Raw genomic sequence first — 70480 nt, 5'->3', positions numbered from 1 at the left:
CAAGAATCCTGTTTTGAGATTCAGAAAATAAGGTCACTGTGGTTACAGTAGCTCTATAAGTCATCAAGGAAAGGCTGATTTAGAGTTCACTCTGCCCTCGCTAGTTGGCAGGGAATCCCCACAGGGCCTGCCCCTGGGTCCCAAAGGCCCGAGCAAAGTGGCCCCATATACAGCCAAGAAAGTGCCTCTGGACTCTGTGCCCCTCCACACCCCTGTAGCCCTCCAGGGAGGGTGTAAGCAAGAAAAGCATAGGTTTTGACCCCCACACCCTGAGTTTCAACATGCTCTGCATTAACTCCATCAACTTGGGCAACGTTCTGAGCCTCAATGTCCTCCTCTGTGAAGTGAGAACAATACCCATGACAGAGGGTTTTTCTAAGCATCAAATGAGGTGTTAACCTTTCAAGCCCATACAAATGTTACTTGTTACAATTCATTCCTCCGTTCAACAAATTGGGCTGCCACTTGCCAGGCACAAGGCCAGGCCTAAGGGGTATAGCCCAGAGGGGATCAGCAGACATTAGCCAAAGAATCACCAACCCCAGGTCCACACGGAAGAGAGATAGGGTCGAGTTTCTCTTGGTAACAGTTGACTCTGGCTTCTGTGTAGAGTGAGAGGTCAGGAGATGGAGCTGGAGGCCCTTCGGGGGTTTCTGCCAGCCCTGCTAGCCAGGACTGGGGTGGTGGCAGCGCTGGCGAGAAGCGGTCAGCTTCTGGATCTCTTTTGGAGGCAGAAGCAATGGAACTTGATGATGGACTGACGTTTGGCAGCGAGCAGGAGGCAAGTAGCTTAGCTAATTGTGTGCCCAGGGCTGGGGCCACTGGGGCCGGGAAGACGGTCCCAAGGCTGCTAGGCAAACCACGTGGAGGCTGCATTTCTCCTCTCCTCCCTTGGGTCGAGCAGGACAACTGAAGATTGCAAAGATTGCAATGCATTGATCTGGGTGATCTGCTCGGGGATGGGTGTATGTTCCTTAAGTTGTACTTACTTCAAAAAAACCTTTGGTTCAGTATTTCCGGTTCTGAGAGGTTAGAAGAGAAAAGAGCCCGAAGGGCCACGGGGAGATGGGGGAAGGGCCAAAGACAAGGCTGGATTTCATAACACTAGTTAACCGCGCTTTAGAGTTTTCAGAGGAATTTCACACCAAGTATGCTTTGTCATGTTTTGCCAATTCGGGCCCAGAGCCATGTCCTGACTCTCGCAGTCCAGTGCTTTGGCTATTTACTGCACCGCCAGGTCCTTAACATTTGGAGGGGCGGGAGGGGGAGGGGAGCACGTCTCTCCCTGAAAAAAGAAGTTCTAATAGACAATCCAGGCCCTTCTGTATTGAAGCGGTTTATTCCATATGCATTGAGAACGAATGTTAAGAGAAAATTTGCTATTTTCCCACACCACTTGTCCCCAACCCGCATCAACAGAGCTTTCATTTCTCCATCCTAGCAGGCCCACCCTCCAGAAGCTATTATCTGCTTGACAATCGGGTGAGACCTCTTGTCTTTTTTTCCTCTCTCAATTAAACTCTAAGGACTGAGGTTCCCATCTGCCTTGGAGCAAACAAATCTTTTGTTCTGTTTCCCAGAAGCTGGAGCGCTTTTTTCCCCCTTTCTCCCACCTCTATAGTTCTCTTTTTCAAAACACTTGACCCTCTTAGTGATTTTTAACTGCAGATGGCAAATTCAATTGGTTTCCCAAACCTGGATCAAGCCTTCTCTCCCAAGGCTGCTGCTTTTACCCTGCCTCCACCCATCCCTGAGCAAGGAAGGAAAAAAAAAAGTCGCATGCACATTTTCCTAAGTTCTTATTTTTCTCTTTGTCAGCAGTGTTACCTTAACAGGAAGGTAGCCAAATTGCTGGGAAGAAATAGCAGGGTACATTCCTACTGGGTAGGTTTCTCTCTCCACGGTGGATAATGGCGTCCGTCCTTGAGCCATTGTCCCGCATGGCACCTTCCCCCTCTACGGGAAGACAGGGGTAACAGGAGACGCCAAAGGCTCGCGTTAAAGCCGAGCAAGGAGCCAACAGAAGTGGAATGGCTCTCCATTCACAGATCTTTGTGGGGTTGGAAGATGACAGGAAAGAGAAAGAGAAGGTGAAGATGGAAGAGTGCAGAATAAGAGACACTCTGATGTTTTGTTGAAAACCATCCATACTTTTATACTATTATAGAAACTGTTATAATAAACTATTCCAATATATAAAATATAAATATAAGGAAAGCGGTGCCCGACTGGCTTAGTCGGTGGAGCATGCGACTCTTGATCTCCGGGGTGTGGAGTCGAGCCGCACGTTAGGTGCAGAGGTTACTTAAAAATAAAATCTTTAAAAAAATAAAACAGGGGCACCTGGGTGGCTCAGTCGCTTAAGCGTCTGCCTTCGGCTCAGGTCATGATCCCAGGGGCCTGGGATCGAGTCCCGCATCGGGCTCCTTGCTCAGCAGGCAGTCTGCTTCTCCCTCTGTCTGCCGCTGCCCCTGCTTGTGCTCTGTCTCTGTCTCTCTCTCTCTCTGACAAATAAATAAATAAAATCTTAAAAAGAGAAATACCCAACAATAAAAAAATTAAAAAAAAAAAAAGAAATGCCCATATATACATGAATTTGTTTTGGACGCTTTTATTTCATTCACCGATTTGCCAGTTTTGACACCAGTATCCCCCCCCTTCCAGCAATAACATGTAAAAAGTAAAAAGAGAGCAATGAAATTAATGACATATTACATTTTATCCAATATCAAAAATATTATTTCAACATGAAATCAATATTAAAAATTATCAATGAGGCATTTTACGTTTTTGTTTCATACTGTCTTTTTTTTAGGATTTTATTTACTTATTTGAGCGAGAAGGGGAGAGAGAGAGAGAGAGCGCGAGCAGAGGGGAGAGGGTGAAGCAGATTCCCTGATCCCCCGGGATCATGGCCTGAGCCGAAGGCAGACGCTTAACCTACTGAGCCACCCAGATGCCCTTAAGTCTTTATTTATTTTTATTTATTTGTTTCTTAAGTAGGCTGCACGCCCAGTGTGGAGCCCAACTCGGGGCTTGCGCTCATGACCCTGAGATCAAGACGTGGGCTGATACCAAGACGCTTAACCAACTGAGCCACCCAGGCGCCCCTCATATTAAGTTGTAAAATCCAGTGTGCGTTTTATACTTACAGCGCATTTCGGGCGCCTGGGTGGCTCAGTTGGTTGAGCGACTGCCTTCGGCTCAGGTCATGATCCTGGAGTCCCGGGATCGAGTCCCGCATCGGGCTTCCTGCTCAGCGGGGAGTCTGCTTCTCCCTCTGACCCTCTTCCCTCTCGTGCTCTCCGTCTCTCATTCTCTCTCTCTCAAATAAATAAATAAATAAATAAATAAATCTTTATACTTACAGCGCATTTCACTTCAGACTAGCCAATTTCAAGGGCTTAAGAGCCACGTGTGGCTGGTGGCTACCGTACTGGACGGTGGAGGTCTAGTAGACTAGAGGTCCAAAGTGTCCCCACCTCTGTGGTGGGTGGGAATGTATTAGAAGGGCAAAGGCTGAGGAGAAAAAAGCCTCAACTTCACCACTCGGGGCAAATCCTGGGTTCTCTTGGGGCCATGGTGAGTGGACCCCCATAAAGTCACCGCATGCTGGCCTGGTCCACGACAGAACAGCTGAGGCAAGGACCAAAGGGCCTACTCCTCCAGCCGTTGTGGGCTCTAGCTCTGTTGGCCACTGAGATAAGGAACGGGCCCTGAGTGCTCAGGAGGTCATTATCTGGAGCCCGTCCGAGGTTCCCCCCCTTTTTTTTTTTTGCCTCCAGAGGTGCCTCTGTTCACAGCTTCTCATCCTACTTCGCCCTGTACTCAAGACCCAATGCCCCATTTCCTTTTTTTCAAAAGCAGAGTGGTGTGGCAATGGCTCTCTGAGGAAAGCCTGGTGCTGGGGTCGGGGAGGGGGGTGTGCTGGGAGGAACCCACACCGCGGCTTACTCAACTGCGAGATCTTAAGCAGTGGCCCCATAGCCGTGGCGGCCCAGCCCGGAGCGCGGGCGCGAGCGCGGACTGGGAGGGGATGCGCGGTGGGTGAGAGGGACCTTGCATGGGGGCCTGGCAGTGTGGGAGGAGGCGGGTGGCCAGAGAGCACTAGGGACAGGGAAACCAGTTTGGGCCGGGCCTGAGCATTTGGACTCCACAGTGGGCTTGAGGGCTCGCTCACCCCTGGGTTGGCGAGAAGCTGAGGAATGTGATTATCCCCTGAAGGGCAGCATGCAGTCCCTGGGCAAAGGTGGTGGCCACATGCCCACTGCCCGACTGATTTCCAAACCGACCCTCCCCCAGCCTACCTCTCGTCCACTGGCCCGCCGCAGGAACCAAACCCATGGCAGTGGGCCAGGCCAAGGTCTCAGAGTGGACTCTGGTGTGGAAGAAAGAATGTCTTCCTAAGGCAGCTTGGGAAGGAGCCCCCCCTTTGCTGGCTCACCCCCAGTTTCCCTTTGGTGGTATCGGGGTGGTACACCGACATTCCTCTCTCCTTCCTACTCCTGCCTCCTCTGGCCCTGTGGCCTAGAAACTCTTAGCAGCATCAGACTCCTGAGACACCAGGCAGAACCCGGCTGCTTTCCGGCTGGGCGCATAAGCTGGAGCCTCCCGGCAAGTCGAGCCTGAGCCAGTGGAAAAGGTCTAGGAAGCCAGAGCAGCTTCACAGCAAATCAAAATCCCATATGCACATGGTGGCCTCACCCCAGCTTCCACTGTTCTATCCCCCTCCCTCAGCTGGCCAAAGGGTGGGACCCCTGCTGACTAGGACCCTTCCCCGAATGTTGGTAGCTCAGCACTTCATGCAGAGCCTGGCACGTATGTGGGACATACCCAGTAGAATTCTCTTGGTTGGATGGATGGAAGGATGGATGGATGGATGAACAGATAAGGCAGATGGTTGGATGGATGGATAGATAGATGGATGGATGGATGGATGAACAGATAAGGCAGGCGGGTGGATGGATGGATGGGTGGTTGGATGGATGGATGAACATGTTCTATATACTATCTTTACTATACCATACACTCCCAGCACTCTAAAAATCAAATTTGTCAATTCATCACTTTAGTGCTTTTTTTTCTGGGCACCTAGGCTCCCACTACTCATTAACTAAGAAAAGGTGAGGAGTACAGCCAGTCAGAAGATTCCTGAGCATAGGCTGGGAGAGTGGCCTCACAGCCTTGCCTCTCCTCGCGTCACTGCTGTTAGGGTCTTCTGGGCCGACTCATCCTACCTCGAGAATCGAGAGCATGGGCGTTGGCTTCAAGTCTCAGCCCTGCTATTCCCTATCTATGTCATTTCACCTCTCCGAGATTTAGTACTTTGTTCTGTAAAATGCAGCTAAAAATACCATGTGGGATTGTGGTAAGGAATAAATGAAAAAAAAATGTATCAGGTTGAACACTATGAAATTGCCCTGAAACAATTGAATATCAGCAATTTTGTATGGTTCAACTTAATACATCAAGTGCTTTATGAAGTATGAAACACTGTAATAAGTAGCCCTATGTTAGTCTTCATTATTCTTTTTTTTTAAAGATTTTTTATTTATTTATTGGAGAGATAGAGAGAGAGAGTGGGAGCAGAGGGAGAAACAGTTTCCCCGCTGAGCAGGGAGCCCGACATGGGGCTCGATCCCAGGACCCCATGATCATGACCTGAGCCGAAGGCAGCCGCTTAACCGACTGAGCCACCCAGGCGCCCTTAGTCTTCATTATTCTTAAGAGATATAATTCGAAAGTCAGCATATAATTTTAGCAAGAAGTGACTAATCCCTTTCACCAGAATACGGGTCACACTAACAGAAGCAGCCACTCCTCCACCAGTCACAGATACAGGCATTTCCTGGAGCCGTTTGGCCTGGGAAATGGGGACCGGGTATTGTTAGGAGACTAGGCTGGCTCTTAGAAAGCAAAGGACTTGAGGAGCAGACTGACTCGTGGCAGCCCCTCCCCGGAAATGATTTACCCACAAGAGCGCGGGAGGAACGGCCACCTTCTCCTAACGTGGGGGGGAGTGCCCACTGCCCAGCTCAAGTTCTAAGGCAGAGATGGCCTAGGACGACGAGCCTTCCTTCCCAGGGACAGAGCCGCCCTCTGGGAGGAAACTAAAAGGAGCTACCTGTCTGCTTTTGTCTCCCTAGTGGCGGCTGTTAAGCCCAGCTCCTCTTGATCTGGCAAAGATCCAGGCCTGACAAAGCTCCAATTTGTTGCTGATCGCCACAGTGGCCACTAGTCAATCCCAGCCCTAGCTGTACAGGTCACTGAGATTTCAGGCCAGAAGGGGTTGCGAGGAGTCAAGAGAAATGCCCGTGGACGGACCGAAAGACCACTAAAGCACCAAGCAAACATTTATAAGAGCACCTGCCCAGTATTTCCTGCCGAGGGCATGATTGTCATTTTGTGCAGGACTTCTCTGCATTTTGTGCAATTCTTCTTTGTACAGGACCGTCCCACACATTGCAGGATATTTAGCAGCAAGATAAGGGTAGGGTGCACCCAGTAAGCTTGAGAGCTGAGTGAGTCCCGCCTGTCCAAGGCTCCATAACTATGTGTTGGCTTGATGGCTGTGAGCTACCCCATGAGCCTGGTGCTTGGGTGATCCTGGCTGGACCAGTGGACTCATGTAATGTTGCTTGGACAGGGCCTGGGACCCGAGGAAAGAAAAGTCAGGGAAGGGGCACCTGGGTGGCTCAGTCGGTTAAGCATCTGCCTTTGGCTCAGGTCGTGTGATCCCAGGGTCCCGGGATGGAGCCCCGCATCAGGCAGGGAGTCTGCGTCTCCCTCTGCCACTCCCCCTGCCCATGCTCACTCTGAGAGAAGACATCCTCCAAGAGCTGCCCAGCTAGGGTTTCTGCAGTGAGCCTTGGCCAGAGAGCTCGCCCAGAGAGTGGGGCCGACTCAGCCCAGTGCCTAAGTGTCAGTTTCCCAATGTCCCCCAAGATGCCTGACATGTGTTCAGGGAAGTGCAAATCTCCCGACCTGAGCTACAGCATAGGCTCCCCATAGCACAGAGGGGTTTGACCAAGAATCTGTGTACTTGGATGGGGAAAAAAAAGACAACCGTATTTCTGCTAACCTCTATTTGCACCTTTGCTTCCATTTATGAATGCAGGCAGCACCCCCACAGTGGTACCAGCTGTACCCGTGACTCTGTTCCCAATAGGAGTCACAGAGATTTCTATATTTCATTACTATTGCTGCAGACATCCTGAAGTATTGTTACACTCGTGACTACTTCCGAACTATGGCACTTACTGGACCCACCACTAGATCACTCTCCTTAATGGGCTAATAATGAAACATGTATTACAGTATTATAAATTTTAAAATATATATATATATTTAAAGATTTTATTTATTTATTTGAGAGAGAGAGCACATGCGTGCACATGAGTGGGGGGAGGGGCAGAGAGAGGGGGCAGACTCCCCGCCGAGCAGGGAGCCCAACGCGGAGCTCCATCCCAGGACCCTGGGATCGTGACCCGAGCCAAATACAGATGCTTACCCAACTGAGACACCCAGGCGCCCCGATCCTAAAGGTTTTTAAAGAGGAGGCTGCCCAAGTGATGCTGAGGTTTCCAGCCTGGGATTCCAGGGAGGGCCGCGGCATTCAGAGAAATAGAGAAATGGGGAGGAAAGGTTGCTTAGGGTAGCAGGAGAGGGTTCTGCTTTAAACCTATTAAAATGAGGGAGGGCTGAAAAAAATGGACATGCAGGCGAAACTGGCTCTGGGCAATGCAAGAGGCAGACTGGGAGAGTGGCCATAGCAACAGAAAAGATGTGGGGGTCATCCTTTGGAGTAATTGCGGTCATCAAGGGAGAAAGGGCAGTGAGAGAAAAAAAGCCAAGGCAAGGGGCTGTCCTAGGCTGACTTCCCCAGGAAGCAGAACCTGAGACTGAGCTTTGCATGCAGGTTTGTTGGGGACCGCCTTCTATGACAGCACCTGTGAGGGAGTGAGGGAGTGACCGGGGTTGGTCAACAGCAGGAGCTGAACTGAAATCCACTTGCCCCGGACACCTCGGCTGATCCCATGGGGAACTCGGAGTTGGGCACGTCCTTCAGATGGCCCCGACTGAGTCTGGGCAACAGGGCCTTTCCCCTCCCCAATCTATTGACTTGTCTGCGGATGCAGGCTGGCCTCCAGGCCAGGAGTGTTACCTTGAAAGGGACCCAACTGTGAGCCATTAGCCAACACCTCTGACAGCTGAGGGAATGAGTGCCTTGGTCCCGAATGGGGGTGTCAGGCAACTCAAGGTCTCCTGTCCCACCCCTGCAGAAAGGACAACTGGCTGCCCCCACCCCCCACCACTGTGCAGCCCACGGCGAGTTATGGGAGTCCCAGGGACAGGGAGCCAGGGCCTAAAAGGGATTTGAGTCCTTGATACCTGCAGTTCAGAGTCCTCAGTATCTCCTTCACATTTTTCCATGTGGGGCTAAGCTGGAGGGGACAGGGTGGCTGGGGGGCAGGGGAGGTTGTAGGGAGCTGAGCCCCGTTGCCATCCTCTGCAGTTTGTTTTAAGAAGTTACCAAACTAAGCAAACCAAACACAGCCTCTGCGTCCCTTCCTTCCTCCTGGGGCGACCCACATCTCAAAGAGGGGATGTCACCACAGTTGAGGTTGGAGCACTGGTCACAGGGCCTGTGGGCTCCCCAGGAAATGGTAACTGCTAGAGCTGCCAAGTGAAAGGAGGTTGGGCTTCATTTTGAAAGAGGGAAATGTAAAAACTTAACTTTTGATTTTTGACTTTCATGTCCTTATACCAAAAAAGCAAATGAAATAAGCTCCTGCACTGACCGGGCATAAACTCTCCCCGAACTTTGAAATTGAAAGAAGCCGTAGGAAACTTGAATTTAGAAAAAGTCCTTCCTTCCTCAAAAATATAACAGGTTCTGACTTTGCCAAATGATCGGCCAAAAAGACCAAGTATGGCCTGAAGGCCAGTTGTTGTGGTTATTGTTCTAAATCGTTTTTAAAAAAAAATAATTTAGGTTAGTTGTCAATCCACTTTCTAAAAAATCTTAAGATCTGACTGCAACGGACATGTTGGCTAATACTGAGGAGTGCTGCCCCCCTCGTGGGTAGGCATGGAGCTCCCCCGTTCACCTTGGGCCCCAGTTCGACCTGCTTCTCTCCTTAGCCTGGGCCCTGTCAGGTCGGCATTTGCATTCAGCAGTGCTAGACTTCGCGAAGCTGCGTGCTGGGGCTGTGATGGTGGCCGGTGTTATGGATCTACCTACAGGGCTATCTCCTCTGCCCTCCGCTGCTCACCACCTGGTGGGGGACTTGGACCCACCAATCAAGACCTTGCAGACCCATGTGTACCACCAGACAGAAAAGACAGAGTCCCGTGGGGCCTTGGCAGAAGGAGCCACAGACGTGGTTGAGAGAAGTTGGGCAACGTACCGAGATTCTAGGAGGGCAGTTGGACTTCTGTTGGGTGGAAGAGGCATGTCAGCACAAAGGAGTAGTAGGGGCCAAAGAATGGCGCTTCCAAAGGAGATGAGTGACATGTTCCAGCCAATACTGAGGAGTGCTGCCCCCTGGTGGAGAGGGGGTGGAGGCCAGCTTGAGGAGGACTCCGGCCAGGCCCAGGAACTGGCTTCTTATCCTAGAGGTTCTGAGGCACTGGCACGGGCTAATCTGACTTGCGTGACTAGACGATGACTCTGGTGGCCCCATGGAGAGCAAGATCCAAGGCAGGGAGGGCGGGCAGGAGGTTCTCGCAGCTGTTTAGGTGAGAGGTCACGGTGCTTCAATTTGGGCAGATGCCAGTGAGTGGGGGAAGGGACAGGTTCAAGAGGGACTTAGGAGGTCAGACGGATGGGTCCCGGGAATTCTTCAAAATGGGTGGGCCCAGTGGCACACCATGGCACACTGGTGAGCTCTGTGATCCTGTCCTCAGCAATAGCGGCCCTTTGTCCGGGGTTCTGGGACGTTAGCACTTGCCCATCCATTAGCACACTCCAATCTCAAAGCCAAAGACGGCCAACCTACTGCCCATCCACAAGGCATCTGGCTTCTCCAGGAGCTCCCTAGCTTCCCTCCTGACACCCTGGCATAGCGCACCCTCCTGACTTGAACCGTAAGGACAGCAAGGCTTCGGGCGGTAATCCAGTGAGTGACTTCGGGAAGGGCCCTCCACCTTCCCGAAGTCACTCACCGGATTGTCAACCTGCCCTGGGAAGTAGACATGACTTGTACGCCTTTCTACAGATGAGGACACTGAGGCTCATCAAGGCAACGTGACTCTCCCAGGGTCGCATGGCTACTAAGTGACAGAGCGAGGATTTGATCCTGTGCAGTCTGCCCCCCGAGCCTAATTCTGCTGCCGGTGCAGGATGGAAGAGCGGTCACCAGGCACCCAGCCTCGTAGCACTGGGCGACTCCACGCTGCCCTGGTGAGCATCCAGGCTGGAGACCCCCAGGTGTTAGCTAGACTTTCAGATTCTGAGAACGTGGGGAGATGCAGGCCGGCAGGGGGCGGGGGTTTGGGGGTGACGTGAGCACAGCCCAGGTGGCCAGGATAGCTGGCAGTGAAGGAGAGTAGTCAGGTCCCATGGCTCCCTGGCCCCAGCCCAAACCATAAACCCTCCTCCAGTAGCTTTCCGTGGTGCTGACGATCACATCCAAATTCCTGACCGTGACCTGCGAGAGCCTGAAGTCATCTGGATCCTGCCCACCTCTCCAATGTTTTTCTTACTACACGCCCCCTCCCTCCTTAGAGTCATTCTTTCCCACCGCAGGGCCTTAGCACTTGCCACTCCCCAGGCCAGGCATGCTCTCCCACCGTGCTTTGCATGGCTGATTCCTTCTCATTGTTCCAGTCTCTTCTGCAAAGTCCATGAAGGCAGGGACTGTGTCTGTCCTGGTCACCACTGTATCCCTCAATGCCCGTGTGCCCAGTGCACAGAAAGGACCCAGTAAGTATTTGTTGAATGAACGAACTAATTATTTTGGCACCTACTGTGTGTCACGTTCTTTGCAAATATTAATTCATTGACCCTTCAAAACATCGCAGTGAGTTCGCTGTGATTATTAGTCCCATTTTGTAGATGAGGAAAACGAGGCACAGAGAGGTGAAGTGACTTGCCCAAGATCATGGGGCTTAGGGAGAGACAGAGTTGGGATTTGACTTCTGATTTATGCTGGCTCCCCTGCCAACACATGGCTTCAAAGTGTGTGCACTCAAATAGGATCTTTTTTTTTTAGAGAGAGCAAGAGAGCATGCATGCACGGGAGCAGAGGATGGGGTCAGAGACCCACAGGACCGGGCATCCCCTAGAGGATGGCGGGAACAGAGAGGCAAAATGCCTTCCTCTGGCCCCATTGTTTTTTCTCCACCAACTTCTTGCTACTCCGAGTGCGGTCTGAGAACCTGCAGCAACAGCACCTGGAAGGCAGTTAGGAACACAGAATCCCAGCACCCACCCCTCTCCCCACCCACTGATTCGAACCTGCATTTTAACAAGATCTCCAGGGGATTCAGATGCACAAAAAAAGTCTGAGAAGCGCTGGCCTGGAGGGCAGCCTCTGAGACTGATGTGGCTCATCAGCAGACTGGAGCTCCCTGGGGGTACTCGCAGTGGGGACTCAGTAATTGCTGAATGAGTACATCTGTGAAGGAATCTAGTCACATACAGCCAGTTTTAGGCACAGATAGGATCATTTACTAGGGGCGCCTGGGTGGCTCAGTCGGTTAAGCGGCTGTCTTCGGCTCAGGTCATGGTCCCAGGACCATATCGAGCCCCGTATCAAGCCCCGTATCGCGCTCCCTGCTCAACGGGGAGTCTGCTTCTCCCTCTGCCTCTATCCCTCCCCTTCTCTCCTGCTCGCGCTCTCTCTCAAATACATAAATCTTTAAAAAGGAAAAAAAAATCCTTTACTAGGCACGTTGTGCAGCCTCCTGTCACCCACTCCTGCAAGCCGCCCAACGCAGAAGTCCAGCCCTGAGACTCCCTCCTGGCCTGTGGTCCCGCGAGGAAGGCCCAGCGACAGGGAGTTTATCGAGATAGGCCTTAGAATTTGGATAGGATGTTGAACAGGCTTGTCCCTTCCTTGTTCCCTCAATCTTCTCACCCCCCGCAAAAGGAGGAACTTCTGAGGTGCCCATGCTCTCTTTGTTGCTCTCCTCACTGAGGGCATGGCCTCATCAGCACACGTTGGGCGCCACAGTCCCCATGTCACTTCTCAAATGGCCCCCTGGAAATCGAAGTCCCTTCCAAGGTGGAGAAGGTGCTGCCAGGTGCTGGCTACCAAGCCCTCACTGAGTGTGGAACCAAAATAAACCCCTGTTGGTATGGAAACGGGTCGAATTATTTTAAGAAAAAAATTGCTCCTTCATTAAGTCATGTTGTTATGGTAACCGGGATTAGGAAAGTAACTTGGCCGAGGAGGTTATGTGCAATGTTTTGGGACTGAGAGCTTTCAGAATAGTGGAAAACAATTTAGGAGCTCCTTCCCCACCCCACCCACCCCTGCCCTTGGCTCTGCGAGGATACGGAGGAGGGCCAGCTGAGGCTCAGCCCATCCCACCCCAGTGGGCTTGTGCCGAGTGGCTGTGGTGATGCAGACCAAGGTCATAACTGATATGTGGGAAAGGAAGCTAACCGGGAAGGGGACATCCTGACCAGAGATCCAGCACTGTCTGAGTGTGCATGCGGGCCTCCCACTTGGCTGCAAGAGGAATGCTCCCAACTTCCCGGCATGAGGGGGCGAGGTGGGAGAGTTGAAGAAAAATTCCAGTAGCTACTCTTGATTGGGTCTTCACTGTGTGCCAGGTACTGTGCCAAGTTCCTGACACGCTCACATTCAGTCCTCAAAACCACCCGGCCGGGTGCTGTTAGCTCCATTTTATAAAGAGGGAGACTGAGTCTTAGGTCAGTGGAGTGACTTGCCCAAGGTCAGACATAAAGGTACAGACCTGGGATTGGAATCATAGGCTCTACCGGTGCTCTCTGCCGCAAAGTCAGAGGACAATTAGGGTGGAACACGAACCCAAGCTATTATCTTCTGCCCTCCTTCATGCATTTATTTATTCATTTAGCCAAAAATCCTTTACTGAGTACTTAACTCTGTGCCGGGCCCTGAGGAGCGTACGGACATAGTACATTTGCTTTTTTTTTTTTTATGAGTTCAAGGACCGTAAGCTGTTTTAATCTGATTGTCCGGTGACAATATAAATCATTGATTTCATAAACACTTTTCCCAGTTTTATTGAGAAATAATTGACATACCTCACTGTATAAGTTTAAGGCATCCGTAGGGCGTGCATATATGGTTTGATTTACATATATTGTGACGTGATCACTACAATAAGTTCAGCTACCATCCGTCTTCTCAGATCCATAACAAGGGAAAGAAAGAAGAAAAGAAGAAAGGGGACACATTTCTTCCTTGTGATGAGAACTCTTGGGATTTACTCTTAACGACCTTCCTCCGGATCCCAGGGCAGTGTTAGTAGCCACAGTCACCGTGTGTCGTGCGTTCCATCCCTAGTGCTTCTTGGTCTTGTACCTGGAAGTTTGTGCCTTTTCACCACCTCCCCCCAACTTCCACCCTCTATCCCCTGCCTCTGGCAACCGCAAGTCTGATCTCTGTTTCTGCGAGTTTGTTTTTGTTTTTGTTGGGAGAATCCGCAGCAGCGAAATCACATGGTCTGTGTCTTTCTGGTCTGACTTCTTTTGCTGAGCATAATGCCCTCAAGGTCCATCCATGCTGTCGCAAAACGGTAGGATTTCCTCATTTTTTTTTTTTTTTTTTACGGCCGAATCACATTCCATCGGGTATACGTCTCCCAGCTTCTTTGCCCATCCGTCCACTGGTGGACACTTAGGTTGTTTCCAGGTCTCGGCTACCGTAAATAACGCTGCAATGAACATGGAGGTGCAGATACCTTCTCCAGTTAGTGTTTTTGTTTCCTTTGGATATATTCCCAGAAATGGAATTGCTGGATCATATGGTAGTTCTATTTTTAATTTTTGAGGATCCTCCCCAGTTGCTTTTTGCCTTCAAGCAGCCCAAGGAGGAGTGGGGGAGAAGCCTCGCAATATGGTGGATGTCGACCCAGGCAAGGTGCCTGGCAGAGGGGGGAGCGTGGGAGCATAAATGCCCCAAGACAGAATGAGCAATGAATCTACCACTCCTCAGAGGGACCCTGTTCTCCTTTCCAGATTCCCTCTTCCGTTCAGATATTCTGAAGGGCTCCACAAACTCAGGAAATGCTGGCCTTTGGAGTGGGCAGCAGAGAGGTTGGAGGGCTTAAAATAACAGAGGGGGAAGGGCAGTGACGCCGGGGTGGCCAGTCAGTTAAGCATCTGCCTTCGGCTCAGGTCATGATCCTGGGGTCGTGGGACCAAGCCCCACGTCGGGCTCCCTGCTCAGCGGGAAGCCTGCTTCTCCCTCTCCCTCTGCCTGCCGCTCCCCCTGCTTGTGCTCGCTCTCTCTCTGACAAATAAATAAGTAAAATCTTGAAAAAACAAAACAAAACAGAGGAGGGGGGCAGAAGCAGTGGATATTCCAAGAGTTAGGAAGGGAGAGCAGTCAGAAGGGCCAGCCTCACTCTAGTTCTTCCTTCCCACCCTCTGCATCTGGGAAATGCCTCATGAACCTTGGAAGCTGCAATTTAGAAGGCTGCTGTGAGGCGTCTTGGGCCTACCGGAAAAAGTAGGCTATATCCTGCTAAGCCAGCCCATTGTGTGCCGAGCTTTTCTTAATACATAGCAAAATCTGTTGCTTTTGAAATTGCCGGTTAGTATTAAATAAATAGCACTGGAGGCCTTTGCCCTCTTTTTAATCTAGACTCGAAGAGGCTACTGTTGTGAGATTATTGCCACCCTGTTGGATGCTAGCTGCTTTGTGTAATGCAGCTGTTGCCAGAGGCTGAGGCCTCTCGCTGAGTAACAAGGGCCTAATAATAAAGAGCCCCTCACCCACCTGAAGACACAGCCTTCAGAGCCTGCCTGGAGGATCACCAACCCAGGACCCAGCAGGGTACACCCTCACACCAGCATGCTCCGGTCGGCGCTCACCAAGGAGCACAAAAGGGGGGACGCCTGGGTGGCTCAATAGGTTAAGCATCTGCCTTCGGCTCAGGTCATGATCCTGGGGTCCTGGGATGGAGACCTGCATCGGGCTCCCTGCTCAACGGGGAGCCTGCTTCTCCCTCTCCCTCTGCCTGCCGCTCCCCCTGCTTGTGCTCTCTCCCTCTCTCTCTCTCTCTCTCTCTGAAAAATAAATAAAATCTTAAAATTTTTTTTTAAAAAAAAGAGCACAAATGGGGTCCAGTTCATCTGCACTCAGGAGACTTAGTAAGGAAGCCCTCCCCCTTCATACACATACCAGGTCTGGTGCAGTGTTGAGTAAGGGAGTAAAATTTGCTGTCACTGGAACATCTCCACTCCTGTGTAATCCACGCCATAAGGTAGATGCTTTTTTTTCCATCTTATGGAAGATTTAAAAAAAACGAGAGGCTCTCAGAGGGGTAGTGACATGCCCATCCCTGGTCCCATAGCTGGGAAGTGACAGAGCTGGGATTAAGAACCACAGAGGTTCTCAACCCTCACACCTTCCTGGGCCAAAAGAACCACCCAGAAAACTGCAGTATGACTCTGTCGACTGCCTTAGCACTCCAAGCCCTGTTTATATTCAGCCCAGTGTCAGCAGCCCCACTGCCCACTGGAATAATTGGGGATACATGATTAAGAAATCATATCTGTTTCTGCAGGCTGGGCTGAGAAATTAACTGTCAGAGAGATCTAAATTTCGGGGGAGGGCTATTGTTTACTAGTTGTGCAGCCTGGACAATTTACAGAGCCTCTCATCTCCTTTTTTTTTTTTTTTAAGATTTTTAAAATTTATTTGAGAGAGAAAGAGAGATAGCGAGAGAGAACATGAGCCGGCAGGAGAGGGAGAAGCAGGATCCCTGCGAGCAGGGAGCTCAATGTGGGGCTCGATCCCGGGACCCCGGGATCATGACCTGAGCCGAAGCTGACACTTAGCCGACTGAGTGACCCAGGCGCCCCTCTCAGTGTCCTTTTTAAGATGAGCGTTTGTTCTACGAATTAGAGATAATGTATGTACAGGGCTTACTTAATGCCTGACATATAATAGGGAATCAGTAAAGTGTTTTTAAGAGGAGGTCAGAGGCCAGATCTTGGTAAGGACTTTGCATTTTAGTCTGGTGTGATGAGAAGCAATGGGGGGGACATGCTGGAGAGCAATGGCATATGATATTCTTTTTGTTAAATAATAGCTTTATCGAGATAGAATTTACGTGCCATACACTTCACCCATTTAAAAGCTTACAATTCAGTTGTTCTTGGTATATTCCCAGGTGTGTGCAACCATCACCACTATCTAATTCCAGAACGTTTGCATTATCCTCCCAACCCCCAGCCACTGGTAACCACTGATCTACTTTCCATTTCTGTGGACTTGCCTATTCTGGAGAAGTCATATCAATGGAATCCTATAATGTGTGCGCTTTTCTGACTGGCTTCTTTCCCTTAGTGTAATGAGTTGAAAGTTCGTCCATGTTCCAAGATGTAACAGAGCTTCATGCTTTTTTTAATTGCCAAATGACATTCCATTGTGTGCGTACACCACCTTTTGTTGACCTGTTCGTTCATCCATTGATGGAGACATAGGTCGTCTCCCTAATTTGACTGTCATGCATAATACTGCTATCAACATTCATACACAAGCTTCAGCTTCAGACCAAGGTTTTCCATTTTCTTGGGTATAGAACCACAAGTGGAATTTTTTTTTAAAGATTGTATTTATTTATCTGAGAGAGAGAGAGAGAATGAGAGAACACGAGAGGGGGGAGGGTCAGAGGCAGAAGCAGATTCCCCGCTGAGCAGGGAGCCCCATACGGGGCTCGATCCCAGGACTCCAGGATCATGACCTGAGCCAAAGGCAGTCACTTAACCAACTGAGCCACCCAGGCGCCCTAGAACCACAGGTGGAATTGCTGAGTCATGTAGTCACTCTCAGTTGAATCATTCGAGGAACTGCAGGCTGCTTCCCAGGGTGGCCGCACCATTTTACTTTCCCTCCAGCAGTGTATGAGAGTTGCAATTATTCCACATCCTCACCAACACTTGTTATTATGTGATTCTAGCCATCCTCATTGGGTGCGACGTGGGATTGCCTTGTGGTTTTGGTTTGTATTTCCCCGGTGACTAGCGATGTCGAGCATTTTTTATGTGTTTATTGGCCATTTGCATATGTTCTTTGGAGTAATGTCTATTCAGATCTTTTGCCCGTTTTTTTTTTAAATTGGATTGTCTTTTTCTCTCTCTCTTTTTTTAAAGATTTTATTTATTTGAGAGAAAGAGCATGAGCAGGGGGAGGGGCCCAGGGAGAAGGAGAGGCTGACTCTGCACTGAGCGCTGAGCCTGACATGGGGTCTGATCTCATGACCCGGAGATCGTGACCTGAGCTGAAACCAAGAGTCAGACGCTTAACCAACTGAGTCACCCAGGCGCCCCTTTTCTTGCATTTCTTTTATGCAAATCCCATTTCCTGTTATTCCCCTGGTCTGAACCTGGTTGGGCAACTCAGACATCTGAAAAGACAGGCTCGGGGCCAGGTCAGGAGGTGATCTGGATGACCTTGGGTGGCTGGGGAGGAGGGACCTGAGAAAAAGGTCTCTCTCTTTCTGGGCCTCAGTTTCCGTATATCCATTATCTGAGGGGATTGGACTAGGGTCCTTGGCTGCCCACAGGTTTCTGTCTTCACTTCTCCATTCTCGGAGAGTAACTTAACATGAGTGACAAACTATTTATTGTGGGAGTGAGAGTTTAAGCAAACCACAAAGCAATATTACAGTATGACCCCATATTTGTTTGGCGTAGGAGAGTTTCTGGAAAGATACATCCAAGGTAGCAGCAGTGCTTGTCTCTGATATGTAGGATTATACACTGTTTTCCTCTTTTAGTTTGTATGTTCTGATTTTTCACCTTGATAAGCTTATTTTGCTTTTGTAGTAAGAAAAAAAAGCCTATGAGAAAGAAATTAAAGTTGACCTTTTTAAAAAGATTTTATTTATTTCTTTGTCAGAGAGAGAGAAAGAGAGAGCACGAGCAGGGGGGAGGGGCCGAGAGAGAGAAGCAGACTCCCCACTGAGCAAGGAGCCTAACGTGGGACTCGATCCCAGAACCCCGGGATCATGACCCGAGCCGAAGGCAGACGCTTAACCGACTGAGCCCCCCAGGTGCCCCAACTTTTTTTTTTTTTTAAAGAGAGAGGTTGCCTGGAAACCATCAGCAAGAAAAGGGATAGGAAAGGTAGCAGCCCACCACATCTCCGCCAGAGCTGATGGGAAGATGCATCAACGCACCTTCCACACTGCAGAGCGCCCTCTCTGCCAAGGGAGGTTGGGTGTCCCGGAAAGTGGACTCTGAGATGGAGATTAGTATGCAGGGAGGTTAGTAGGGAGGCTCTTGGGATCACTAGCTGCAGAAAGTGGGTAAGGAAGCAGGATCGTACGGGGGGATGCACTACATTGTACTGCAGTCCTGACCGAGGCTTCAGTCAGTCTGAGCAGGAGTCTCGTGCTGGGACAGCCCGTCAGAGCTGTCCTTGAGTGGGATGAAGGAGCCACCCCAGGAAGGAGGTGTGACATTGGGCAAGGCAATCCCCAAAGAGAGCAGACAGCACAACGCCACCTTAAGGCAGCTGCACCAACCCTCAGCAGAGTAAGTTGTCAGTCTCTGAGGTAGGATCCGGGTGGCACCTCACAGCATCCCCTAGAAGAGAACTGCCTAGAAGAGGTGACCTCCGTGAAGGACAAGGTTATAGGCAGATATTAGGGGGATTTTTCAAAGAGGAAAACACTTCTGCACTCAGAGGCCCGGCTCCCTCCATCATTCCGAGCGCCCGATCTCCACTCCTGATCTGTCTCCTTCAGCCGTGACCTTTGAGGCCCGTAGATGGGCCGGCCTCTAGTTTAGATGTTTCCTAGGATCCAAGACATTGCTCTGGGCTTTGTCTACTAGGATCCTTTCATTGCTCTGGAATGCCGAGAGGGCGGACGTATTATCAGCCCCATTTTATCAATAAGGAAACCCAGATTCAGAGGGGAGATAGAGCTGGGTCGAGATGAGCCAGAGTCTCAGAGCCAGCTCCGTCCAACCCTAGGTCACCTTCCCCGGGTGACACAGCTGCCCGGACTTCCAAGTGGTCTGTTCCGTGGTCCAATGGACCAATGTCTTCCTCCCCGTTAGCGCTGGACCAGTTTGGTCCCCACGCCCACCCATCAGTCTTCAGAGGACCCAACTCTCAGTGCTGCAAACCACAGAGTGGAATTGGACTTAGTAGGCGCCTCACAAAAAGGGCCCTGGCTCTCCTGGAAAGCTGCTCTCTTTGGAGGGGAGCAGAGCTTTCTTGCACCGAGGACAGGCCTGAGGCTCCCCGGTTCGGGGGACATGGGGAGGCTGGGGGCCTTCTGGCCCAGTTAATCTGATTAACCTGTGAGATCCGTTGGCTGCAGGTACCAGGCAAGTGACAGCATAGGCATTAACTCAGCAGTGGCCGGCGCGGCCTGACTGATTTATCAGTCCTTTGAACGGCTGGCATTGCATTAGCTAATTGAGTCTGAGATTGGCAGGAACGGACCCCTCTTTTTCAAGCAACCCTCTTGTGACGTGGTGCTCCTCGGTGGCTGCCCGGCCCCGGCAGAGGAAAGGGAGAGGGAAGGAGAAGAGGAAGCACGTGGCAAGCGACTCGCCCTTCCTGACCCCTCCGAGGACTGGGTTGGGGGGCTCCAGGGATTTCTAACCGGGAGGCGGTGCCTTGTGGGGCAGCAGTTCTCAGACGTGATCATCCAAACCAGCAGCAGCAGCAGCAGCGCTGGGGAATTTGTGAGAAATGCCGACTCTGGGCCTCTATCCTAGATCTACTTGATTAGAAAGGAACTCCGGGAGTAGGGCCCAGCAATCTGTGTTGTGACAAGCCCTCCGGAGAATTCTGAGGCTCACTGAAGTTTCAGACCCACTGTGGAGGAGTCATGACCAGGCCACCTGGGTTACTAGCTGCCTGACTTTGGACAAAGCATCTAACCTCTCTGTGTCTCAGTTGCTCGCTCGTATGTTAGATGAGGGAAATAATAGAACCTGCCTCATAGGATGGTTGTAAGGATTCACTCTGCAAAATGTCTAGGAGCAATGTCCAGGACATGGTAAGGGCCGTATATATATATATATATAAGTGTTAACAACTGTAATTATTGGAAATAATGGAGCCTGGGACTTCTGTCTGCTCCCTTAGCACGACAGTGAGCCTAAGTAAAATACTGGATCATAAAGTTCCTATGATTTTATAAGTAAAAAAAGAACTATGGTAGAAAATTGAATCTTTCCTGTGATTGTTCTTATCTAAAAATATGTATGTATATGGACAAGGTAAAATTATGGGTGATTTCTTTCTCTAATCACCAACCTTTGAAATGTGGCTAACTAGGATATGTCTTTGGAATCAAAATATTCGGTACATTCATATTAAACACATACGTTAAAAAACATTCAATTGGACAAGAAATATGTATTGGGTCATAGATACCCAATGGGCAGAATTGAAGTTAAACACTCCTCTAGAGGATGCAAGATACAGGACTGCCATACCCGGGGTCCCCATCTCCACCCAGGTAGAAGAGGGCAAGTCTGGGCTCGTCAGGTCACATCGGAGCAAAGCACAAGGTCCCTCAGGGTTAGAAGGGAAGAGATGTGAGCCAGAGTCTGGTCCAACTGAGGAACCTCGATAACAATACCAAGGATTGGGGCGCCTAGGTGGCTCAGTCGGTTAAGCGTCTGCCTTTGGCTTGGGTCGTGATTTCGAGGTCCTGGGATCGAGCCCCATGTAGGGCTCTTGCTCAGAGGGGAGTCTGCTTCTCCCTCTCCCTCTGCTCCTCCCCCTGCTCGTGAGTGCTCTCGCTCTCTCTCTCAAATAAATAAATAAATAAATAAATAAATAATAAATAAATAAATAAAATCTTTTAAAAAGAAACAGTACCAAGGATGGTTGGCCCCAGAGAGGACACTGGGAGTTGGGCATGAGGACTGGGCAGTGGACTCATCCTCAGGAAGGGAGAAAGAGGCCAGCTGAGAACCAGCATGGTCCTGGAAGCTGTGACACCTTGCTGACTGCTGTGGAGAAGTCTCAACAGTCGATGAGAACTTGAACTGGATCTCTGTCTGTAAGGAGTTGAGCACAGCTGGCCAGCAGGGTCTGTATCTCCATCTTGCCACCTACATATCGCTAGGTATCAGAGGACTCCTGATTGGGCTGTAAAATCCTGCCATAGGTCCAGAATAGCTGACTTCAAGATCACGATCTAGGTCAGGTTATTGGGGTGAGCGTGTGGTAAGCCTGAAGCTCCATCTGTGTGTGTGTGACTCTAAGCCCCGTTTTCCTCTTTTATTTTATTTTTTAAAGATTTTATTTATTTATTTGACAGAGAGACACAGCGAGAGAGGGAACGCAAGCAGGGGGAGAGGGAGAGGGAGAAGCAGGCTTCCCGCCGAGCAGGGAGCCCGATGCGGAGCTCGATCCCAGGATCCTGGGATCATGACCTGAGCCGAAGGCAGACGCTTAACAACTGAGCCACCCAGGCACCCCCCATTTTCCTCTTTTAAACTATGGTACCTACAACAAAGACACTCCAGTAAGAGTCTACTAAGATCTGACTATGGTGCTTGTCTCTACAGAGTGTTTCTTTGCAGCCCAGGAAATAGTTTACTTTTCAGTGGTAGCATATCTATTGATACATGGTCACTATGGAATATTCTAAGACACACGAGAATTTCACAAAGCTACCCTGATCTCACGTCGCAGCCTTTGCTTTGATGCTTGAGTATGATATTGTGGTATGTTTCTGACTTATCAAGGTTCTTTTCTGTATTGAGCTTTATTTTTTTAAATTTTATTTACTTACTAGAGAGAGAGTGCCCATGAGCGGGGGGAGGAGCAGAGGGAGAGGGAGAAGCAGATTACCTGCTGAGCAGGGAGCCTGATGCTGGGCTCAGTCCCAGGATCATGACCTGAGCCGAAGGCAGACGCTTAACTGACTGATCCACCCAAGTGCCCCTGTATTGAGCTTTATTGAGACCTAATGCATGCATATACCATACAATCTACCCACTTAAAATGTACAATTTCATGGGTTTTAGTATATGTAAAGAGTTGTGCGGCCATCGCCACAATTTTAGAACATTTTCAGCATCCCAGAAAGAAACGCTATACCCCATTTCCCCCCAACCCCTTCCCCAGCCCTAGGCAACCACTAATCCATTCTCTCTCTCTCTCTGTCTCTCTCTCTCTCTCTCTCTCTGGACTTGCTTGTCTTAGACATGTCATATAAATGGAATCATCCACTATGGGGCATAATGTGACTGGCTTCGTTCACATGACATGTTTTCAGGGTTCATCCTTGTAGCATGCATCAGTGCCTCATTCCTTTTTATGGCTGGATAACCTTCCATTGTATGGCTATACTGCATCTTGTCGATTTCTCCATTCACCAGCTGATGCACGTTTAGGTCGCTTCCACTTTTTGGCTATTGTAAACAATGCAGCTGTGACCATTCCTGTACACGTTTTTGCATGGATGGGTGTTTTCATTTCTCTTGGGTATATGCCTAGGAGTGGAAGTGCTGGGTCTTAGGGCAATTCTATATTCAGCATATTGGGGAACTGACCATTTTCCAAAGCAGCCGCACCATGTTGTTACATCCCCACCAGCAATGTGAGAGAGTACCAGTGTCTCCACGTCCTCATCAACTTTAGTCTGACTTTTTGATCATACCCATCACAGCGGGTGTGAAATGGGATCTCATTGTGCTTTTTTTTTTTTTTAAGATTTTATTTATTTATTTGAGAGAGAGAGAGAGTGAGCATAAGCAGCAGAGCACAGGCAGAGGGAGAGGGAGAAGCAGACTCCCTGCTGAGCAGGAAGCCCAATGCGGGGCTCGATCCCAGGACCCTGGGATCATGACCTGAGCCCAAGGCAGACGCTTAACCGACTGAGCCACCCAGGCGCCCTCGTTGTGCTTCTTATTTGCATTTTCTGAATGACTACCGATGTTGATCATCTTTTTATGTGTTCATGGGCCATTTGTCTATCTTCTTTGGAGAAACATTTATTCAGATCCTTTGCCCGTTTTTGAATTGGGTTCTTTGTCTTTTTATTATTGCTTTGTAAGACATGTTTATAAGCTCTAGCTACAAGTCTCTCAGACCTATGATTTGCAAATACTTTCTGTCATTCTGTAGGGTGTCCTTTCACGTTTTTCATGGCATTGTTTATAACATAAGAGTTTTGAATTTTGATGGGTTCCAATTTATCTATTATTTTCTTTTGTTGCTTGTGCTATTGGTGTCATATCGACAAAATTGTTGCCTAATTCGGGGTCTCAAAGATTTACGTCTGTATTTCCTTCTAAGTTTTAGAATTTTAGCTGTCACATGTAAGTCTTTGATCCATTTTGAGCTTAATGTTGTACGAGTGTGAGAATAAAGGTCAACTTCATTCTTTTGTTGGGGGGAAATCCAGTTGTCCCAGTAGCACTTGTTGAAAAGATCATTCTTTCTTTATTGCATGGACTTGACGTCCTTATCAAAAACCAACTGGCCACAGATGTATAAGTTTATTTCTGGATTCTCAATTATGTTTCATCGATCTATATGTCTATCCTTATGCTATTAGCACACTAGTTGGATTGCTGTAGCTTTGTATAAAGTTTTGAAATCAGGAAGTGTGGGAGTCCTCCAACTTTCTTCTTTTTCAAGATTGTTTTGGCCCTTCTGGGCCCCTTGAATTTCATATAAATTTTGGTATCAGCTTGTCTATTTCTACAAAGCATCTAGCTGGGCTTCTGATGGCGATTGCATTGACTCTGTAGATCATTTGGGGACTATTGCCAACCTAACAGTATTAAATATTTCCACCCATGAACATGGGACGTCTTCCCCTTTTGTTTTGATCTTCTTTAATTTCTTTCAACATGTTTTGTATGTTTTCAGTACACGAGTCTTGTACCACTTCTAATTTATTCTAAGTGTTTTATTCTTTTGATGCTACTATAAATTATCTTCTTAATTTATTTCAGATTGTTCATTGCAGATGTATAGCAATAAAATTTTTTATATTGTGGGGTGCCTGGGTGACACAGTCATATAAGTGTCTGACTCTTGGCTTCGGCTCAGGTTATTATCTCAGGGTGGTGAGATCAAGGCCCACGTTGGGCTCCACACCCAGCACGGAGACTGCTTGTGACTGTCTCTCTCCCTCTCCCTCTGTCCCTGCCCCCCTGCTCTCTCTCGCTCTCAAATAAATAAATAAAATCATAAAAAAATATATTGACTTCATATCCTGTAAACTTGTTGAACTCAGTTATTAATTCTAATAGTCTTTCAGCAGATTCTTTAGGATTTCTATATGCAAGATCATGTCATCTGCACATATAGTTTACTTCTTCCTTTCCAATCTTTCCAATGCCTTTTAATTCTTTTTCTTACCAAATTGCTCCGGCCATAACCTCCGGTACAATGTTGCATAGAAGTGGTGAGAATGGACACCCTTATCTTGTTCCTGATCTTAGAGGGGAAGAGCTTCTAGGATACTGTGGGCTTTTCATAGATGCTTTTTGTCAGCTTGAGGAAGTTCCTTTCTATTACTAATTTGTTGAGTGTTTTTGTTTTTTCGTTTTTATCATGAAAGGGTGTTGGATTTTGTCAAATCCCTTTTCTCTGTTGAGGTAATTATGATTCTGTTTTTTATTATACTGATTGCTGTATTTCATCAATTGATTTTCAGATGTTACAAGTTTACGTATTGGCCATGGTGTATAATCCTCTTTATATATTGCTGGATTTGGTTTGCTAGTGTTTTGTTGAAGAAATCTGTGCCCATATTTATAAGAGATATTTGTCTGTAGTTTTAATTTCCTGTGATGTTTTTGTCTAGTTTGGGTATCAGGGTAATAGTGGCCTCATAGAATGAGTTGAGAAGTATTATGCTATGAATGAGTTTGTGAAGAATTGATGTTAATTCTTCTTTCAGTGTTTGGTAAAATTCACCAAAGAAGCCATATGTATCTGGACTTTTCTTTGTGGGTAGTTTTTTTTCTTAGATTTTATTTATTGAGAGAGAGAGAGAGCAGGGGGAGGAGCAGAGGGAGAGAAAGAGAGAGATCCCAAGCAGACTCCACGCTGAGCATGGAGCCCTACACAAGCCGTCATCTCATGACCCTGGGATCGTGACCTGAGCCGAAATCAAAGAGTCAGAGGCTTAACCAACTGAGCTACCCAGGTGCCCCTCTTTGTGGGTAGTTTTTTTTTTTTTTTTAAGATTTTATTTATTTGAGAGAGAGAGTGAGAGAGAGAGATCACGAGCAGGGGGGAAAGGCAGAGGGAGAAGCAGACTCCCCACTGAGCAGGGAGCTTGATGTGGGACTCAATCCCAGGACCCTGGGATTATGACCTGAGCCAAAGGCAGCCGCTTAACCGACGCAGCCACCCAGGTGCCCTTTGTAGGTAGTTTTGATTACTAATTCAATCTCTTTACTTACTAGAGGTTTATTTGGAGTTTCTATTTATTCTTCAGTCATTTTCAATAGTTGTTGTCTTTCTAGAAATGTATGCATTTCATCTAAGTTATATAATTTGTCATACAATTATTCATAGTTATTCTTTATAATCCTTTAGATTTCCAGTTTGATTGTAATGCCCCCTCTCTCATTTCAGATTTTAGTAATTGAGGTCTTCTCTCCCTTATTCTTAGTCAATCTGGCTAACCAAAGATCTTTTGTATCTTCATTTGGTCCTCAGTCTCCTTCTGCCTATGGTTGGGAGCCTTGACCAACCTAAGAACATACACATATTTCTCTTATGGTAAATTTAAGTCTTCTTCACATTCCAGCATATGGAGCTCTCAGCCGGCCCCCTGCCCCCAAAGTATGCTGTTCTGTTCCCTTGAATAACTGAGGTAGATTCGTTCTTTTTTTTTTTTTTTGAGGTAGATTCATTCTGAACCAGCTTCTTTATTAGCCAGTGGCTGTAGTTCATAAGGCTATCAGAATTTTACCCTCTCACTTTGGAAAATGAGCTGCAGTCTTTTTAGCAGAGGACCATTGGCCAAGTAGTGCTCATTTCTGAGTAAATATCAGGGCCCAAGGAAGAGAAGAAGGCAGCAGACCAGCAAGCAAGGCATTGTGAGTAGGCTTGGGGCCTGTTTCTTATGAACAGTGCTCTCGTTGAGTCTTGAATGGGAATAGAAGCGAGTTAGAAAAGCAGAGGCCTTACTGCTGTTTTGACCATTTGTCTCCTTGGCCACAGCGCCCAGGACTGTGCTGCCCTGGTTGGCAAGGACTCAGCTGACAGGTGGCAAAGTCAGGAATTCGGGGGACAAAAGCATTTGGTATTTTGGGAAAGTGTCAATTCTGACCATTGTTCTGGGATTCATGGCACAGTTAGTAATCTCTCCCCTTCTCTCTGTGAGCCTTAAAGCCTGGCTGGGATGCTAGGGTAGAAGAATCCATGAGCTCAGAAATTGTCTTGGAGCCAATGAAATGTCCACTGAAAGAATCTTTCCAGACTAATGAGATATCTGTGTGTGCGGGCAGGTCCAAATCATAAAATGGAGCGAAACCCACCAAGATTTCATGGGTAAGGTAACAAATCAACTCTTAGGGTTGGGTGTGTGGCGAGCTTAAAACTCAAACCCAGGGTGGCAGCCTCGGCCCCACCCTGGGCTGCTGACTCAGGACCAAGAGGAAGACGGAGCTGCCAGACTTCATGATTTCTGTAAACAGTTCTTGAAAGAGAAACCACACACTTGTCTTTCTGCCAGCCCGCAGCTTCTCCTCACAGCTGACAGTACCAGCCATTGTCTTTTCTGTCACACCCCAGGGCCGGGCTTCTTCACTTGAGCTCTGTGCACCCCAAAGAGAATTTAGGGGGATCCATGAACTTGGATGGGAAAACTCTTTGATCCTTTTTTTTCCCACTGAGCTCTAACAGAAATTTAGCATTTCCCCAAATTCGGAGTGTTGGCAACGAGCCACAATAGTATTAGCAGTATCTGTTACTTTAGCCCCAATAGAAATCACAAACATTTTCGTATCACATTACAGTCGTGAGGCAAACATGATAACCACTACATTACGGAAACTCACATTACAGTCGTATCTCACAAAAAGTTACTTACGTTCATCATCGCTTCGAGACTGCTACCTCTAGATGTGCCACGAACTCTGGTGATTTGGTGCATTATTAAAGTAGTGCTACAACTAGACCACAATTTCTTAAAAATATTTTAGAACTGTCTCAATAGGATTGGTTTCCTTTGTAATTCCATGTATTTTATTTTATGCACCTGAACACATTCTGAGAAGTGGCTTCGCCAAACTGCTGAGAGGGATCTTTGACCGAAAAGAGATTAAGACCCGGGCTCTGGATCTTGGTGCTTTCCTGCTCCATTGGCCCCATTTCTGATCCACAGAATTTTCCTTGTATTACTGGAGGGCTCAAAAGCACTTGCATGCTCGTGCCATGATACTGAGCAAGTTAAACTATCCATGCCATTTCTTTTGTTTTAAAGATTTTGTTTTTTTATTTGAGAGATAGAGCACACGCATGCGCGGGGGGAGGGGCTGGGGGGGGAAGGGGCAGAGGCAGAAGGACAAGTAGACTCCCGCTGAGCAGGGAGCCTGACTCAGGCTCAATCCCAGGCCCCTGGGATGATGACCCGAGCTGAAAGCAGACACTTAACTGACTGAGCCACCCAGGCACCCCCATATCCATGCCATTTCTTAACCCGCAAAATGGGGACTAAGAACGCTACCTACTTTATATGGTTGTTGTGAGCATTCAGTGAGTTAATAAATGTAAAGCACTTAGCGCCCCAGAAATAGTAAGCGCTAATAAGTATTAGCTATTTTTATTGCTGTTGGTTCGTATCAATTATTTTGCCAATGTATACTATTATTTTTTTTAAAGATTTTATTTATTTATTTGACAGAGAGAGAGCAGGAGAGCACAGGCAGGGGGAGCGGCAGAGGGAGAGGGAGCAGCAGGCTCCCCACTGAGCAGGGAGCACGATGCGGGACTCGATCCCAGCACCCTGGGATCGTGACCTGAGCCCAAGGCAGACGCTTAACCGACTGAGCCACCCAGGCGTCCCTACTTTTAGAAATTGAAATGGGGCTTAGAGAAGTGAAGTAACCAACCTAAGGGTATCCAACAAGGAAGTGGCAGAGCCAGGGTTCAAGGCCAGGTGTGTGGGATTCTCAAGCCCCGTGGAGGTTCCTCTCCACCACACCTCTGAGAGGGAGTGATGGTCCCCCAAAGAGATGGAGGCCACTGACAGGTGGTGGGTTGGGAATGAACAATCAGCTCTGCCAACTCTTGCTTTCTCTTTCTTACCCAACTCATTCCAACTGTCCACACCTCCAGCTTGATTGGGATGTGTGGGGACACAGTGCTTGCCTACCATCAGCCCTCAGCCAGACCTTAGGAGGCCAGTACTCCTTCCAAAACCTACTGCCAGTGCAGCCCTCACTTGCAAAGGGGGACAAGTGCATGTTCTCACACTAAACAGCAAGCAGCCTCGCAGCAACAAATTCATTTGGAATCCTGAACCAGCCTCCACTCCCAGGTGGAACTCAGGCTTCACAGAGGGGTTGGGCGCAGGGAAGCAAGGGAGGGCTCAGAAGGGCAAGAATTCATCTGGGAAGCAAAGGCAGCTTTGTGGAGGAAGTGAGCTTTGAGCTGAGAAGATTGCCAGTTGGAGTGGGGCCAGGAATGCTGATGAATTCTTAAGGCAGCGAGTATAGGGTGTGCAAAGGCCCAGAGGCATGAAAGGGCCTGGTACGCAAGGAAAGAAGGGAGTGGGGCGCCTGGGTGGCTCAGTTGGTTAAGCGACTGCCTTCGGCTCAGGTCGTGATCCTGGAGTCACGAGATGGAGTCCCGCATCAGGCTCCCTGCTCAGCAGGGAGTCTGCTTCTCCCTCTGACCCTCCCCCCTCTCATGTGCTCTCTCTCTCTCTCTCTCTCTCTCATTCTCTCTCTCAAATAAATAAATAAAATCTTTAAAAAACAAACAAACAAAAGAAAACAAAAAAGGAAAGAAGGGAGTGTAATTCAGGATGTCTGGGGTTTAGACTGAATGGAAGAGGGAAGAATGATGGCGTGGACAGATGAGATGGCATAGGTAGTTTATGACCAGACAGTGAAGAATGCCAGAGTCAGATCCCTAAGTCTTCCGGTAGAGGAAGGAGAGCCCTTGAAAAGTTTTTGAATAGGAGCCACAGGACCAGATTTGTATGTTCAAAGGACCATGGCCACCCACCCCTCAAGCGTATGGGAAGGTGGATTGATTAGAAGGGGTAGAGACTACTAGAAGCTGGTCAGACCCGGCAGGGAGGCTACCTCAGTAGCCCAGGTGAGAGATGAGGAAAGGCTGCACTGTGGGGGAGAAGTGGAACTTCTGGACATTCTCTGTGGTTCTTGTGTCCATGGTTAAGTGGTGAGGAAGAAGTAGGACCGAAATTGCTGCAGGGCCCTTGCCCTCTTCAAGTTTGGTTTGTGTGGGGGGTAGGGGGTCCCATGAAGCAGGGCTTCCTTAGGCCAGAGGATAATTGCCATGAATTCACACTCTAACGAGTGTGAATTTCTTCCCCTTGAGCCTCTTTCTCCTATTAACAGCCCACAGCAAGAGCAAAATAAAAAGCCAAGGCCCTACTTTCTGGCACCCCTCTCCCAGGGGAGTCGCTGAGGCGAGGGGCCCCCGCTGCACCCCTTTGGGTGGCAGGCAGGAAGGGGAGAAGGGGTGTAAGGAGCAGGTCAGAGCCCGCCCTCTGTCAGAGGAAATACCCACCCTCCTGAGCTTTTCAAGAGATTGTTTTCTTCCAAGTAGGTCCCACCGTTACCATGGCAACCAAGAGCCCTGGGCTTTGTGTTTCTGTGTCTATTGAGTCCCTGGGGAGAAGTGGCCTGCAGAGCTTTCTCTCGTCTGGTCAGGATGCAGGAAGTGCTAGCCAGAAGTGGATCCTCCCAGCCCCATTTAGGGGGTAATCTCTTGCCTCCTTAATGCCTGTCCTTATCCCTAGGGAGAGGCCAAGGCTCCACAGGAGTCAGTTCTGGTGGTCAAGTTTAAAGGCTTAGGCTCCAATGAACTGGTTTCTCGGGGCCGGAATTCTGCACCCATCCTATGGCACATCTCTTTCAAAAGGTGCAATCTGAGGGCGCCTGGGTGGCTCAGTGGGTTGAGTGCCTGCCTTTGGCTCAGGTCACGATCCCAGGGGCCTGGGATCCAGCCCAGCATCGAGCCCCGCATCGAGCTCCCTGCTCAGCAGGGAGCCTGCTTCTCCCTCTCCCTCTGCCCACCGCTGCTCTTGCTTGTGCTCTCTCTCTCTCTCTCTCTCTCAAATAAATAAAATCTTTTTTAAAAAATGCAATCTGAGCAGGTGTCCAGGAGGGGCGAGCTCACATCAGACCACGGCACATGCTGGGGGACTGTTGCACAAATATTTCTTGATCACTTACTATGGGCTAGTACGGGATCTCCAGACTGGTTTCTGCTCCGGGGAGCTCTAAGGGAAGGCTCAACACCAAACTGGCCATTAAATGTCGCCGGGGAGAGTTGTCCCCAAGGCTCTTTTCTGCAGGAGGCTAGGCATTAGCATTGCCTAGGGAGCTTTTTAGAAACAGAAATTCCTGGAGATTCTGATTCCACCAGTGTGGCTGTGAGTGGAGGGTGGAGGTTAAGAGTTCTGGGTGTCAAAACCACTGGAGTTCGCGGTCGAACTCAAGTGAGTGACCTTGAGCTGCCAGTTCCTCACTGAAGGAATGATGGGAAGGAACAGTGGGGCCTGCTTCACAGGTAGCACGATGTTCTCTGCCTTCCTCCACCCCTTGGCAACAGGGTGTTGGTGTTGTTGTTGTTTTTTAATCCAGCAGCCCATTTATTCACTCAAGCTATGTATCAAGCTAGGTTTGAGATCCTACTGTGTACCCAGGCTTGTGCTGGGCACCAGGGACCCCACAGTGACTAGACAGATGAGGTAGCTGTGGCCTGAATAGGAATGGGATTCATGCAAGGTTCCAAATCGAGTCTGTGGCGGGGCCGGACTGGAATGCTGGGCTCTTTCCCCTAGACTCACAGGGCTTGTGACTGCGGGGGTGTGGGGCAAGGCTCACCCTACTCTTACTTTCCCCCACCTGCTCTGATGGGCCATGACACAATCTGAGCTTGCCTATCCCTACCTGTGATGGCATAAGAAACTCTGGGGGTGCTAGAGATCTTATCTGCCCCGCCCCTGAAGCAGAATGGGCAGCCCCGGGGCTCACTGAGGCAGCCCCGGGGCTCACTGAGGCAGCCCACGGTGCCACAGCCCTGTCCCTCCCCGAGAAGGAGCAGTCAGCCACACACTTACACATACTCAACGCCTTAAACTCAGCACCTTACTCTGCAGGCCCTTCCCTGACGGGTGGAGCTTGCCACCTGGCTGGTTCTCCCAAAGCCTCCAGAGACAGTGCCCCTGATGCGTAGATCTGACTGCTTTGGCAAAGACCCAGAATCCAGTCAGGTTGAGACTTGAACTCTTCCAGGGGCTTCCTTGGGATCAGCATGGTGTATTAGAGGTGAGAGGGTATGGCTTTGGGGGTCACAAAGACCTGAGTCCCGCCATGGAACCTCGTATCGCTGAGATTCAGATCCTTCAGCTCTCAAAGGAGACACATTATCTGCTACATTGACTTGTTGTGGGAATGAAATGAGATTTGTTGGCAAAAGTGCCTGGTACATGGTCAGAAACATGCTGGTTCCCCACACACACAGACACCTCCTTCCCTTCTCTCTCCCTCCCTCCCTCTTAAAGGGGCAAAGCAGATGTGCTTCTTCTGAAACCGGGCTTTGTTTCTCATTGTGCTCCTGTAAGCTGGGGGGGGGTGGGGAGGGTGGGCAGGACAGGGTGGGCAGGCAGATCCAGGAGGCAGTAGGACCAAGGGAGTGGAGGCGGAGAGAGCTGACTACTGGGCAGCCGTGGAACTGTGGAAAAGCTACTTGCCCCTGTAAACCTTGGCCAATGTGAAGAACACTGGTACCTAGTAGGGAGCTCCATAAACATTCCCACCCACTGTCCCAGGGGTGGGGGGGGGGGGATTCCAGTTCATAGCTGGGAAACGTTAGCCAATTCAAGAATGGGATTCAGTTTCTTCTGACCCCGGAGTCTGTGAGGAGCAGTGGAATCTTGCTGGGAGGGTCTCTGCTGAACTGCTCTGGGCAAGTGTATTTAAAAATCGTCAGCAGCAAGCTCAGTCGTGTCCGGTAGCACCACCTAGTGCCCCAAAGTGGAAGGGCCCTCCTGCCTCACCACCACCCCCCCTTCTATGTCCTCTGTGTGTGTGCATCTGTGTGTTGGGGGCCGGGAGAGGTGCTGTTATAGGATGATAGGATTGGGCCACCCGTACTTTCATATCCCAGTATGCGGAGAACTAATGCTGTTTTTCAAGATAACTAGTCTTTTACCTCCCTCCCTCCCAACAACTCCCATCCCCAAGTGCGTAGGACTCTAGGTAGGTCCCTTGGGCCTTGCTGGGCCTCAGTTTCCTCATCTAAGGATTGCAAGGCTTCAGGCTAGGGTTGACTCAGGCAAGGTGCCTGGGAAATGATCTCTGATGCCTACTGAGTGCTCATCTATGTTTGCTCAATAACCCAGAGAGACGCAGTCTTTACACACCCTTTATATTTTTATTGAGGAGAAAGCTTTAGCATACAGAACAATTTCTTATCTTCACAACACAGTAATGCAACAATAACACAATAACAATAGCACATTTTCAAACGGGTTTCCTCCCGAGTCTCTGGGAATCCTTGGGCTGCCTTCATACCCCTGGCATGCATTTCCCCCCCCCACCCCCCCACCCCTCTTTCAACCCAAGAAAGCACCCAAAGCCCATAGTTCTTCTTACAGCTCTTGTGGCTGTCACATCACAACAAATATTAAAGATCCGGGAAAGGTGGGGGAAGAGGGTCAAAGGGAAGCCCAAGCCCCCCCCTGCCACCAGAGGGCCAGAAGCCAGCTCACTGCTCATCCGCTCTTTCCCCGGCTGAGGCTACAAGGGCTCAGGGTGAGAGGCACCACGGGAACAGCAGGGCCTGTGCTGAAAGGTCCCTGGAGGTTGGGGTGCAAGGCACCTGTCCTTTGCACTTCTCCGGCAGGGACGTGGGCAGCAGGGCCAGAGTGTCGACCGTCAGCAAACAGGGTCCACAGCCTAGAAGGATAGCCGTTCCCCTTCTGGAACCCTCTCCTGAAGAAATAGCTGAAAAAGACAAAATTTTCTTTATGCGGTTGTTGACCACTGTACCGAAGGGAATGGAGAAAACCAGGCAACTGAAATGTCCAACAAATCAGGAAACTGCTTAAATAAATTATTCAGTATGCATGACTGCATAGGTGGCAGCCATTTTAAATCCTGCTGATCAAGAGCTTACAGCATGATCTCAGCTTTGAAAAGACAGAGGGAGAACATGCTAGAAAGGCATCAAAGTGTTAACAGTACTTGCGTCCGTGTGGCCGGATTCTGGATGTCTGGGGGTGTTTTGGCCTTAACACTTTTCTCGATTTTCCACATTTTCTATTATGATTATCTATTACTTTTCTCCTTGGAGGAGGGGGGAGCCTTTTTTAAAAGGTAGCAACAGGTTCTAGGAACCCGGCTCCACGGTTGCCCCAGGGCTGCCCCAGGGCTGCCCCAGGCCAAGAAGGGAGAAGCGTGTTATAAACAAAAAGGGCTTCTTACCTCCCACTGACGAATAGAGACCTCACCAGAAACCAGCCGGAGGACTGGGTTTCTCTGTGACTCCTCTTCCTTCAGCTCCTTCCGCTTGCCTCCAGGCTCAAGATCCTAAGGCTGGGCTGAGGTTATCTGTCAGACTCCGGTGAGGAACAGAGGCATCATTTACTATGTTTTCTTCCCTCTAGCCACAGACACTTTGGCTGCACTTGTCCAGCTGCCAGGCACTGTGCAGGAAGCTCAGTGTGGAGGGCAGTTCAGGCCAGAAGCGGATCTGGCTGCCATTCTGGGGCCAGACTGACATAGTGTATATTTTTTCACTGCCGAAGCAGTGTTTTTTGGACCCGAGACAAGCAGCAGGACTCTTTATGGGCGGCCCTGGGTTCATACCCAGAAGTCCCCGGAGTTATTAGGAGGCAGTCACCCTCTTAAGCCGCATTGTCTAATCGAAGCCCAGCACCGGGCCATGGCTTGCCCCCCCCCCCGCCCCCCATGTGAGAAACATGAGAACGTCCCAGCTGCAAGGCTGTAGACAGAACCTTCCTCTCTCCTCTCAGAACCAAGGAATCCTTGAAGTCGAAGTTAAAGAGCAGGCCTCAGGCCCTGTCTTTGGCAGTCCAGGAAAGAAAGGCGAATCGGGCCTCCTCTGGCACCTCAAGGATGGCGAGTCTCCTGCAAAGGCCTTTGGCTGGGGGCTGCAGTCCAAGGCCTGGCCGGGGAAGGAGACCACCGTCCCCAAGGAAAGAGTGACTCCTCACAATGTCAAGCTGAGTTGTTGCTGCTGCTGCTGCCTCCTTCTCCTCCCCCTCTCCCTCCGCTCCCCCCCCTCCGCCTCCTTTTAGGCAACATCCAGAGAAGGGTTAGAGCCTGTAACCTTGGGCTCTGTCTGCTGGGGATGCCCGGGGAAGGCGGCGTGGTGAGAGGAGAGGGTTCCGGACTTGGCGAGCTGGTCCAGGGGCCCTGATACACGGGTCTGTGGGGCGGAGGAACCAGCTTGCTGGGTCAGTCAAGAGCCCATCTCAGCCATGTCGTCCGTGTGACATGTGGCTTTGCGCACACTCACTGGGCTGGATGTAGGGGTTCTCTTCGGGGCCCTTCCGCTGGGGGGGGCTTGAAGCAAATGTCGGCTTCTCGTACATCTCTTGATACCATCCTGCTCTCTGTCCATTTTATCGAGTCAGTGGCCTCAGTGGCTTTAGGAGTTCGGCACAGCCCGTCCTTTCGCTCATGGGGGCAGATCAGTGAGGCATTGGGTGAAGTCCTGGTGAGCCAGTCCAAGGATAAAACCGTAGAACACAGGGTGAATAAACGCAGGAGAGGTGAGGGTTAGGAACAACTAGAGGGGAAATTACAAGAGGGCGACCAGTTCTTTTATGGGAACAGGCCCCGAAACCTGCTCTCTAGCTTGTGGCAAGACTGAGCAGAGTGCACTCCAAGAGGACAGCTACTGCTGATCCCTTCTTTCTCGGGTGGCCTTGCCTGGACACGTGTCACTCTCTGGTCACGGTCGCAAGACGATCTGATCTGGAGTTCTGTAGGTCTTCTTCGGGCTCTACAGGTCTGGAACTCCCTCAAGTACTGGTCAGCAAATAGGGCAGGCGTGGCAGCGATAGCAGGGGCAGGGGACGCTGTAGAAGGGTGTGTTCTGCGCGGCGAGCTCGCCCCAGCTCTCACACGCGAATTCGGCCGCGGGCGGCCCGGTGGCCCCCCTGTCTCGGAGTGAGGCGGAACAGCACGGGGGGACGCCTTCGAATCTGGCGTTGCCCCAGGCGACCTGCACGGCGAATCAGTGGGGGCGAACTGTAGAACGGCGAATTAGTGCCCGGAAGGCCCTCCAGGAGCGGGACACGATTCTGGTTCCTCCTCCTGCTGGGCTGTACTATGGGCGGTGAAGCATCTAGGAAATTCTCGTGGTAGTAGCCAGTGGTCTGGGATGAAGCGTGGGCAACAGTCGGCTCCATCTCCATCATCTCGTCCAGGTCATCGTCTTGGGTCTCGTCCTCTGACTCTGGTTCTGGCTCCTGGTCCCCCTCCTGGTCGGCGTCGGGATCTGGCTGCGGGACGGGGCACACGAATTCACCCTTGTTCTCTTCATCCTTGACTGTCTCCACGTCCACCTCCTCGTCCACGTCCACCTCCTCGTCCTCGTCCTCGTCCTCCTCCTCCTTCTCTTCCAGTTTCTTCTTCATCTCCTCCAGCTGCTTCTTCCTCATCTCTTCCTGCTTCTTCCTCTTCTCCTCCTCCTCCCTCGCCTCCTCCTGAATAGCTCTCACGCGCCTCCGCTGCTCCCTGTCGTAAAGCCTGCGCCTGCGTGTCTCTTCATCTTCGTCACTGTGGAAATCTTCTTCATCGCTGTCTTCGTTAGGGTCCGCGGCAAAAGGGAAGAAGATGTTGCGGACCCCCGGGAGCGGGATCGGCTTGGGGACGCGCACCTTTCTCTCTATCTCCACACACTCGAGAATCAGCTCATCCAGGTCGGCCATTTCGGTGGACCATAAGAGCTCCTTGCGGAAGAATTCTGACAGGCCTTTAAGGAATTGGTTTTGAAGGCGGCAGTCATCCCAAGACAAGAACTGGGCCAGGAACTGAAAAGCATCTGCATAGCTGCCTAGGGTACAGTGGCCCTGCTTGAGCTTGCGGATGGCCTTTTTAGCCACGCTTGGGGGGATGGGGCCGCAGAATTCCTTGCGGATCTCATCCAGGAAGCGTGGGAAGTTGGCACGCAGGGGGCTTCCTTCCCGGGTGACTGAGATGGCCCAGTTCTTGGCTTGGCCCGCGAAAAAGGAGATCAGAAAGGCCACCCGCTCGGCGCCCCCGGGGAAATGATCCTCGTGGTCAGCTATGAAAGTCTCTAGCTTCATCAGGAATTCGGCCAGGTAGACCGGGTCGCCCGAGAAGGGCTCTAACTCGGGCCGCTCCAGCGGCGGCAGAGGAGGCTGCGCGGGCAGCTCCTTGGCTGGGGGCGGGGGCAGCGCCGGCGGGGGCGGGATGGCCAGCGGGGGGGGGTCGACGGGCGCGTCGGAGGTACCGCAGTCCTGGATCACGCTAATCAACAGTTCGTCCGAGGCGTACTCGGGCTCCGCGCGAGGGGGAGGCCAGCACAAGAAAGGCAGCTCCCCCTCGGGAACTGCGTCGATCTCGCTGAGCGGGAACTCAAAGTTCTCCTCGGCAAGGACGGGCACCACCGGCACCGGCCAGCGGATGTAGCTCGACACATTGCCCCGCAAGGAGTTAACCTCGGCTAGGGCTCTTCCGAGCTGAAGGCCCAGATTGGCATTCTCCCCGCGAAGGGCATTTAATTCTTCTCGCAGGGCCACGTTCGCCATGCGCAGGCTGTTTAGATTTCCGGCGGCCTCGGACATCAGGATTAGCTCAGGGGCCCCGGGTCTGAGGGCGGGGGCGCAGGTGGAGGGGGGGTGGGGAGCTGGAGGCCGCGAGAGGAGGCTGAAATGCGGCGGCAGGGCGCGTGCGGGGGGAGGGGAGCGGAGCGCCGCGGCGGGGCGCGGGAGAGGCCGAGCCACACCCACTGGGGCGAGCGCGGAGGGCGGGCGCTCCGGCCGGAGGGCCCAGCGGCTCGGCCCGGGGCGCTTTACCTCGTCCCAGGGATCGGATCGGAGAGGGCGGGCGGCGGCGGCGGCGGGAGCCGGAAGGCGCCGGGGGCCGAGGACTCGGGCGGCAGGCGGCAGGCGGCGGCGGGGCGAGCGGAGGCTGGAGGAGCGGGAGGGAGTGCACTGCGGCAGGATCTGTCGAGGAAAAATCTTGCGGCTCGCGAGTCCCCGCCTTTTAAGTGCAGCGTCGCGCCGCCCCCCACCCCCGGCGGGGCGGGTCTTAGGGAACCGCGGGCGCCCACTGGCCGCCGCGCGCCGCCCCCCCCCCGCCCCCCCTCCCGCCTGCGCCTCTCACTGACTCTCTCCTTCCCTAGCTGCAGCTAACTCGGGTCGGGAAAACGCGACAGCGACTGCCCACTCGAGGTCGTCATGGCGACAGCCAGTGAACGTGTTCCTCTCCTCGGGCAGGCCCCCGAGTGTAGAGGAGCTGCTTCGAGAGGCGCAGCTCAATCTCCAGAGCCTGTTGCAAGGTACTGAGAGGGAGGGGGGCTGCGGCCGGAGCCCACAGGCGAGATGCGCAGCGGCTGGAGGGAGGCGCAGAAGAAAGAGGACAGGGACCAGCGCGAGGAAAAAAAAGAGAGAGAGAGAGAGAACGGTTTAAACCCCCACTGAAAAACAAAAAAAACACACAGTTGCCCATCTTTTTACCTTCCAGACTAAAGGGGTCGAGAGGGCTCGGTTTCTCCGGCTGTTTACTCGCCACCCCTCCCTTCCACCCCCCCCCCCGCCCCTTTATTTTTCAGTTCAGGAGGCCACGGCGGGGGTGGGGGGGAGGACGGAGGCAGAAGCAGGGCAGTGGTCAAGCCATTTACAGAGGGAGCTGGGTGAGAGACTCCCACAGGGTGGGCTCACAGACCTTTTAGACCCTCTCTTGGCACGTCACCCGTGCCTTTGGAATCCTCACACCCAAGGACAATGGAGGCATCTGCAAGGGTCTCCCCCTCTGGGCTTCGCCCACTCTGCTGTTGCCACAACCTGTCCGTGTGTCTCCTGGGGAGCAACTGCCTCATCAGAGTAAGCCCGACAGGGACACCTGAGTGGCTCCCTCGGTTGAGCTTGAGCGTCCAACTCTCTTATCTCAGCTCAGGTCTTGATCTCAGGATTGTGGGTTCGGTCCCTGCGTTGGGCTCCATGTTGAGCGTGAAGCCTACTTAAAAACAAACAAACAAACAAACAAAAAGTAAGCCCGATACCCAGCACCCAGAGCTCTCCTCATCCCCAATTCCCAGCCCATTGTCTTTGGAGTATACAGATGAGCACAGAGCAGTCAGACTGTGCATGCACCAGGCAGAGAGAGAAAACCCAGACTCTGAAATCAGACAGAGCTAGAATCTCATTCCCACCCCTCACCTAACTAGCTGTGGGATATTATGCAGATTACCCAAAGCTTCAGATGAATCAGTCATCTTTAAAGTGAGATTCCGGTTCCCCATGCCGCACAGTCTTGTGAGAATTAAAAATGGTATGTAACCTGCTCGGCAAGAGTATCTTGCAGCTGGAGAGACCCCGATAGGATGCACCATCAACACCCGGTACGTGTCATTTGGAACACAGGCTTAGCTGGGCACAGTATTAAAGTTAACACAAAGGAGAGAACAGTGCGGTCGCTGATAGGCCCTTCCAATACGAAAAACCAGACACCTTGACCAGAGGGATTTAGCCTATGTACGTGGCAAAGAGATTAAAGCTCAGTGCTATGAGAGAGACAACTGGGGTGTTACAATATCTGGACGGAGGTTACAAGGGACGTGCATATGTCAAAATTCACTGAGCTGTGCACTGAAGGTTTGTACACCTTGCTGTAGGTAAGTTATATCTCCATGAAGTAATTAATACAAATAAAATCTCAGTGGTAGTCGCAAGCTCCGTACCTACTCCAGGCACTCGCTGTCCCACTGAGGCCTCTCTTCCAGGCCCAGAAGCCCTTCCTCAATGTCTTCCAACCTCCAATCCTTACACGTTCTTCACAGTTCTCTTCTTGCCTCATTCAAAACCCTTTAACACTAGTTCTGCACTTCACTCATTCCCTTCGTGAGCACTCCCGCGAGCCACCTTGGGCCATCCAGCTCCAGAGGACTTGTATCGTTCTGAAGTGCTTTTTCTTTCATTTGTTCATCCATTTACTCCTTCACCTACTAGTTCTGGGCTTACCACTTGTCCGCCTAACCAGACCAAACTTCTCGACAGAAAGAATCACATCTTTTAGTACGCTTGTGTTTCCAGAAGCAGCCGGCACAGAGCTGGATCCCCAAGAGGTGTTCCGTAGGCATTTGTTGAGTGAATGTTAAGCGTGAGAAGAAGTCTTGTCAGCTCTCGTTTATCCATACCAACGAAGGTTAACTCTTACGGAGAGTAGAAAATGGTAGCTGGGCCACCCAACTGGACTCCAGCCAAAACCCTCATCTCCTTTGCCAGGGCAGTGGTGGTGACCTTAGAGAAGCAAGATTCCAAGGGACACCATGAGCCTTGCGTTCAGATAAGAGAGGAGCTGCCATGCAGAAAAGGAGTCAGTGTGCTCTGTGTTGCCACCATGGGCAGATTTAGGACTGGTGGGTGGAGGAAACCTAGAGGGAGGCGGATTTCACCTCAAGATAAGGAAGAGCTTTCCTGCCATGCCTGGCAGCCCCAACTGTCCTTGGATAGGATGAGCTGCCTTGGGAGGATGGCAGCCTCCCCTTCTCCGCAGGTCTGTGTGGAGGCTGAAGAAGCATCTAGAAGGGCTGCTGAGGAGGAACTCTGAGCCCAGAAGGAAGGAGAACTTTTGAGGCCCCCCCGGTCTCCAAGTCTCTATGAGTCTTAGAGTCTTTGTTCAGGTGTACAGAGAGCCCCACCCCTGTTGGTCCTTTGCTCTCTCATGTTGCTCATCTACTCATCGAACTCATCACTTCACTGAAGCCCATTCAAATCTTGTGCATCCCTCCTATTCGCTGACAATGCCCTTCCACTTCTCCTTCCTTCTCTGCCACTACCTCTGCCTTCCCTCTCCCTCACCTTAGCCGCCCCCCCGGACCTGACACAACCCACAGTGGGACTAAGGTGCAGGGAACCAGGCCCTCGGAGGCTCAGATGAGAGTTCTTGAGATCCAGGCGAGCCCTCCACCTTGGACTTCCCCGTGCAAATATCTTCCTGCTTCACACGGGTCCTTTCCCTGGTAGGCTTGCAGAAAACCTGAGGAGCTGCAGGGCTTCAGAGAAAGGTGTCTGCACCCTGAGGCTCTCCTCTAAGTTGAGCCCCTGAGTTGGGGGCCGGCAAGACACAGGCTTGGTCTGCGAACCAGCGCAACTCGACTCTTACCGACTCGCTTTTCTCCTCGGCCCTTGCAGTCCTGGGAAGTAGGCATTTTTCCGTTTCCGAAGCCAGAGGCTCGGACGCCGGGCCAAACCGTAAAGAAACAAGGCAAGTCGCCTGGCAGCTAGAGCAGGAGCCCCAGCTTGCGGTCCTCTCCCAGCCCGGTGCTTGGCCGTGGCCCCTAGAGTGTGTGTCCACTGTGCTATTTTTCAGAAGAATATGAGGAACAGTACCCGGAGGCCAGACTTCTGGGGCAGACCTTCCGCTCTGCTGATGAGGCCCCCGAGCCCACTCCTAGCCCAAGGCCCCAGGCTGGCAGGCGTCTGGAGTTTGTGCTGATGGTGAGTTGCCTCTTCCTCCCACCTGTGAGAGCCAGCGTGGGCAGAGAGCTCTCTGCGCTCATTGACAGGGGCCCTCGAGCTGCGTACCTCACCCACCGGAAGCTGCTGCTCACCTCTGCTTGCCAGCAGAGCTACCCTGAGGCCCTGCCGAGATGGGCCCCACACAGCAGGTGTCTGGCCTGGCAGCCCGTCCACACTTTCCTGCCTACCAGACGAAGCCTCCGACCACCCTGTCTAGACAGCCATCCCGTGGGCACGGCTCATCCGGTCGGGAGCACACCCTTCCCATCACCTTCTTTCCCAACAGCCTACAAAACGGCAGCCGAGCGAGGATGAGACTACCACCCAGGGTGTGAGGGCCCCCGAGGCCTCCCTGAGCCTGTCTACCACAGCCGACAAGCAAGCTGCCTGGAATAGCCCCTCCCCTCTGCCCATCCTAGAGGAGAAGCGGTGGCTTCAGCCTTGTTCCACGCACTCTGACATTGTGCCCATCAACATCTCTGGTAGAGTTGCTTAGCACCACCTCTGTTTGCTTCCCTCCGTGCCAACTACAAACCATCCTCTCCAAATGCACTGGGTGCTGGGGGAGGGAGCGAGACTTTTCTCTGCTGCTGGCTCACCTTGCACTGTCAAGGTCATGGCTCTCGCGGGGGCAGGGGGGAATGGAGGCATGCAGGCGAGGGGGCTCTCACTGCTCTTTCTTCACTCTCTCCTGGCACTGCCACGCTAACCGAGCCCCTTTGAGAGCAAACAAATTCCTCTTAACAGAAAACGCTAGGACTCTGTGAATGTGTGGGCTCTTCAGAACGTCCATGGGAACTTGAAGTTTGTGAGCTAGGTTTGGTTTGGGGAGAGAGAACTTCTCATGCCAGAAGCCAGCTTGGTAGCACCCGGATAGGAGTCGGAGTCGAAGTGTGAGGTTTGTAGTGGTGGTGGTCAGAGGGAGGATCCCATCAGGGACACAGAGCTGGGGCCTCGTGGCACTTTCAGTAGACACTCGGTCTGCTAGAGAGGTGGGCTTCTTCACCTTGTGCGGCAAGTGTTTGAGAGGGGAAGTAATAGAAAGAGACCAAGGCAAATGCGGCTCAGCTGGCTGTGATTTGGGGGCACGGGGCCCCCTAGACCATTGCTCCACACTCCACCAGCTGTACGTGGAAGAGGAGGAGGGTCCGTCATTTCAGAAGGGGATAGGGCCAGCGACCTGATGACATGAAGCCCTCCTAACTTAAAGGGACCAGGGGCCCCCTGGGAGCCAGCACTGGCCAGTGGTATGCTGGAGGAAAAGTTGCTGAAGGCCATGAGGGCAGGTCTGGCCACGTGTGGTATCGCTCCCTGAACACGGGGTCATTCGGCGTCACCCGCATCCCCTCGGCAAATCAGAGGCAGAGCTCAGAGCCTAGGGAGATGCACCAGGAGGAATGAGGGCCGGGAAGAGAGACTCGCCAAGTGAGGGCGGGCGCTTTGTCTTTAAACTTCCACCTTACTGTCAGTGAGCCTGGCCCTGAGTTTTGCCCGCAGAGCCTCTCGCTGGGGGCAGGGTGGGCAGTGGGTACACATGCAGCCCCGGGGCCGAGAGGGGAGGGTCTGGTGAGCCCGCTGTCGCTGCGCTGCGGAATGAGAGACAGCGCGGGGAACAGCGTGCCTCACCCCCACCCCTGCCCCAGCAGTTCCCCTGGAGCAAAGACTGACCCAGGGTTTCGAGAGAAATAGATCTCAATCACTACACGGGGGTGAACCTTGATAAAATGTGATCAGGTGACTGGAGGACAGACTAGCAGGCTGCTTCCTGGATGGTGGGGGGCCGGTGGGGCAGGGGAGGTGGAGGCCCTGTCCTTACTGGCCCATACAAAGGCTTTCTTTGAGAAACGATTACAATCAAGCAACATCTAGTCTCAACCTGTCTCTCTACTCCGGTGGTTCTCACCCCAGGCTGTACATCTGAATGATCAGTCACCCGGGGACTTCAAGAAAAATGTTTCTATCGGGGTCTGACAGCCCGAGATTTAAGTGTCCTTGATGGGGTTCAGATACTAGGGTTTCAAAAGCTGCTCAGTTGGATTTGATATGCAGCCAGGGTTGAAAGCCCTGGCTCTCGGCCACCTAGGACTCACAGGTGACCCAGGGTGTGACCTGTGAAAGCCCACATGTATGTCTTGGGCCTGTGGGTGCCCGGGGCCAAATTGGGAGGGATGAGGAAGAAGGGCCACTTGCCTGGACTCTGTTCATGCTCATTGCTACTGCCATCATCCCTTCTGTGCACCTCAGACTGATTTCCACTGTGCTGTAAACAGAAACCAGGATGCACCCAAGTGTCTTTATTTTGGCTACAGGGCAACAGTTTGATAAACATGCAAGTTTGCGACACTCGTTGTTTAACACAGAGACAGCCGTGAACCCCAAGTCCACCCTGAGGCGGAGGCGGACCATTATTGGATTCTCTAACTTTTCCCAGCGAGACCAAGGTGACCCCACCACAGCTGATGCCCCAGACCCTTCCCCTTGTTCACTTCTACCAGACCTGCCCCCCAGGAATAATTCAGAGTGCGTGCGTGCGTGTGCATGTGCATGTGTGGGGGGCGGGGGGGGGGGGCTTTGGATGTCCTAAATAAAAACCCATGTAGTAATTAAGGATAACCAAGGGCCCTTTGTCAAGGGCGTCAACTGAATATGGAAAGCAGGTTTCCCAGGCTAATAAATTCATTATGTTATTGTTTCCCATTCTACATGGAATATAGCTGTATGTGTCAGATTTAGGCAAATAGATCAAGGCAGGAATCATCATGAAAAGCACCATTCTAACAGAACCATTACTGCTACTAAATGGAGGCCAGCCAAAGGGCGCAGACCAGAAAGATGTGGATGCGAGTCCTGGCCTCTCCAACTTACTAAAACCGTGAGGCCTTGGCCAATTTGCCTGACCTCTCTGAGCCTCAGCGCCTTCATCTGTAAATTGGGGATAATAATACCAAGCTGGCGGAGTTGTGCGGATTACAGCTGTTACACGTAATGGGCCTACCGTGTGCCCGGTGCATAGTGGGTGTTCAGCGAATGGTGGTTGCTCTTATAAATTTATTAGAGTTGTAGTAGCAGCAATGATGTGACAGTAAGGATTGTTGTGGATGAGAAAATCTTTGGGGATTTTGGACATCGGAATGGTTTCCCCACACCTGTGTGTCATCCTAAGCCCCTCGCGTGTGGCAAAGCTAAAAAGTGCCACGTGCCAGAAATGCAACCAGGCTCTGAACTTGCCACCTGTGGCATCCTCCAGATTCATTGCCGGGGCTGAAAGTCCCACGGCGCTGTCCTTTGGCAGTTGCACAGCCCCTGCTCTCGTCTCAGGAGAGGAGGAACCCTGAGGTCTGGGATCGTTGGTGAGCCTGGGCTGAAAGCTTGGGGAAAAAGACAACAACAACAACAAAAAAAAACAAACAAAAAAACCCAGGTAGCCCCACGCACCACTTGAGCTCTAAAAGGAATAATTAAAGCCGGCAAGGCTTTGGCAGCCTCCTGGACAATTCAAGGGCAAGGCACCCCGTGACTCACCATGTGGTGATGGGCAAGGACCCAACTTCGCCAGCATCCTCATCTCGGGAGAGGAAGAACCAAGGAATCCTGACCAAGCTGTTGGCAGATGCTTCTTGGCAAAACTTGGGTGCGCCTGTCTCGAGACAATGACCTCAAGGGGGATCCCCGGCAGCAGCACTAACTCTCTGTGTTTACCTTCCCCAGGTCACGGCAACAGGCTGACGGGCAGCGTGGCCCGCACCGCCACCTCGGACATCAGGCCCAGTCATTCGGCCCCAGAGGGTGTGCATGGAAGAGTGGCAGTTGGTCAGGAAGTTCAGTTCCCAAATCTCACCTCCCCAGGACTGAGGAGTCCTTCTAGTGACCCGGAGGAACCTCTCCAACTGCGCGGTGCCACAAAACCCCCAGGCATGGAGAGCATAGGAATGGTGTACAGCGTCCCCAGTTCTTGCAACGGGCCGACAGAATCTACGTTCTCTGCTTCCTGGAAGGGAGATACTTTTACCTACATGACTCCAAGTGCCGCCAGCCCAAGCAGTCGAGTGGGTGAAAACGGAAGAGATCCTTCCTCGGGCAACGCTTGGGTCCCTCTGCACACGCTGCCGCCTCTAGTTCCTAAGGAGGCCGCTACCCTCTTTGTCACTCGTGATAACCCTGCAGGATGCAGTGGGTCAGCTGGCTACTCTGAGCACCCAACTCAACGAAGGCAAGCATCAGAGCGACCCTCCAAGATCGGCCTTCTCACCAGTGGTACCTCAAGGCTGGAGACAGGCCCAGGGGGGTCCAGCAGGTTCCGGGAGCGGTCACTGTCTGTGCCCACGGACTCGGGCGCCGCGGATGTGGACTACAAGGAGGAACAGAAGGCCAGTGAGGCCTGTGCCCTGCCTCACGCCAGTACGAGTTCTGAGGGCAGTAACAGTGCCGACAACATTGCCTCCCTTAGCGCCCAACAGGAGGCCCAGCACAGGAGGCAGAGATCCAAGAGTATCTCTCTCCGGAAGGCCAAAAAGAAGCCTTCCCCACCCATGCGCAGTGTCTCGCTGGTCAAAGATGAGCCGGCCCTCTCGCCGGAAGGTGGGTCAGCACTGCCCAAGGACCAGCGGCCCAGGAGCCTCTGCCTCTCCCTGGAACACCAAGGACGTCACTCATCCCACCCCGATGCTCAGGGTCACCCAGCTGTGCCAACCTTCAAAGATCCGGAAGGTACACATTTCTCCCACCACTGGTATCTGACTGACTGGAAGTCTGGCGACACCTACCAGTCCTTGTCCAGCTCCAGCACTGCCACTGGCACCACGGTCATCGAGTGCACCCAAGTTCAGGGCAGCTCAGAGTCTCTCGCCTCCCCTTCCACATCCAGAGCCACGACACCTTCCCAACTCTCCATCGAGGTGGAGGCCAGGGAAGTATCCTCCCCAGGAAGGCCCACAGGGCTGATGTCACCCTCCAGTGGATACTCCAGCCAGTCGGAGACACCAACGCCCACCGTCTCCATGTCCTTGACCCTGGGCCACCTGCCCCCACCGAGTGGCAGCGTCCGGGTGCGTCCGGTGGTACCCGAGAGGAAGTCGTCGCTTCCCCCGACCTCGCCAATGGAGAAAATCTCCAAGTCACGGCTGTCATTTGACCTGCCGTTGACCTCTTCAACCAACCTGGATCTGTCTGGGCTGAGTATCTCCATCCGAAGCAAAACCAAGGTGAGCCGGCATCACTCAGATACAAATTTTGGGGCCAAGCTGGCCCAGAAAACGAGCCCCAACCAGCCCGTTATGCCCATGGTCACTCAGTCCGACCTCCGTTCCGTGCGCCTGAGGTCAGTCAGCAAGTCTGAGCCGGAAGATGACATCGAGAGCCCGGACTATGCTGAGGACACAGGAGCGGAAGTCTTCACCTTGCCAGAGAGAAAGACGAAACCTCCCATAGCCGAGAAGCCCCCCGTGGCCCGAAGGCCTCCGAGCTTGGTCCACAAGCCACCATCGGTCCCCGAGGAGTACACACTCACCTCGCCGACCTTGGCTATGACCCCCAAGAGCTCAGTTCAACACACGCGGCCACTCCCTCAAGACATCTACACGGTGGTGCGGAAACCAAAGCCCTCCAGCTTCCCTGAGGGCAGAAGCCCCGGGGAGCTGCCAGCGCCCTCGTCTCTCGCTTTCACACCTTTTGCCAGTTCCTCTGGTGCTTTCTTCTCAGGAACACAGCAACCTCCCCAGGGCACCACGGAGGACGGGGGCCCCAAGGCTAGAGCCCTGCCTGAAAGAATCAGCCTCCAGAGCCAGGAGGAAGCAGAGAGAAAGAAAGGCAAGATCCCACCTCCCGTCCCCAAAAAGCCCAGCGTGCTGTACCTGCCTCTCACCTCACCCACGGCTCACATGGAGGCGTACGGGGCCGAACTGAGGCTGCCTCTCAGCCCCATCATCACCCTGCAGGAAGAAGCCAAGGGTCCCCCCACCAGTGACCACCCGCAGTCCCCTGGTACGAGGACAACTTCACCACTGCAGGCCGAAGGTGAAAGGGAGGCAAGTCCTCTAGGTTAGTAAACTGCTGGCTTTTCCTTTCAATCCCAGGAAAGATGACGGTGAGCATAGAGTGCCAGAGACAGAAGGAGATGCCCCCCAATAATGATCCTGAGTCCAGGACAACCGGGTCAGTAGGAGGCATCTCTTGAGGGTTGGGGTTCTTCCAAAGAGGCCTCGCTGCCCTTGGGATCAGGAGTGACCCAGGCAGAGATGGATCTCCAAGGCCCAGTTTGGGCCAGTCCACCCTGGAACCCCCAAGGACTGAGAGAATAAAATCAAACTAGGTCTTAGCACCCTAGGACCTTAGGAGCCCATCTGCCTAGTCAGGCACGCATACCCTGCCCTAAGAACTCTCTCCCTGCCTCACTGGACAGCACTTTTCTCTAGCCACGCTGATTTTCATTTCACGCATGGGACTCAGTACCCTCCCAGGCTGAGTTCTGGTGCCACGGCCGGCTCGCAGGCCTCTGAAACAATGGCACAGGTTTCCAGCGGCACCCTTTCTTAGTGCTTTCTAGAGGAAAGGGCGCTCACTTGCTGGGATTCTTTGAGGCTGGCTCTTCCCAGGACAATAAGGCTAGGCTAGATAATGTTTCTAGTCCTTTTTTGGGGTCTTTTTTTTTTCCATGCCCCTTTCTTGTTTCGATTGTGGTCAAATGCACCTAACGTGAAATTTTACCATCTCCAGAGTGCTCTTCATCTTGCAACACTGAAGCCTGTACCCATTAAACAATAACTCACCACTGTTCCCTCCCCCTAGCCCCTGGCAACCACTCTTCTACTTTCTGTCTCTATGAATTTGCCTCTGTCTAGGGAGCTCGTGTAAGCGGAATCACACCGCACTGGTCTTTTGTGGACCGCCTATTTCACTTAATAGATTGTCCTCCACATCCATCCGTGTTTCTCATCCTTTTTTTGAGCCCTTAACACCAAACATCAAAATTTTATCACCTTCCTGGGGCGCCTGGGTGGCTCCGTCAGTTAGGCGGCCGACTCTTGGTTTCTGTTCAGGTCATGATCCTGAGATGTCGGGGTCCTGGGGTCAAGCCCCACATCGCATCGTCGGGTTCCTTGCTCAGTGCAGAGTCTGCGAGTCTGCTTGTCCCCCTCCCTCCCCCTCAGCCCCTCCCCCACCCCATGCTCTCTCTCTCTCTCTCTCCCTCTCTCAGATAAATAAGTAAAATCTTAAAAAAAAAAATCTTATGACCTTCCTTAAGCTGATTTGGACTTTCAGCAGAAGTTAAATCATAGAGACTAGAACAGGCAAACAAATCAAAGCCCACAGGTAATTTTAGAATATGCTTTGTCAAACTCCACAGGCTCCCTCTGAGATTCAGATAGGTCCCGCTCCCACCTACTGGTTGAGTCATTGCTTTAGATTACTCTCAGCTTTTTTGATTTTTAAAAATGATGCATTCAAAGCAAAAGAATGCTCTGGCAACCTGTTGTAATGGAAAAGGCATGAGAAAACAAGGACCCATGCTGATCTTCACCACTCAGGCCACCTTGGCCAAAACATTAACCTTCTGAACATCGTGTTCCTCTGCAAAATGGAGACATTAAGGGTCTCTCTGCCCAGCAGTCCTTTCAGACTTGCTTTGAACATCAAATGAGATTCATATGAGAATGTGCTTTGTCTTAACTCTTGTGGTCAGAGTATTTAATTCCTTCTGGTTCTTATGCCTAGGGAGCTCTGCAGAACCGAGCACTGAAGAAAAAAGTGTAATCAGTGATAAAACAGCCGAATGGATCGCCGAAGACGATGATGACGTGTTTGTGGCTTCACGCACAACGGAAGATTTGTTTACTGTGATACACAGGTCTAGACCCATCTTCTTAATTCCTAACGTAAATGCCTTCCCTTTTGAGACCTCCAAGCAGCCATGAGCACTGAAGCTGGAGACTAAGTGCAGATACCCACACATGGGAACGGCAGTGCCAGGCCTCGCAGATGCAATTCGCTGACATCTTTGGGTGACGTGGAGGAGGGGCCGGGAAGGGAGGACCAGGTGCCGAGTGAGAGGCCCCTCGTCTCCTAGCAACCGCAGGCCTATTGTGGCTCCATCTGCTCCCTGCAGCTCTGTCTACAGACAGAGACATTTAACCCTTCACAGCATTCCTTGTACCAAACCAATCTTAGCAAGAAGCGCAGTGGGGCACCGAGCCGGGTATCAGAGCAGGAACGCAGGCAAAGGGGGACGGGACGGGGACCCCCGTTCTTGGACAGGGGCACAGAGCAGGGGCTTGGTGGTGAGAAAAACTAGAAAGAGCCCAGTTATCAGGGCTGCGGGAGGGCCCATTCCCTCAGGCTGTCTTGAATCCGACTCACCGAGCTACAAGCCTTGACTCCTTAAATTCTTCCTCGGTCCCAGAACCAGAGCATGGTCGAGCCTGCAGGCCCTCCAGCTGTGGGTATTGAAAGAAGGGTACAGGCAGGGAGCCAGGCAGGGGACTCTGAGGACTTAGCAGTGAGAGAGAGAGAGAGAGAGCGCTGATCAGCGCAACTGCTCGCAAGGCTGCTTCGTAGAGGCTCCCAGATCATGTCACTGGCCTTCAGGAAGTTATATGAAGCATTAGGAAAATGTCTGCCACGTTGAATTCACTCAGAGCAAACTTTCTCTTATTTAGGTCCAAAAGAAAGCTGCTTGGCTGGAAAGAGCCTGGGGAGGCCTTTGCCGGCGGCGGCAGACCGAGCTCCCATTCACCAGTAAAGAACCCAGCTGATTCTCCAGTCAGTGAGTCAGCTGCCTCTGCAGGGTCAAGCGGCAGTGCCAACCTAGATGCTGGCAGAAACGATGATTTCAAGGCCTTGCTACAGAAGAAGGGAAGCAAGGCAACTCCAAAGTCCCGCCCCTCAGCAGCCGAACTGCTGAAGACCACTAACCCGCTGGCTCGGAGAATTATTGCACAATTTTCACAAGACTACGAAACCACCGATAACCCCAGTACCTAAGGCCCGGGTTCAGCAAACAGGGTTTAGTCACCAGACTTGAGTAGACGAAGGGGAAGAGAAAGGGTTTTAAAAAGGAGTTGTGGAAATAACAGAAGAGCCTACTTGTCCTTTCCATTCATTCACCCTCTGGACAGCAGGAGAGAGGCCACTCGACCTAGAACTAAAATCATCAGGCACTTTAATCACCTTCGGACATTTTGCATTGTCATACGTAACAATCTTGCCATTACTGACTACAGATTTTCTCCTTCTTTCCCCCCAGTGCTGTGCCCCGAGGAGAAATTCTCAGGCGCAAGGGCACCTGTGCCGTCTTTTCGGTCACTGACCGGGCTGCTCTGTCCCTGACTCCTGTCACCGCGGGGCACAGCGCGAGGGCCGACTGGGGCTGCCGAAACGGGGGTTTTCCCATTATTCACTTTCCGGGCAAGGCCTCGATGGCCCTGTGTGGAGAAGCGGAAAGACTCTGAGGCCTCTTCAACCACAGTCTTGCTCTCCCAAGCCCCCCTCAGAGAGGTTTGCGGGTGTACACTTATTTCAGCATGGGGTTGATTGGCTGGCTTTTGTCATGCAAAATATGAATGTGACTCTGTCTTGAAATTCATGCCTTTTTCAGTTGGATTATCTACGCGGAGAACAGGGTGATGAGTTCCGATAAACATGTAGACCCCCTCCCCCTTTAGCTAGGAAAAGTCAGGACTGGGTTGCTTTGGATGAACCAAGTTCAGCCAACAAACGAGGCAGCCAAGCGTTCTCTCCGATCTAGCCGAGGCGACTCACACGCGCGCGCGTGCGCGGTGAGATTCTCCAAGTGTCTGTCAACAGTGAGAGTTAGGATGGGTGCCCAGCTCAGGGTGCATTCTAAGAACCCTCGTTTCATTTGCATATAACCTTCATTACAGGAAGTAATTAGCTGAAGGAACAGCATCATCAAAGGCTCAAGGAGGAGAGAAAGTAAGTGTAACTTGTCCACCTCCATTCAGTTTAGATTGTGGTTTGTGGTTGCTTTTGTTCGGGTTAAAGGAAGTCTTACTCTGTTCCCAAACCGAGAATGTATGGACTGAAAAAGGATATATCCAAAACCTAAAAGGCTGCCTTGCAATTTGCTGTGGCCCATAACACACACACACACACACAAAAAGGGCTATTTTTTTTTTTTGCCATTTAGGTTCCACCGTGTGCCCAACTTTCAGTTAACTATGCTGTGGGGGAGTGGATGGTCTGGGGAAAACAGGGTGCTGACACAACCCCAGAACAATCCCCATGACCCCCCCCCCACAAACACACAAGCTTATAGGCACTATTCTTGTCAGTTCAATTTTCTAGGCAGATCAAGAGCAGTGATTTATTTGATTTTCCTATGTCTGGTCGCTGGGAGGTTGGGTTAAAAAAACAGACGACGCATTGAACAAAAACTGGCTGACCAGTAATGGAGGGTTAATTGTCCATATTCCCAAGAAGGGAAAAGAAAAGTCAAAGGAAATTGTAGCCTGCTTCCTGGACCCCTTCCTCCTTCACCACTGCCATCCCCCCACCAACGGATTCATTGGCCAACCTCCTGGAGGCTGGAAAAACTGCCCCAGAGACAAGCAGTTCTTGATTTTGATAGGCCGCCTTGCTCACCAATGAGAAACAAGCTCTTAGCTCCCCTGCCCACACTCTAGCAGGCAGAGCAGCTGAAAAGCTACCCTGAGAGCTGAGGAGACTTGGAAGCCGCTTAGAAGCCTTCAGCCTAGGCCCTTGGTTGGTACAGTTCTGAATTCCAGACTTCTGGGTACAGGCCGGGCTCACCAACCTCTGCGCAATCCGTACTTGCCCCTGGTTTAGGCAGAGACCACTTAACAATAATAAGCAGCGAGAACCCAGTTGCTTTCGAAAGCATCCCAACTATTTGAAGGTCCTGATCGAATTTCAGGGGGTTTGCCTGACATCAAATAGACTCCTTCCTGGCCTGAATTTACATACGAATGCCACACTCATCTGCCCCAGCCTCAGCATTCCAAAAGACAGAAATATTTTCCTCTGTAGGGAAGTGAAGGGGTGTTTGTGCTTTGGCCTAACAAAAGTGAAAAGCTTCCAGGGCCTTCTCCTGGGGAAGCACTTTGAACAGCTGAACTCTGAGGCCGAATATGAGACTCACATAGTATAGGATTTGTTACTTCTGCTGATTTTTCTGGAAGCTTCTCGTTTGCTACTTCTACTGGGTTTTGCCTCTCCCATCACCTTGCTATCTTTCATGGTTTTCCCAAAAGGTTCTCAAGCTGAATGACCGGACACCTTTATGTTTTAATGTTACCTTGAGTCTTGCTTTCCTCTACAGTAGTCTGTATACCTGGGATTTTTATAACGTCTTCTGCATCATTATTATGGCCCTGAAATTCCCAGTGGTGTTTCTCATTAGCACAAGAGGATTTGGGGCAGTGATTATATGGCCAGAGGGATCACCGAGGACTACAAATATTCCTTTAATATTTTGCAGCAGGGGATCTAATCCCAAACAAACAGCCAGACTGTAGAATTTGTTAGTCATTGAGGACCGTAAGACCAAACATCTTTCCTGCTCTTAACACTCAACCTCTCTCACCCCTGTGACTATCGTAACACCAGCTCTCTCTCCCACCGAGGCACATACCACAGTGTTTGCTGCCTTGTACCCCTACTTGCTAAGACTAGAGAAGACAGGCTGGAAGCCCCTCCAGGCAGGCTTTCAGAGAACCTCCTACTGCCACTGTTACTTGTGCAGATAATAATGATAACAGGTTTTGAAGGTGGAAATCAGAAGGGGTTCAAGTGAAATGAAGTTGGCCCCAGGAGGTCAGCTTCCATTTCAAGTTGTTTCCATCCTTCTTGTTTGCTCTGGGTCCAGCCAATAGCAGCAGGTGGCTCTGCTAGGCTGAGCTCAGTCTAGTCACGAGTAGAGGGAGTCATCCCCAGGATTGGTTAATGGGTAGCTAAAAGTGCTTTGCTCTAGGTGAGTGTTGATTACGTATTTGTGGTTCAAATGTTGAGGGGAGAGAGCAAGCCATTCTTGGTACAACAGGAAGCCTCGCTGGTGCCCCCCTCCTTTGCCTGCCTCATCTCTCGCCTGGGCCTCCCACCAGGCCCCAACTTGTCCCTCAGCCCCAACTCCCGTGACCTGCATCCCTAGCCTACCACGTACCCTTTCAGGAGGCGGGACCACAGGCAGCGAAATAGTTCACCTTAGCCTAATGACCACAAGTCGACCAGTTGGTCCGAAGGCATGACTTCGAATGTGCAAAGATGGAGGAGATTCTATAAGGCTGACAATGCACATCTCACCGGACATCCATCTTAATTAACTCTCTAGATGACAGGGATCAGCTCGTGATCCCGCTGTACCTGTCTGTCTGAGCAGATGTGTCCATGCACCTGCCCTCTTCCTCACAAACAAATCATCCCCTAAAAAAAGACGAGTTCATGGCCAGGGCTCTGTTCCTCACTGGTGTAGCCTTCCATCCTCACCAAGTGTATAAACACAGTAGTAAGCTTTCACTGTAATTGGATCTGCCAGGGCCAGGACCAGAGTGAGGTGAATGAGGCGCCCACTCTCATGGCCGCGCCGTGCCCTAACCTCGGCCCAGCCCTGCTCTTTGCACTCTATAAATATCAGTTTATCTTCTTCCCGAGCACAAGTGTGGATCCTCCAGTAACTCCCTATCTGCCGTTGCACCAAATATCTTATTACCATCTCTTTTTCCACTGCTCTCAACCTTTGTATGCCTATACATCAGAGAGCCTTCAATATGATCAGAAGACACGGTTGATTTCCAAGCAACCTGCTCCAACTGGCAAGTCAGCCCCCATTTAGGTAGGGATGCAGACAGGGGCAGCCCTTCAGCAAGATCGTGAATAAGTTGGAGGCCTGCCACTGGGACCCTCTCTCTCCTCTTTCTGCTCCATGTTCCCCAGACCTTGGTTCCCAGAACCAACCCTCCTGAGTGCCTCCTCGTTTGTTCTCCTCAGTCAGAAAAACATGCTCTCAGGAAAGAGATGAAGTCCTTTACTTTGACATTGTAAGGCTTAGTACTACCTTTTTTGAGGGTCACTTGCATTTTAACAGGGGAAAAGCCTTAAGCCAAAGAAATTGAAGTTCTACTTGTAGAATGTTAGGCACCAATTAGTTGCCGAAGTGTATTTTTCACCACGGAAAGGCCAAATTCCCTGACAGCTAACTCCAGAAGATTAGAAAATGCTGTAGTCTCCTGGAATTATTTTATCACATTGCCGGTGGTTGGCTACATAGTCCTGATCCCCAGTGCTGTCCTCTTGGACAAGGACTAAGGGACCACATCTACCAAGAGACTCTCGGAAATGGCTCCTGAAAGGCCGAGATCCTTGCTATTGTACAGTGACATTTTTACACAAATGGAAGTCATACTAATCATTTTAGTAAAAGAACACAAGCAGTTAGAGTTTGTGAGACTGTGTCCTGTTCGTGAAAGGTGAAACTGTCCAATGTCTGATCGATGTCGGTCGCCCGGTGTTGGTGGTGATTATTAAACTTACCGGAGGTACAACTTTACTGACCACAAGCCTCTGCTTCCCCTACCCTTATTTATGTTTTGTGCTATCACTTCCGCTTGGTGTGAGAGAGACCAGATCTCTGCCAGAGCACCCAGTCCCTCCGAAGCCTTTGCTTGTGTTTCAGCTGTAAGTCATGAAGATACTAGGGATTTAAGAGGACAGGAGAGTGGGAAAGAGGTACAAACAGCTGCCTCCGTCAAAGGGCAGCAAGAATTGTAATTTAAACAATGACATGAAATAAAGTTCTAGAATATTCTGAAGCAGACTTATATAGGGATACAGTAGTAAATGGTTAGCGACAAATATTTGAGGTGCTTTTTGTAAGTGTAACAAAAATACATTTGCATAAGTAATGGGTTGTGTGAAATACGTATATATGTTTGTTCAGCAAAGCCCAAAATCGAGGCCGGTGGTTCTCAGAGTGTGATCTCGGAACCAGCAGCCGCAGCCCTGGGATGTGTGTGTGTGTGTGTGTGTCTGTGTGTGTATTCCAGCAACGTTACTTCTTCAAGCCCCTGAATCACTATAGCCACGACTGTCCAAATGGTTCCAGCCTTTTCCATCGTTTCTTCTGTCCTTAGAGTGATCAGTGTCTGGCCAAGTGATGTATATTGTCGTGTTGGTCAGGTATACATTTGTCTGGTATTAGGAAACGATCAGATTGCATCAACTACTTGCTTAACCTGCAAAACCCTTGATTTAACTTAGCCAGGACATCTGACCTGTTTAGAGGTTTAATTTTTTTTTTTTTTTTTTTGTAATTCACGAATAGGAAAAAGGAAGAAATGTTCTGTTTGTTTGGTATTGCCAACCCTTAAATACCTATCTTCACCGTGGTGGCTGTTCTCGACGAGGGCTCCGTTTTTAAGATTTTGCCTACATAGTGGAATTTGATATCAACAAATCCACCAACAAAATCTGAACTGGAACAGCCAGTTAACCCCTCTCAGCTTCTCCTTAATGCCAAGCTTTATAGGAACTTACTCCTTATGTGGTGTTCAGCTTTTTTTTATGTCCAATTTTATAAGATGTTATGCATGAGGACGCAGCATTGTGCTCATTGTATAAGTCACCCCGAACTCATTTCTTCCTCCGTATGTATGATGGTGATGAAATATCAGTCTGTATGTCCTGACCTCTCCCGATCAACTGTAAATGACAAATCTTTTCATTGATTTTTAAATGAGATATATTAACTCTGGCTAGTAGTTAAAATTTTATTCTTTTTATTATATTTCATTGCTACTCTTTTCTACTGACTCCAAAGCTAACTTTGGGGAATATTTCTTATTTCTAGGTTGTTGTATTTCTCTTATTTCTATATTTACCTGTAGTCATGGAATGTTAGAACTGAAAGGGACCAACCTCTCATGTCACACATGAGGTCCAGAAAGGTCAAATAACTTACACGAGGTCCTGTACACAGTAGGAGGGTCTGGCCTCAATCCCAGGTCTCCTGCCTCTGGGGCCAGTGTGTTTTCATTTAAAGCACTGCATTTAGAGAGAACCCACAGCTGGCTTCTACTTTTATGACATATGAATTTCCCGGGTATTTCAGTGAACTAATTAGCTATGCTTTAAGGGAAAATGCTCAAGATTTCTTTAGTTGAATCTGAAGACAAATCTCATTTTCAATTTAGAAACATTCATTTCCCCTCCAAATTTACTTTGTTTTTCCTAAGAGATGTTTGAAAAATGATTTTTTGTAGATCAAATTCCACTTTCTGGTAGAGAAGCGTCCTATGTGGGGGAATCTTCTGGCGACTTCTTTTGATAAACAAAAATCCAATGTCCCCTAATATCTCTACTTCTTTTTAGTGTGACCTTTTGTAATTGGTATTTATTTAAAGTAGGGCAAACCAATATAGGCTTTCCTAGAATCTACTTTATCCTTCCCTTCTGAAACTTTATGAGATATTTTCAGACTGTTAGATGCTCGTGAGATCTTTAGTTGTGTTCTAGAAACTTCACCTAACTTGATGTTACGTCAATCCCTGGGCTCAAACTATCTCCATCTTACCAGAAAATTACAGAATTTCCTCATCAGTACTGAGCTCTGCATGCATTCTCTTTTCTGGAACATTCTTTGCCTAGTGTGACTCTATTTAGCTATTCTTGGGCTTCCTTCCATGGTTCATGCATACCTTACTATTCTGTGGAACTGCAGTCAGTGTCCCTTTAGGGCCATGCTAGTCACATGGAGTGGTCTTTCCAGTTATTTCCATCGTTCCCTTGTTTCTACTGGACCTCCTCTGGTTTCCATTTTCAGGAATGCTCAGAGATTGGTGGGATCTTGACCCGGCGGGGGGGGGGGGGGGAGTTGACACGCATTTTTGGCAAAGGGCCAGACAGTAAGTATTTTAGGTTTTGGGGTCCACACGTGGTCTCTGCAGCATATTTTTCTTTGTCGTTGTTTCTTTTTTTCTTTTTTTCACCACACTTTAAAAATGTAGATACCATTCTTAGCTCTTGGGCCATAGAAAGCCCCAAGCTGGATTTGACCTGCTTGTCATAGTTTACTGACCTCTGGTCCAGACAATCTACTGGGACAGGCATTTCTGTGACTGGCCCCATGTGATAACTAAATTGTATGCTGGATGATGGGGCTCGCTACCCTCCCATCTACTTACTACACTGTCACACCAGTCTGCACAGAAGTGGGTGGAGAAGGGCTGCATATGTCAACCCATGACTCTAATAGGGTACTCTTCATCATGGTCTTTCTCTCTCTCTTTCTCCCTGTCTCTCTGTCCCTCTGTTTCTCTCTCACTGACTACCTTGGTGTAGAAACCCTCATTCATTTTTCCAGACCTCCTGACCTGAGCCGAAGGCAGCCGCTTAACCCCCTGAGCCACCCGGGTGTCCCTGCTTTCTGAACCTTTAAAAGGATTCCCTAGGGGCACCTGGCTGGCTTAGTCCATAGAGCATCTGACTTTTGATCTTGGGGTTATGAGTTCAAGCCCTTCATCAGGCCTAGACCTTACTTTAAAAAAAGAAGAAAAAGAAGATTCCGTAAAGTTTCCTCACAAGTCTCTCCATCTCGCTCCCATCTCTACGTCTCCTGCCACCTGGGAGTCTAAAGCTCAGATTCGCATTTTCACATTTGCTCATAGAAGCACTGAGGGGCATGAGGGATGAGGGCGGGTGCCTGAGCGTGTGAGCATGGTTTCTCCCCTGGGACTGTGAAGGCCCCATTGACTAATGTCTCTCTCTCTCTCTCTCTCTCTCTCTCTCTCTCTCTCCTCACACACACACACACACACACCATGTACACATGCACACACTCCATCCAGTGTTCTCATCAGTTCTCTGGTCCAGGTCTACGTCTGGTCAAGGAGAAGGGGATGGTGTGCGGCTCCTGAGGCATTTCCCTTTTTCTTGTCTTTTGAAACCTTCTCTTGGCTGGTTTGTGCCGGCTTCTCTCAAGAAGCCATTTGAAGAAACTCCTTTGTGACGGTTGTGGACAGGCTGACATACAGAGCGCTAGGACTTTAACTCAATATGAACTCGGTCACTCAGACATACTTCTGAGGCTGCAGTTTTTCCTCTCGAAGCAAATTGTCTCTTAGGACCTTTTGGCTTGCTTCCTGTCATTTGAGCCCAGGGATCTGCCCAGTTACTGAAAACTAAATTTTAAAGTCAGAGGCATGTGTACCTTTCAGGATCTCCCTATGTGAAAACATCCGTGAAACAGTTTCTTTCTGCCTTTGGTTTAAGATTGCCAGACTGAGGAAGGCAACCAGGCTTATGCCTTGAACTCTAAGACAGCGAAAGGGTTACACTTGCCAAAAGCAAAACGAGGAAGGAGGATTGACTAGTCCTACTGTGCATAGTCAGGAGACAGACTCTTCTTACGTTGGCATGCAGGGCTTACTAAGTGCCAACAACGCACTTAAGAAAAATAAGGGAGACAGGAATTTACAGACCAATATCCTAAACTGGAAGGCGGCGATAAGGCCATTCCCCCAGTGATGAGACAGTGTCCCTGGATAAAAATTTCAAGAAGCAGCAGAAACTAGGAGAGATCATCATCCCAATCCTTTTTAGAATTCTAACACAAAACGGAAGGAAGCCCTCTGTGGGGTGATATGACAAAGGGTTTTTCTTGTCTTTTCTTTCTTTCTTTCTTTCTGTCTGTCTGTCTGTCTGTCTGTCTTTCTTTTTTTCTTTCTTTCTTTCAGCATTCCATACTGGCTTGCTACCAGCAATTGAAGTGTATTCTTTATATGCTAGAGCTGTTTGTGTCTTCTCAAAATAAATTGTTTCTGTTAAAAATCATTTTCTGTTTCACCCTCTGGTTTTCATTGTAGCAGGTGATGCCTTTATTCAGACACTAAGCCCAGGTCTCGAGCCTGTGTCACCGACCACACAAGTGTGGGGCCCACACACAGAGGGGTTGATTCTCACAAACCCCTGAGAGCCCAAAGCCGATAATGCAGGACATGGTGTCTTGCAGGCACCTGGCCCACCCGGCGGTAAACCTAAGCTGCACAGGCAGGTAATTCGTGTTCAAGGACTTTATCTCGGGGATTCAGATGCAACTGCTTATGGAAGCACCAAGGGGCCGCAGATGAGGCGGGGCTCTGGTGAAGTGGGCAGCCCGTTGCCAGGCTCCAGAGAGGAGGAGGTTGCCATAGCAACTGTGCTCAGGGCACGCACTCCCTCTTTGTTCTCTGGCTCAATGAAGCCATCCAGCAGGGCAGACCAGAGTGAGTCTGGGCTGGGGGCAAAAAAAAAAACAACAGACCAGATGTGGCCCAGATCACTTCCACCCCTCTAAAAAGGGTATGATTCCACCATGCAGGTAGTGACAGCTATATTTCAGGGTCAACTCGCATCCGAAAGGAGCTTTGTTCTCTGTTCCCCACTGGCCCACGCATGTAAAGCTGAGGCCCTTGCAGCTGACATCCTTGTCTCCCCAGGCCTTACGTTAGCTCATGTCCCCTGACAATACCAGGCTGTTCTTCCAAAAAGACACAACAGAGCTGGAAACAACCTAGAAGGCTCACAAGGGAAGGGAGAGGGGCCAAGGCAACTTTCAGAAAATGGTAGATGTTAGGATTTAAGATAAAGGCCAGACACAGGCTGGCTTGAGGTGGGCCTTGTGGCAAGCAGTACCTCAGTGGGACCCTGTGGTTCTGAGTCTAGTCGTCATCCTGGCAGGGTCAGGGCCCCCTTGTGCTACCAGACCTTGAATTGGTGAAGCTTTTTAGGGACTGACCCACACTAACCAAACTCACCAAAGACATGGCAAAGGCAGGGTGTGGTATATTAATTGACCAGGAAGAGAACCCACCTTTAAAGCACAGGTCATAGGGGCACCTGGCTGGCTCAGTCAGTGGAGCATGCGACTCTGCATCTTGAGGCTGTAAGTTCGAGCCCCACATTGGGTGTAGAGATTGCTTCAAAATAAAATAAAATCTTGGGGCGCCTGGTTGGCTCAGTTGGTTAAGTGTCCGACTCTTGATCCCAGCTCAGGTCTTGAGCTCAGGGTCATGAGTTCAGGCCATGCCCAGTGTGGAGCCCACTTTCAAAAAAATTTTGAATAAATAAATAAACAAACAGAATCTTGAAAAGATAAAAAAAATAATACAGCACAGGTCATAAATAGGAAGACTGCAGGCTGGATGGAGCTCACACACACACTGTCTGGAGTACACGATTTCCTTTTCAATTTTTTAAAAAAGATTTTATTTTATTTGAGAGAGAGAGAGCAAGTGTGCACACGAGTGGGGGGAGGGGCAGAGGGAGAGAGAGAATCTCTAGCAGACTCCCCTCTGAGTGCAGAGCCCCATGTGGGGCTCAATCCCACCGCCCCGAAATCATGACCTGAGCTGCAACCAAGAGTCAGGTGCCCCTCCCTGTTTTTCAATTTTTAAAAATTTAGGTGGGACACAATTTCTCCAGTTTACCTAGTCCCCCACCACTCCCTGTTGCAGTAAACCCAACCAGCTTCGTTCATTTATACCGATTGCTACATCCCTGAAGGCATTTGGGCCTATGAACTTTGCATCAAGGTGTAGTTGTGGGTTGGGGGCCCCCCAGGAAGCACTCTGGGGTGGAGTTTGGTGAGCAGGAATGTTTATTAGGGAATGCCCTAGGGATCAACATCTGTGGGAGAGAAGGGAAGGAAATAGGCTTCAGTAGAAGGAGAAAGGGGCAGCAATGCAGGCACCAAAAAGCCTCGGCTGACTTGATGGCGACCTCTGGCATCACACGGACCCATCAGAGTTGTCCCGCCCTGGGCCAAAGGCAGGCTTTCATACCCTTGCTCCAGTGAGGGGGAGGGGCCAAAGGAGAAGCAGACACCCCGCCGAGCAGGGAGCCCGATGTGGGGCTCGATCCCGGGACTTCAGGATCACGACCTGAGCTGAAGGCAGATGCCTAAACGACTGAGCCACCCAGGCGCCCCTGGTCATCTCTTTTCTCTCAGTACTTCCTTCACGTTGCTCTAAGCTTCTGCTCTGCTACTCAGCTTTCCACTGCTCCCCTCCCTTCCGTCCTTTTCAACTGTGCCCACTGGAACCCCAATTAGGTTGTAGGGATCAATAGCCCTACAAACCAGAAGGCCCCCCACAATACCTTCCTTAAATGAGAACTGGCTCTCTCTTGAGAACTCCATTTCTCCTGTATGCTTCTCCTCAGAGATCCTTCCCCGGCATCCCCCTTCCCCGTTTTCAACCCCCCACACACAACTACATCAGCATCTGGAGGTGGAGTGGGTCCCTTCCTTGCTCCCCGCTGCGCCTTTCAGACCATAATTCCTGAACCTCTCAGTCACTCCCCTTCACACAGTCTGTCATCCCATTCCTAGACTTACCAAAATCTGGGACCACGTGAATATTCAGGTGGGAGACCCATTGCAAATCCTTGGCTTCTCGTTTCTTTGGCCTACTCATCTCTGATGACCTCCTTTTCTGCTCCAATCACCCACTCTCAGGGTCACAAGTGGACCTCGTTATCCTCCAAAATTGCCATTTCATGGGATGCCTGGGCGGCTCAGTTGGTTAACCGTCTGCCTTCGGCTCAGGTCATGATCCCAGGGTCCTGGGATCGAGCCTGCATCTTCCTCCCCCTGCTCATGTGTGCTCTCTCTCTCTCTCTCTCCCTCTCAAATAAATAAGTAAAATCTTTAAAAACAAACAAACAAACAAAATTGCCATTTCACTGACATCTTAACTTTAATCTCCCACAACCTCACATCTTTCCAACTCTCATTCAGTTATCCCATTACACTGTTTGATTTCACTGAGACCTCTAATAACTGAATTCATTTATTCATTCAATATTCAGTAGGCATCTACCACAAACAAGGCATTAAGTACTGGGGATACAGCTTTGAATAGGACAAACATAATCCCTGCTCTCACGGAGCTCAGGCTACTGTTCCCTTATCTCTCAGCCCTTCTCTCTATTTTAACTTCTTCACCAATTAGCGTTTTGACCACTCTCGTGCAAACATCCTCAACTACTTTTGTTCCATTGTCCTTCCTCCCGTCTTCTAGACACAACCCCACCTGGATCAATCCAACTGTCCACATTCTCTGTTCCTGTGTCCAGGCTACTGGAGAAGACCACACACAGTCATGCACAGTGGTGTTCTCCTACCGAAAAGGGGCCTTCAGCTCTACTCAAAAAAATCCTTCTCTGGTTCCACAATCAGCTCTCTTTCTTATTCATCACAACTTCAAACCTCCATTCTCTTCAGACTCAAAACCCTCCACTAGCCCCTCCTCCCTGCTACTTCTCCGGCAGATGACTTCCCAGAGGAAGGAGAAACCATCAGACAGGAAGTCCCTTACCGTCCTAACAGCAAATCCACAATCCCATCTGTAGGTGCATTCTTCCTTATCCCCCCTCTCTCTCCCCAACTTCTCTTTTTCAATGAACATTTATTCAACAAATATGCACCTACTATATGACAAGCACTGTGCTAGGAGCTCGGACTATAATGGTGAGCAAAACAGTCAAGGTTATTCCAGCATGAGGGAGCAGACAACATGTTAGTAAACAAACCAACAAAATCATTTTAGATTATTAAGGAAATACAGTCAAATGTTACGATAGAAAGTAAAAGGGGAGAACTATTTTGAATATGGTGGTCCAGGAAGGCCTTTGTCAGGTGACTTTTGAACTGAGGGGAATGAAGTTGTGTTTGAACACATTAAGTTTGAGGTTCTTATTAGTTATAGAAATGGAAATCTCAAGTAGGTTACAGGTTATACCTGGAGCTAAGGAGAGAAGTCAGAGCTAGATATATAAATCTGAGAGCCGTAAGCATATAGGTGTATTTTATGCCTTGGTGCCAAATAAGCTCACCTAGGGAGAGAATGTAGATAGAGGAGAGAATTGAGACAGAGACGAAGGGCCCTCCAAAACTTGGAAGCTGGGTAGAAAAGGGGGTCAGCAAAGAAAATTGAGACAGAGCAGAAGGAGGAAACCTAGAGAATGTGGCATCATGAAAGTAAACAAGGAAGGAAGGAAGGAGTGATCAAATGTGTCAGGTGCTGCTGAGAGATCAAGTAATACGAGGACCGAGATGTAACCACTGGGTTTGTTGGATGGATGAGAAGAGCAGTTTCAGTAGAGTTGCAAAATGGAACCTCAGTTGGAGCTAGTTGGATAGAGAATGGGAAGAGAGGGAGTGGAAAGAATGACGACAGACAAGCCTTTGGAGAGCTTCTGCTGTGAAGGAGAGCAAAGCAATGGGAGCATTATTTGGTGGGGGAGACAGAGTGGAAGGAGTATTTCTGAGGATGAGAGAGATGGGTGCTCGTTTGTATACAGATGGAAATCATCTGGGAGCAAAGAAATATTGATGAAGCAAAACCTTGAAAAGGTAAGAGTGAGGGTGCCCGGGTGGCTCAGTTGGTTAAGCATCTGCCTTCGGTTCAGGTCATGATCCCAGAGTCCTGGGATCGAGTCCCGTCAGGCTCCCAGCTCAGCGGGGAGTCTGCTTCTCCCTCTCCATCTGCCCCTCCCCCTGCTTGTGCTCTCTCTCAAATTAAAAAAAAAAAAAAGTGAGAGTGAATAATATCCTGAACATAGGAGAAAGTGTTGGATGACTTTTTACTTCCTCATAGAAACAGGACAGAAGGCAGAGTACTTGGTCACAGAAGCAAGTATATGGACTGCTATGGATGTAGGAGCTTGGGGAAGTGCACTTCTGGCTGCTTCTAATTTCTCAGTGAAATAGGAAGCAAAGCCACCAGCCGAGATGGTGCAGCCTTCTTGGGGGAGGGGTCACTCTCTGGAAATAAGGAGGCAACGTGGAGATCCACAAGGTGTCCTGGTCGGGGGCGGAATTCCTTTCTCCTAACTCCTTCAGGTTGGAACAAAAACAGATCCACATCTCTCCATCCGAAAAATCACTCTTCCTGGGCCTCACATCACTTTCCAGCTACCGTCCCAGGCCTCATCTTCTCCTCTAAGACTAACAGCATAAAAGAATTGTCAACACTGACCACATGCCTCTCACAACTCTCTCTGATCTGACGTCTGCCTCCATCCCTGCACTAAGTCGGCTGTCCTGAGAACCACTAAAAATCTCTGTGTCAAAAAAAAATCCAGTGATGTTTTTAGTCCTTATCTTGTATCTTTGAAGCACTTGGTACTGTTGACTGCTGCCTCCTTCTTCAAAAGCTTCTTCTTTTGACTTCCTTGGCACCACACTCTTCTGGTTTCCTTTTCACTTATCGCACCTCTCCTTCACAATTTCCTTTGCTTCTCCCTCCACTCTTCCTCTAAGCACTGGACTCTTCAGGCCTGTGTCCCAGGCCTTCTCCCCTTTTCCTTTACAAGCTTTCCCTGTCACGTCATCCACATCTAGGGCTCCTCTCCCTGTTTCCTACCACAGTGAATCATATTACCACCCACTCATTTGCACAAACCAGAGGCCTGGGCATCCCCCCAGATGTCTCCTTCTCTCCAAGATCTGATACACTTTGCAGATTCTACCACGTAAATTTCTCTTGCATCCCTTTATTCTTTGTTTGATTTGTTGCCAGAGGGGCTCAATAAATGTTGAGAACCCTATCATCCTATTTCATTTATTTCACATGATAAAAAAGGAGCCTCATGCCATACTAAGAAATCAGTTCCAGGTAGATAAAAACCTAAATATGAACAGCAAAGCTGTAAGGCTTTTGGAAGATAATATAAGAGAATATCCTCATGACCTCAGAGTAGAGAAAATTTTCTTAAACAGGACACAAAACCACTAATTATAAAGGAAAAGTGATAAAACTCAGCTCCTTTAAAACTAGGAAACTATTTAGAGAGTGAAAAGGCAAGCCACAGATAAGGAAAAGATATTCACAACGCATATAACGATCACAGAACTAGTATTCGGAATCCACAAAGAACTCCTACAAATTAGTAATAAAAAGACAGAGAACTCAATAAAAACAATGGGCAAAAGACCTACATGAGCTCATGATAAAAGAAGAAATCCAAATATCCAATAAACATGGAAGGATGCTTAGTCCCATCTATCAACAGAGACATGAGTAATGAGGGAGGATGTATTACAAAGGGGTAGGGGGAAACTTTTGGGTGTGATGGGTATGTTCATCACCTCAATTTCTGGTTTCACAGATGTTTACTCATCAAATTGTCACTGTAAATACGTGCAGTTTGGGGCGCCTGGGTGGCTCAGCTGGTTAAGCATTTGCCTTCGGCTCAGGTCATGATCCCAGGGTCCTGGGATCAAGTCCCACATCAGGCTCCCTGCTCAGTGGAGAGTCTGCTTCTCCCTCACTCTCTCCCTCCCCCAGCTCATGCTTTCTCTTGCTCACTCTCTCAAATAAATAAATAAAATCTTTAAAAATAAATAAATACATGCAGTTTGTTGTACATCAATTATACCTCAACAAAGCTGTAACACACACACACACACACACACACACACACACACACACTGACATACCATTTCATACCCACCAGACTGGCAAAATATATACATATTTTTTTAAAGATTTTATTTATTCATTTGACAGAGAGAGAGAGAGACAGCGAGAGAGGGAACACAAGCAGGGGGAGTGGGAGAGGGAGAAGCAGGCTCCCCGCTGAGCAGGGATCCTGATGCGGGGCTCGATCCCAGGACCCTGGGATCATGACCTGAGCCGAAGGCAGATGCTTAACGACTGAGCCACCCAGGCGCCCCTGGCAAAATATTTTTAAGTCTGCCAGTAACTAGAGTCGAGGAAGGACACGAAGGAACAGAAACTGATACGCTGCTGGTGGGCATCTAAATTGATTTCAACTGCTTTGGAAAACAGTTTGTGTTTCTCTATTAAAGTTCAAGTACACATTCCCCAGTACCAAGCAATTCCACTCCTGGCTATATAACCTAGAGAAATGTGTACATCTTTCCCAAAAGAGATATAGAAGCTTCATAGCACATTGCACATGGCAGCCCAAACTGGAAACGACTGGACAGTCCATCAAGAGGAGAATGAGCCAACTGTGGGATTCTTTTTATTTATTTATTTTTTTGAGAGATAAGTGGGGGGACACGCATGCAACTGGGGGAGGCGGCAGAGGGAGAGGGAGAGAGAGAATCTTAAGCAGGCTCCAAGCCTAGCACGGAGCTTGATCTCACGATGCTGAGATCATGACCTGAGCCAAAATCAAGAGTCTGACACTCAACTGACTGAGCCACCCAGGCGCCCCCAAACTGTGGGATTCTATACAGCAAAAGCAGTTAAAACGACAGCACTTGCAACAACATGTAGGGAGCATAGAAATATGAAGTTGAGCAAAAGAAGCACGATGCATAGCAACACATACAGGATGGTTCCATTTATATAAAGTACAAAAGCTATCAAAACTAAATTCTTCCTTCGGGATGCAGAGGTAAATGATAAAACGATAAAGAAAAGCAAGGAGATTGTTGTCCTGAATGTTAAGAGAGTGGCTCCTTGGAAGTGGAAGTGTCGACTGGAATTGGTGAAGACACAGGGGAGGATTCTCTGGTATGGGCAAAGCTCTATTTTTGGACCCGGGCGGTGGTCACACATGTGCGCACTTGTAACTATTTTTACAAGTGTCCAAGCTGTACATTTGTTTGAAGCACTTTTCTTCATGTGTGTATATCATATTTCACACTAAGAACATTTTTTTAAAGACCCAGGATACAATGGTGCGTTACACCAAATATATGGGAAGGGCTGAAAAAAAAAAGGAGTCTAGGAAAAAGATCGCAGGCAGCAAACCAAGAAAGTAGCAGCTCCCAGATTTCCAAAGGGGGTGAACAACAGCACCAACCCATACCTGCCCCTGCTCTGCAGAACACATCAGAGCAGGGCTGAGAGCCACCAGCCTGTGTCCTTGCAGCCATACTGGGAATACGCTTGCACAAGAGAAAAAATGAGCAAAGGCACAAATAGATGAGAATAAATACTATTAGAAGGCAAACATATGGGGGAAATGTCTACTCTTCCTTAATGAGCAAAGACATACCAAATTTTAAAACCTGAAGGGCCATTTTTTGCCTATTATAGTAGCTGAAATTGAGGGGAGGCAGAAGAATTTACAATATGTCAGGCTGAAAGAGTACCAAATGGATGCATGCTTATGGCTGCTCGCGCTATGAATAAATACCATTCCTTTAAAATAAAACCTGGCAATATGCACCAGGAAACTTCACATGATCATACCATTTTACTCAGTAATCCCACCTCTGGGAATCTATGCTAGGAAAATTATGCAAAGGAAGGAAAAGGCTCTATGAATGAGTCTGGAAGTGACTCAAGTATCCCTCAACAAGTAAACCATTGAAAAGCAACTTGAAGTACCACGAAGTAAAACTCATAATTATGATAATGGGGAAGGAAGGAAACTAACATTTATTGAGTAATACTTTTTGACAGGTACTCTATATATTAAGTGCATCACTTTATCTAGCTTAATGCAATCACCTCCAAAGTCTTTTACTGTTACTTCCATTTAAACATGGAGAAACTGAAGCTCAGAGAAGTGAGGTGACTTGTCAAAGATCACACAGTTGTGAGGGGCAGAAGCAAGATCTGAGTACACATCTGCCTGCATAACAAACCTCTGTAATTTTCACTCCATTACACATCAACATGAAAAAAATACCTCTAGTGGCATTTCCTGAAGTATTTTCCCCCAAACATGTAGGATATTACGAATAGTTTTTTGTTGTTGTTGTTGTTTTTAATACCAGATGTAAAAGTTTTCTTTACCCCTGGACTTCTCAGAGCCTTTATTACACTTTCACTCATTCAACCAGTATTTACTAGGTGTGTCAGACACTTAGGCATTGGGGACACAGCAATGAACCAGAGAGACGAGATCCCTGCCCTCATGAAGCTTATATTCCAGTCAGCTGAGGCAAAATGCAAACAAATACCCCCAAAACCCCAGATTGCAGCAGAATTAACAGGGTGACATGATAGATGGGAACTGGGAGGGGGGGCTAGTGCAGATGGGTTGACTGATTACAGAAGGTTCCTCTGAGGTGACCTTTGAACTGAGACTTCAACGGGCCTGCAGGAAGAGTCTTCCAGGCAGGGGACAGCAAATGCAAAGACCCCGAGGAGGGAGAGAGTTTGCTGTTTTCAAGAGCTAGAAAGAAACACAGCATGACTGGGGTATAAGGAGTGAAGCATAGTGACCATGGTAAGGAGTTTGGGATTCTATTCTAAGAGCAAAGGAAAGCCATTTGGAGGGTTTTAGGAGGGTCACTGACATGCTTTGATTTTTAAAAAATTATTCTGGGGCACCTGGGTGGCTCAGTCTTTAAGTGTCTGCCTTTGGCTCAGGTCATGATCCCAGGGTCCTGGGATCGAGCCCCGCATTGGGCTCCTTGCTCCGTGGGAGGCCTGCTTCTCCCTCTCCCACTCCCCCTGCTTGTGTTCCTTAAAAAAAATAAATAAATAAAATAAAAAAAATATTCTGGCTGCTCTGTGGCTAACGGATTGAAGTAAGAAGGAAGGGGTGCCTGGGTGGCTCAGTGGGTTAAGCTCCACAGGGAGCCTGCTTCTCCCTCTCCCACTCCCCCTGCTTCTGCTCTCTCTCTGTCAAGTAAATAAAATCTTTAAAAAAAAAAAAGAAGAAGGAAGGCAGGAGACCAACGAGGAGACCACTGACCAGTGAGGAGACTGCTGCAGCAAGCCAGCCAGGGAGGACAGTGGCTTGGCCCAGGGTGGCGACCGTGGCAATGGGGAGAAGTGGAAGGATTTGGGTTAGATTTTGAATATTGAGCCAACTGGACTGGCTGGTGAATTGAAAGTGCGTGTCAGGGGAAAGGGAGGAATTCAGAACGATTCCTAGGTTTTGGGTTTCTGCAGTTGCATGGGTGGTGGTGTCACGTATTGGGACGGTAAAGATTTGAGAAAGAGAGGGTTTGGGAGGGACAGCGGACTGAGCGGTTATGCTTGACGTATATGAAATCTAAGTTGCCTATTGGACATACCAGTGGTGACGCCAGGTGGATGGGCAGTTCAGGACTGGGGAGAAATTTGGGAGTCGTTGGAACATCAATGGTTTAAAGCCTTGAAACTGGATGAGTTTCCCTAAGGAGCAAAAGTAAATAGAGAAGAGAAGAGGACGTAGGATGAGCCCTCAGGCTTTCCAATGTGTAGGTGGCCAATAGAGAAGGAGCAACCAAGATAGGAAATTGAGTTGTGAACTGCCAAGAGAAGGGCTCTTACGTGCACTGTTCCCAAGCCTTCTTGACCATGGCACCTGTTTGTCATGGGCAGCTTGTGCTCAGCAAAACATAGGGAAATGCTGGCTTATGCTACAGCAGGTGGAAGGGTAGGCTACAAAATGGTATGCAATTTATGATTGCAAGCATGTACAACCCTGGACAGAACATGCCTGGCATATGTGCTCAATAAATATTTCTTGAATAAATTAATGAATGAAAAGGAATATGCATATGGACAACAACCACAACACAACCGCTACCAGGGAATAAACAAAAATGACGGTAGTTGCTAGTGCTCAGATATGTCTAGAGATAGCTTTTCCAACTTGTCTGCAATGTTTTGTGGCCTATTTTTTTCTAATGGTGTTTTGCCAGTTCTGTGCATCCATCGCTGCTGCACTCAGGGATACTATTCCCAGACACTCTATAGAAATCCACTCTGCCTCTTTGCTTTTGCTAGTTTTGAAATCCTTGACACCATTCCTGGACTGTTTAACTCTATTTCCATTTGATAAGGAAAATTTGTGTCCTAAGATGGCCGACCGAGCCAGCGGGAGAGTCCCAGTCCTTTCCCCAGGGCTCTTCCGGGTTCTTCTCCCTGTCCCGCTTCGAGCATGCACCAAAAGTGCCCAGTATGTGGAAGGAGAGGTGTATAAATTGCCCCCTTTGTGCTCAGGGCTCAGACCTTTGGAGACCACTCTCCTCTGAGTCTGCCAGTGTTAAATAAACCTCCTATCCTCCAGGATCTCCGAGTGCCTCTTGGTTCTTACACCGGGCGATCCAGTCCAGGTTCCGTAACACATTCAGTTCCATCAATGAATATTTGCTGAATCATCTCCAGCCTAAAGAGATGGTATATATGAGGCCCTGCTTTCACGTTGCACATGATCTAAAGGGAGATGGATCTGCAAACCTTACTCAAAATCCACTTCCCCTCTAGTCCTCCCTAGTCTTCTTCAGTCTATCCCTAAACTTTTTTTTGAAAGATTTTATTTATTCATTTGACAGAGAAGGAGAGCACAAGCAGGGGAAACAGCAGGCAGAGGGAGAAGCAGACTCCCCTCTGAGCAGGGAGCCTGACTCGGGGCTCGATCCCAGGACCCTGGGATCATGACATGAGCCGAAGGCAGACGCTCAACCGACTGAGCCACCCAGGCGCCCCTATCCCTGAACGTTGACCCCTGTTTGTTTATGCTTTCATGCTTCCAAATCGGTCCCCTCAAGCTT

General features: G+C 49.9%; 2 protein-coding genes across 2 annotated transcripts; one reads left to right on the top strand and one right to left on the bottom strand.

The window, feature by feature from the left end:
• Window positions 1-32733: 32733 nt before the first annotated feature.
• On the bottom strand, window positions 32734-37539 carry RTL5 (retrotransposon Gag like 5). Its single transcript, XM_027607875.2, has 2 exons — window positions 33806-37539; window positions 32734-33325 (listed from the first exon to the last, which is right to left on the bottom strand). The coding sequence occupies exon 1, from the start codon at window positions 37159-37161 to the stop codon at window positions 35470-35472; it is 1692 nt and encodes a 563-aa protein (XP_027463676.2). The 5' UTR covers window positions 37162-37539; the 3' UTR covers window positions 32734-33325; window positions 33806-35469.
• Window positions 37249-58841, top strand: NHSL2 (NHS like 2). The gene is made up of 8 exons (XM_035725446.1): window positions 37249-37624; window positions 37722-37877; window positions 40910-41037; window positions 41345-41540; window positions 43368-43499; window positions 44767-47094; window positions 48769-48901; window positions 49710-58841. The coding sequence occupies exons 1-8, from the start codon at window positions 37249-37251 to the stop codon at window positions 50032-50034; spliced, it is 3774 nt and encodes a 1257-aa protein (XP_035581339.1). The 3' UTR covers window positions 50035-58841.
• Window positions 58842-70480: the final 11639 nt, after the last annotated feature.

Source organism: Zalophus californianus, chromosome X, assembly GCF_009762305.2.
Source record: "Zalophus californianus isolate mZalCal1 chromosome X, mZalCal1.pri.v2, whole genome shotgun sequence".
Lineage (NCBI taxonomy): Eukaryota > Metazoa > Chordata > Mammalia > Carnivora > Otariidae > Zalophus > Zalophus californianus.
This window is presented reverse-complemented; position numbering and strand designations above follow the sequence as displayed.

Excerpts from the sequence above, each read along its gene's own strand:
- RTL5 (XM_027607875.2), bottom strand. The coding sequence starts at position 37,161 with ATGTCCGAGGCCGCCGGAAATCTAAACAGCCTGCGCATGGCGAACGTG.
- NHSL2 (XM_035725446.1), top strand. The coding sequence starts at position 37,249 with ATGCGGCGGCAGGGCGCGTGCGGGGGGAGGGGAGCGGAGCGCCGCGGC. Across the intron at positions 41,038-41,344 it reads GTCTGGAGTTTGTGCTGATG|CCTACAAAACGGCAGCCGAG; the intron begins GTGAGTTGCCTC and ends CTTTCCCAACAG. Across the intron at positions 41,541-43,367 it reads TGTGCCCATCAACATCTCTG|GGCAACAGTTTGATAAACAT; the intron begins GTAGAGTTGCTT and ends TTTTGGCTACAG.